This window comes from Pinus tabuliformis, chromosome J, assembly GCF_031772625.1.
Source record: "Pinus tabuliformis cultivar Carrire ecotype Pingquan chromosome J, CPIR1, whole genome shotgun sequence".
Classification (NCBI taxonomy): Eukaryota; Viridiplantae; Streptophyta; class Pinopsida; order Pinales; family Pinaceae; genus Pinus; species Pinus tabuliformis.
In genome coordinates this window covers 196,720,733-196,792,821 of record NC_142295.1, presented here as the reverse complement: position 1 = coordinate 196,792,821, position 72,089 = coordinate 196,720,733, and the positions used below count along the sequence as shown (strand labels likewise).

The 72,089-nt window shown below is 36.0% G+C and overlaps 1 protein-coding gene across 1 annotated transcript; it reads left to right on the top strand.

Moving 5' to 3' along the window:
* The first annotated feature begins 56,618 nt into the window (after nt 1–56,618).
* LOC149226355 (uncharacterized) lies at nt 56,619–57,344 on the top strand. Its single transcript, XM_089380183.1, has one exon. The coding sequence runs from the start codon at nt 56,619–56,621 to the stop codon at nt 57,342–57,344; it is 726 nt and encodes a 241-aa protein (XP_089236309.1).
* The last annotated feature ends 14,745 nt before the right edge of the window (nt 57,345–72,089 follow it).

Here is a 72,089-nt window from a genome sequence, read left to right as displayed (position 1 = left end):
TTAATGATGAATATTGAAGACAAATGCTAGACCATGAAGCCAGCTATAGACATGTACATGGTAAAGTTTGATGCTCTAAGGTAGAAAGGTTTGTCAAATCCCTCGGTGATAAATGCCAAATTGATGCCACAGCAAGACTACAACAATAGAATTAGAGAGGTAGCAAGAGATCAAGCAAACAATTACTCTATGAAGGGGATGCCTATTGGAAAGGTTCTCTACCAAACTTTTGAGAACCTATTCTACCTCTAGCATGAGGTAAAAAACCGTTTTGGGAACAAACTCACTTTTTTGAAGTACACAGAAGCAGATGAAATCTATAGGAGGATGTTCAATATTCAATTACCAGATGCAGACACATGGGAAAAGTTAAATGACCTACTGTAAAAATGCACAGTAGAAGTAAAAACAACACAGTGAAATAAGAATGACATATCACCTAGATGAAAGACTATTAGGTGAAAGTGTATCAGTTGAAAGGGAAAAGTAAAAAGAATAGCCAACGTAGAAGACAAACAGCAAGGAAGAGAATAAACAACAAAATATCAAAGCATAAAGACAACAAAAACAAATAAACAGGGACAGGATATAACAGTTGAACATCTGTTTCTATCTTCTTGCATGAAGATTTTTCCTTTTCCTAGATTAACTGCCAAGACAGTTTGGGATATTTTGTAAACTAATTTTTTATAAATACTTCATAATTCGAAGTATTGAGTCTAGATTGGTAGACATTTGTAGAGTTGTATTGATCTGTAACCTGAGGATTCATTGTACCAATTTTTCAAGTCATCAGACTGGACTAAGTAATAAAGAGATTGCATTATAGGATTCATGTGTTGAGCTACTTCAGTGAAGTATTTTCTTTAGTCAAAATGTTATTCTCTTATGTATTTCACAAACTTACATGGTATCTAAATTGAATGAATTAACAAGACATTTATTTCAGAATTTGTTTAAGTACACTCTGTCTTGAACAATTAATCATTTTAATGTTCTTCTGACACATGGATCTAAGAATCCTTAATTTCTCTCCCATCTCGGTTGACCTCTTTCACTTCCTTCATAGTCCGGTCTAAGGAACCCTTAATTTCTCCTTGGATCCGATTGAAAACCAAATCACCATCTGGCCTTAAGATTTGAAATTACTCAGCTACCTTGCCCTATAAACACTATTTTTAGAACTTGATCCAGTCTTGTTTTCTTGACATTTGACCTAATAGCCCAATGGTAAAAGACATCCATCTATCCATCTAAGTCTGTGATTCCACCACCAAATCCAAATCAAAACCCAAGTACAATCATAACTAGCCTAAAATGAATTAACTAAAACAAAGTTAAATCATAAAGATAGAACCCTCTCTAAGCATTAGGAAGGCTAGATCCTAATCTCCAAAGTAGGTTTGTGGTTACCTCTATCATTTCTTTAATAACAACTCAAGAGAAAGTTTGGAGTGATAATAAGCTCCAGCATGGTCAACATTTCTGGTGCTTGAAGGAAGGCCAAATGACAAGTTGAGTCCTCAAAGTCTATTTTGAATATCTACACATCTTTCATGACTTACATTATAGTTAATCCTCTGACATGTATGTCACATGCACGTGTTTTTTATTTCGCGGAGGATATCCTTAATGAATTGTCATGTAACACATATGATGTTGAAGGCAGAGCAACTTTTCTTAGTCATAGGGTTGTCCTCATGGGTTTCCATGAAAGGAATGAAGTCCTCTTAGACTTCTTTGCTTTCTAATTGTTCTCTTACATGCTCAGACAGCACACACTGCAATGGTGTTTCACATTGCCCGCATCCTCCATTCACTCTTATGATATCATGACCGGAGATTTCGCCCGTGCTTTCTATTATTATGATCATAAAGCACTCAATGAAAAATTTTGTAACTACGAAAAGCACTTGATGGATCCCTTTTGCAATTTTGGAATTGCTTCTGTAATATCGCTTTTCAAATCCCAGGAGATCAAATGGATTGGAAATTTCTCAATGAAATATTTCAGTATCTTCTTCACATATCTGAAAGTCCACGTGTCTTGCAATCATTTGACCCCTTCCCAACATACCTCAATGTTAGAGCTGCCAAAACCAAAGACGGAGCTAGTTGCTGTCATAGGTGACCCTTCGTCCGCTCCTCATCAAACAAATCTAGCTCCACAGTGAAAGGTTGGAGAAGTTGTGAACCCGTTTGTTGAACTGTCACATCCTCCCACCCCACCTGCTATAGATATCTCTACAGATTGTTCTTGCAAGCATGTTGGTTGCCATGTGAATTTGTTATATAAATATTTATCTTCTCATTTTATTGATCATATGGATTGTATTGTGTTGTTTTCTCCCATTTTGGACACCACATTCATTGTTCACAAGGATTAAATTGTCAACGGAGTTGATGTTGAGTAGCCAACTCGTGCTCTCATTTATGATGAGTATGTGTGGGAATCTGAAGAAGGACCTATGGCGAAGGATGACCTCCTTCCATCCACACCTCATCTACTTTTTCCTGACATATTTTGTGATTCAGCCATTTCTAATTTGTCTTGTGAAAAATAATTCCTAGATGTTTTTACTTCAGATCATTCATAGAACACAATGAATGTCAACTTGTGATTTCATTGGGGACAGGACACATCTTTCTTTCTGAATCTACCTAATCTGTCATCTTTTCTTTCATAAAAAGCAAAGGGTAAAAAATTGTGTTTCTCATCAACCACTTTGTATGATTTGTTAGATCATGATGATGCTAATAAACATCTTGAATTTTCTGATCATGGTTGTCATGATCTCTTTACTCCTTCATTCGATGAAAATGTTGATTCAATTTTTGTTGATATTTCTAAGCCATCGGTCCTTGACGATCTACCTGATGATAAAGTGGAAACCCCTCAATTTTTTGAGGCACTTGAGATCGAGCTGATGGTTATGTCTTGAGGCCAGTTATGCCTCGATGAAAAATCTATTGAAACACCTGAGGCTCCTCATCACTCTCCTGTTTTCCTTGAAGATCAGTCTCATCCACAGATTTCACATGCATTGGCAGAATCATAGACAACGAGCACTCTTGCTAAATGAAAGTTGTCTTCATTTTTCATGTTTTATAATTTTTCATGGTTAAGAGAGTGTGCATGTTCGTCATCTGTGTACAGTGTGGTGTAAGACCATGGTACATCTAAATAATGTTTGTCTTGCACATTTACCTTTTTCTTTTCTATGGATGCTTTTAAACTCTGATCATGTCGGTGTTCATTGTTTTATCATTCTTGCATGTTGGATTACTTGAACATCTTCCTAGTCAACTATGCCTTCAGCAACATGAGCCAACCAATGCATCGGTGGCTGTATTGGAAATATCACTTTTTGTGAGTAGGCCCATGCACTGTTTAGCATAGGAGTAGGAGTAGATTTTTCTTCTTGTTTTCTTTTCTTTCTCGATCGATTTGCTTGCATGCTTTTCTTTTCTTACATATTTTTCTTTCGTTTACTTTTGTCCTTTCCTTTCTTGTTTTGTTTTGTTTCTATGCACCCGTAGGTTTAGCTTCACATGAAACCATGTTTGGCTCTCTAGACAAGCACAACAAAGTACAAGAGGACTTCTACAAATATCAACAATTGGTTATCTATTGTGCTCTCTCTTTATGAAGAGATTGTTGTCTTGGTGGATGTAGGTTTTAACCCTGTACATAAATTACCTGCATACGAATTCTAAAACACAAAAAAATAAACAATGTGAGAGCATAACACATAAAACACATATACACAGAGATTTTCCCACTAGATCCCAAAACTGGGACTACCATCTTCATTTTTCATTATGTTCCTTTCAATGTTATAATACATACTTATACATGACGAAGAATCCAATACCATGGACCGAAAACCATCGAGTCCAATACCATGGACTGAAAACCATCGCGTCAAAAAAACATGTGCGAAAATCATGCACAAAACCATAGGTGGGTCCACCCAACCTAACATAGGGTCCAAAACCAAAATTTTTCGAGGCGCTACCCCAGACCCCATAAAGTGGGGTTACGGATGCCCCTTAAACCCACTATTAACTACATGGAAATAATATAACAGTCTTGGTGGAAACACAACGCTTGCACTTTTAATTAGTACCACCTACTCTAATCAGTTTTTCTATATTCGGTTAACCCTTGTCAACTTAGTTAAGTAGAGTAAGGTGAGGGAGAAAACCTTAACAAGTATGTGAAAGGAATATATAACATACTTATCTGAAGGGAAAACCTCTTATGCTCTCAATACGTTGGGATCCCTCTTTCACCACATGAAATAAATAAGTGCCTATGCACAGTTCTCAGAAAATGAAAAAATAAATAAAGGTGAAAGAAGAGAGAGGCTTCCTACATAGAGAGGTAAAGCAATTAACTCTACCAAAGTACCGTCAAGGCTCGCTAGCACCAGAGTGATGCTTGTGCTCCTGAGGCAACTCCTCTAGGGTACTGTCCAGTCCTACTAGAATCGGAGCAACACCGAATATGAAACCAAAACTTTGACAATTATATTACTTGTGCATCAATATACCCCTCATCTTGAATTGAAACAACTCAGTTGACTTGGCTTGGTATGTGTGCTAACCAATCAATAGAATGTCACATACTATATCTTTAAATCAAGCTAGTGAGGAAGCCATGATGATCAAAGAATCGAACAATACCTTAAGAGGAGTTAGACTCACTTTATGCGAAACAAGGTCCATACAGAGATCTGGAGTTCTACCAGTGTGTCACCATTGTTGTAGCAACAACAAATTCCCTCCAAAATTTTGCCTTTGCTTTGTTTTGGAGCCTCCCCCCTCAAAATCTTAGCAACTTGTCTTCCACTGCTCAAGTACTTGTGTTTTCATTTAAGTTTGTCTTTCACTTTGTAACTTCTTTTCGCTTACCTTCTTTGCTGACTAAACACAAGCTGACCCCCATGACTTGGTCTTTATCTAGTTCTTACATTGTCTTGACAAGCTACTGTCCTAGTGGGCAGCCTACTTTCTTGTCAGGAATTGCGTAGAGTATCCCAACAACCTTGCTCTCAAGAATTTCATAGGGAAGCCTAACAATTTTCCTTTCTCTCAAGAATTGCATAGAGTAGCCTGACAATCCGCCTTGCTCTCCAGAATTGCGTAGAACATCCTGACACTGAGCTCAAGCTCTAAAACTACATAAACCCAACTAACAGTGTGTCTTCAGCTGGGAAACTGCATAGAGCATGAGAGGAAACCATAACCACTCCCAGATTTTATTTGATGCATGTGTTGGCAGGTTTCCCAATTCCCTCCAGAACTGTACAGTCTTTTCGGGAATTACATATAACTTCTTCCCAAAAACAAGGATCTAAGAGGAAAATCATCCCTGGGAAGTAGGGATCTTTCATCAGTTTCCCGAAGATGACACATTGTTATCGTTAGAACTTTTTGCTAAGTATCATTGTTGTCCTTAATCTCAAACATATGTGTCATGAACTCCATTTGCTCAAATATATGTAATGCACACCTCTAGAGCTCACTTATGTGTTCGATCATCCACATCTAGCTTCCGTAGGAGTTCAAGGATCCTTCAGAGCATTGTTGTCACTTTTCGGGATGAGATTTTCTTTTATCGCCCTTCTCTTCTTTTTTGTCGCCTTTTCCTATTTAGCTTGTGAGAATGTTGTTTCACTCATTTTGTTGAATGACCGTTGGCGTTTTAACTTGTTTTTCTTGTAGAAGTGTTGCTTCAAGTTTTGTATTGCCTTTCTTAAGTGTCACATGTATGACCGAATTTTTTCTCAAGGGTCATTGTTACGACAACTTCCTTCACATGCTTCATGTTCCTCTAGTTTAATCGATTACTCTAGTTGCTTCACATGCATAAATCTACACTTAATCATATCTACACTCATCCTTGCATCATCTTTCAGATATTCTTGTTTTCACACTCCCCATGGACAAATTTGAGCTCCCCCTACCCGGATCTCACATTAACTTGCATGCACCACACAATCTGGCAAGTCAACTCCTCTACCTTAGATTATGGAATTGCGCAGAGCCTGTCCCGGGTAGCTCCAACTACACATTGCGAAATTCCAGGAGTTAGTCTCCCAGCATGCTCACCGAGACTATGCAATGCACAATCTCTCCTAAGCCCTCTCCCAAACTGAACTACACATTGCGCAGTTATAGTCATCAAGCTTCCACACTAACTATTGGGATTGCACAATGCGTAGTTCCAACAGTCTGTTAGTCACCCCTGTTAGTCAAAACTATGCAATTCCTCTCCTCAGATGCCCTAATTTCTGCTTCATCATGCTGTGAAGTTGGATTTGGAAAAACTATTTTTTTTCCATAAGTGTCTTTTCTATCCCACGGTTACCACACTCACGAAGTGCTTCTCTCCAATAGTCATTGTACCACAACACCAAAGAGAGTTGCTTCAAGAGTGACCGCTGAAAGCAGTACTGGGGAAGCAATTGAGAAAGAACCGATTTATATTCCAATATATGCAGATGCTGAACACTAACATGGTAGCAAGACCAACACTAGTGGTGGGATGGCAACAATCCAGTACAAGATCAGGGAAAGAGGAAGTTGCTAACATAATAGAGGGGGAACTAAGTTACAGAGGGAAAGCGCACTCAATCATGATGTACAAAGCTTTGACAGTAGAAACAGAAGAAATCAGAGGACAAAGACAGTAGAGCGATGGAAGAGAGAAGATCAGATATTGCGGGTATAAGAACTGACATTGTGGCAAGTAGAAAAAGAGTCGAAGGAAGAATAGGAGATGACAAGAAAAAACAGGAAGAAGAAAACAAGCAAGGCTCAATGATAAAGCAATGAGCGCAAATATAGGTTGATAAGCAGGAATAACCAGTAGCTGAGAAAGAGAGTGAACAGATGCACGTTCCATGACTAGAACGAAGCATGAGAACCAAGTCCAATCAGAGGTCAATAGGTACATGGAGCAATTGGTGTTCAAGGCCACCAGTGATGACTAGCAGCTAAGTGTGGAAATCATGCAGAAGTACATCAATGGTCCAACCACGCTCAGGATAGTGGAGCACATACTTCTAGATGAGACGAACACAAGGTCGAAGACAACATGCCCAAATGTCATGGAAGCACGAGTCTACTTTCAGCAAGACAACATCAAGCTGTTTAGGGACATCACAACACAACACCAAGCATGGAATTAGTACATAACCAAGAAGCACGAAGTGGTTTTTGCTGAGTTCGTCTCTCCCCAAACCTTGGAATTGTAGTGTGTTTCCTTGTTAGGCTGTCTCTAGCCTATTTTGTCTCACAAGGGTACATGTGGAAAATGTATATTATTGTAAACATGTTGCAAGTTAAATTCCAAGTGTCACTAGTGGAATGTGAACAGTCATTATATAATGTGAAGAGTCATGATGGTAGTCCAAGAGTCACAAAGGGGAATGTCAAGGGTCACCGCAACCTTTGTTATAAATAGAACCTCATAACTCATAGAACAGACTTTTGGGGGCCAAGTTGTTGGCTAGGAATTGCTTAGAGAAGGCTTGGAGAGTATTGTGATGAGCCTTAACTTCTCCACAGTGTAGGGAGAGTACAACTCTTTGGAGGAGCAGGCAGTGTTGAATGTAGTGTTCCACTATTAGGGCTAGTGGTTGTCAATGGTGTATGTATGGATGAAAATTTCACTTAATATAATATATAACACAGCCAACATGTTTTCATGCATATGTTGTTATTGTAGTTTGACTATTATGGTTGCTTTAGCAAAGTATGTTATTTAAATTACTCATTTGTGTATGAACTATTTTGTATGCAATTGTGTGAATCTTGTTGCAAACGTGTTGTTGGTTTAACCTGTCACTTTGGATTGTAGACTATTATGATTTCCATCTTGTGATGATATTCAAATTGTTTGTTCCTTTTGGGTTGCATACTTTTACAGCTTATAAGGGACACACAACCTTTTCCCTGCTGCCTAATAGAACCCCCATGCATCCCACTTGACTCAGTGCAAGGTCACACAATTTCTTCCGAACAATATATCGCATTTACCTCTATGCACTATCACAGCGAAGGTATTGCTTTACCACCCACTGCTGGGACTCCTACCCGGAACGAGCTGAGGTCTAGTTGCGACTTATTACCAGGGAGACCCCCTGACATGTTGTTGGGTACAACACCATCAACATATTAGCATAACATAAGAAATATGTAATTTCATAATTTCATCAATTATAGTTTCTTTCGATTATTTTAAGAACAAATTTCTTGGATTCTAGTTGTGGATAGAATATCTTGAATATAAATCTATAAAATTTGTAAAACGATCACCTAAAACTTCAAGAAAAGCAATAAGAAACCATACATATACATTATCTTAACCAAATTACTTGTCAAGAATCCACCATGAAGCTGTCTATGTATCAGGTGAAATTTATCTTCATTGCCACAATATAGTCTTCTTGATTTTAGGGGTATCCATCTTTTGCAATAAAGCGAGGAAAATTTCTAAAATGGGAAGCTACTTTTACAACCAAATATGTAGAAATATAAGAGAAATTCTCACATTTATTTTGTGGATACTTAAATAGTTTCTATATGCTCTGTAGGTGGTGCTGAAACTTAAGAGAAATCACATTCAAGCTTCGTGATATTGTAGCAATTGTGCATGATGTTTACTAATATTTTCCTTCTTGGTCGGGTAGATTAATTAGCAGGATTAGGAACAAAGTTGTCGATGCAATTGTTGGACCACAAACAATGCAATATGTGAGTGTGCTTATTGAAACTCTTGCATCACAAAATGGCTCCCTTTCTATTGCAAACATGGGTGGAATGGATTCATATCAAAATCAAACCAAGGCAATCCAAGAAATATGCTTTTTAATCTTCTAGTACAAATTTAAATGGTAATTAGCTGATAATATTAGATTGTAGTCAGATTTATTAATTGAACCTATTGCAATAAATTTTTGAGTGCATTAGCATTTATGGGAGTGAAATTAGAGAATGATAGTTCTTCAAGCATATTTATATATCTTCCCAAACTCATGCTTGGAATATGACCATTATAAACAAAAAAATAATCTCGTTGTACAAGGAGGAAAATATGGAAAGAGTTACATCAATTGGGGCGAGTAGCAAGAACCCCAAGCACACTTATAAAGGACTATGACCAATATATATATGGAGGGATTTTTAATAGATATCATAAACATATGGAAGGATTTAATCCCCTCTATGTTGGTTACTGGACTTGTGCATGTGGAATATATGCACAATCATCCTCTTTAAAACATATACATATCCATTCGTTTTGGGATGAAATATGGTTAATCTAGTCATATTGATATCCATTAGATATCATATGTTGGACCATAAAATATTGAGGAACCAATTATCACTAACAGAAATAATTGTGTGAGGAAGCAAAAAATGAAGCAAAACACAATCAAATGAGTGTTTAGTAATGAATTTAACTATGATACTCTTCTTTCATGGTGCCAAAGTGGGCATATTAGAAAAAAAATTAACAACTACAGGCACACAATTATAACTAGGTTTGGAGCAAGGAAAAACTAATGCAAGAGAATCAACCCTAGGCATACCATTTTGTTTGAAGCCCAAATGGGTTGTGTAAATTCTACAAAGAATTTTGTTTTGCCTCACTTTTAGTATGTATAAATTAGGAATTTTGAGGATTTATATGTTCAGCAACGTGTCTTGATTGTAGAGAAAATATGGATCATTGGCATATTAGGATATTTGGATGAGTTTGTGTTTTAGCCAGTTGGGAATTTATATATAATGACAAGTGTCTAACTGAGTTTTGAGTTAGTTTTAGGTTGTTGATACATATGTCCCATATTATTTTTATATTAAGATATTTTCCTATGGGAACTGTTATCGGGAAAACTAGTGTCTATGCAGAGCTGCTAGTCCCACTAAGGCTCGTAGCTACCTTAGAAACAAACACACTAAAAACTACTTTCGTTTTCCTTTATGAGAAAAAGATAAGAGAAGAATAAGGAGACCAACCTTTTTCTTGCGCTTGGTTCCTTGCTTGATTCCTCTCTCTTCTGGTAGGTCTTTGCCACTTGCTTCCTTGTCTACCCAGCTTCAAGGAGTACATGTAGAATCAAAGCAGCATAACACTATCCAAGAACATAGATCTTTTACCATAAACAATATAGGATCAGATGTAGATTGACCACACAAATGCATAAATCATCAATCATACAAGAATGTGGAGGAAAACTTAAATAGATTTATTGATAATCAAGAAAGAGCAAAGAGGATTACAATCGATTGTTCTAACCCAGAATCATCCTCTCAGCAAGAAATCCCTTCTTCACCTCATGAAAAGCTTAGATCACCCAACACTATGATATTGCACCAAGAAACCAACAACACTTCCTTACAAGATACAAAATTCCAGCCTCTGGATCTCTGGGATGAGGGATCCATATATAGATGTCTGCAAGGGAGGTGAATCAGCTTTTGAGATTTGATTAGTGTCTTCTCTCTGATAATTCTTGATTCCACTTGGAGATTGATGATCTCTTACTCATCCCTGGTCGAATTCAAAGAGGCAAGTGTCACAGGAGAGGTTTCTGGAAGATTCCATGCTCCTCCACCTTGCGGATTGACCTTGCCATTTGTCCCTTCTCGCCAATCGCACCCCATAGAAGTTCTTTTTGACATGCATCACACCTACTATGTGTATTCAGGTGGGATGCAATGCACTTTGCCTATGGAGCAGGTGAAATGGTCCAGTTTTGACCAATTCTGAGTAGTTTTTCATAGAGAACTTTTGGGAGATGCTGTAATCAGTTGACCTTGTTCTTTTAGGGGTTGGAACAACATCTTGAGGGACTTAGGAGCCCTTGGTTTATGGAAATTTATGCTTGGGGTTGCGGCGCCCAAAAATGTCTATAACAGTTGCCCCCTAAAGCATGAGGTCGTTAATCTTTTGATGTCGGGTGAAATGCTTTATCATGAGGATCCGAAGTTTTTTTGAGCTGGAAGGCGACCTGTAATAAGATAAAATACAATTCATTATCTTCATATTATTTCCATGATCTAGCCGAGGCGGGCATTCCCATGCTCAACTTTATAAATTCATTTTCATGTACATAGGACAGACAATCATCTGAGTGTAGACTGATGATTCTGGTAGAGCCATCATCCCTTAGATTGGATGATTATCTGTGCAGCAATGATGTACATTTGATGTCTTTATTTTCCTTAATATATATCGGAGCCCGGATGGATGAAACTAGATCCGGGGTCTTCAATCTCGTTCGATCTTCACTCAAAGTACAAGTCGATCCATGTAAGAGATGTTCTGGAGTCGAACATGGAAATACATCGCCTGATTACCAGCCAATGATGTAAGCTGTTAACAGGCGCGAGAGGAATCACCGATAATGATAATGATCCTCAAGGTACTGCAGTACAATTCACGTGGTGTGAATAAGGGATTTGGCGTCGAACACCACGCAAAATCTTTCGGTCGAAGGCCATTGATGTAAACCTGTCGCCGGAAGTGAGAAACTTGCCATTGAGGCATGCAAGCTTCAAAGTACTGAAAGGGTTGTTCCTAGATCGAGTTCTTGGATAATGAGCTGATGTCGACAAGAAGCGATCTGTCATAGGAGGGCCTTAGTGAATCCCACATCAATGACACGGAACAGAAAAAATGATTTTAATGGAGGTGAAAACGATCTAGTGATATACGGTTCAGGGTGGCGTCATGAAAGAATGGAGCGAAAATGTATTATAGTGGGTGAGACACAGGTGAATTCTCTGAGCAACTTCTCTTGAACATATCGGCGACACTGACATGATGGATTGGTAGCATTAACCCCAAATGTGTATGGTGTGATGGAACCATGGTGATGTGACCAGTGAATGGAACAACCCAACCCAACTCGGATGCGGAGTGAAAGTGTCATGTTCAAGAGCGACTTGCTACCAACAAAGTTTCTTCAAGTTTTCTTCCCAATTTTTCCCCAGTCATTGCTGACCAGTACCTCTTTATTTTTGTCAAGCTTGAGGAGGATAACATATGCTTGTTCTATAATTTGCCCTTCGGCCAAACCCATCGCTATGTTTTAACAAGCCTAGTGATAGTGAAACTCGTTCTTGTCTGTTATGGACATGTTTGTCGCTATTAGGTTTTAACGAGTTTAACGACAAAGATAGCTCGGTCCTTTTCAATTTTAGAGAGTCTGAAAAGGGACGTAAAGGAAACTCTAAAAATCCTTTTTCGTCATCTAATCACTTAAGTCTGAAAAAGTATAAAATAATACAAAAGGGATGAATTTTCGGTAATTTTGACGAGCCGAACAAAACAAGCGCTCGATCTTTTTGTGTAATAATCCCTCAGGTCCAAAAAGATTAAAATCTAAAGGAGGGATAGCACTTCCGGTCACTTTAACGAGCTGGATAGGCCAATTGCTCGGCAATCTTTTCATATTTTACGAGTCAGTTGAAAAGAGCTTAAAGGAGACTCGTTTTTTGAGGAACGAGTGATAGATTCGAGTAGCAGTTGATTCTAGGTAAGGTTTGGAATTTTCCAATCGCGGCAGTGTCACAAGGATGGCTAACAAGATCACTCTTTGCAGTTGTTCCTCAAAAGGGGTAAACAATCAAGTGGAGGTGAATGATCGGCCAATACAGAGTGGAGGTGATGATGAGAATATGAACAAGGCTTCAAAGGCTGAAGTAATACATTCACGATGGTTATTTACCAGAAATTGGTTCATTTTTTAATGAGCTTAAGCGCTGGGGGAAACACTTGCTCATTGCTTATGTTTATTTTTTAACGAGCTTGAATTCCGCGTTAAAACTAATCGATCCAGTCATATAATAAGAATGTCTCATATAAAAACAACATTTTTTCAAAGTTTTTCCCCACATCCTTTCTTTATGCAAGTTAGGAAACGATCAATAAATTTAAAAAAATAAATGGTCGCTCTTCGCTTGTATGCCAAAAGGTTTGCATGCCCCCAGGTATAGTGAAATAGAGTTTCGAGGTTACCCCTCAATTTGCAGACAAAACATTTGTTTTATCGGGAAAGGCCTACTTTTTCAGGTTACCCCTCAATTTGTAGACAAAACATTTGTTTTACCAGGAAAGGCCTACCTTTTTCAGGTTACCAAAGATTTTTCTATCTGTACCATAAACAAAACACTTCTTCGGCGATGTCTACCGAAATAAACAAAGGTGAGTAGCGCAGACGCCTCCACTCACATAACTTTGACGAGGGAATCTTATTCCAACCTAATCCCATTTTCCTAAATGGACGGGTGCATCAGACTAGTCAGATATCCTTTGCGGAAACCTACCCTATACCTGAAGTTTTCCTGTCGAAACAGGCCAGGGTGCATGCCCCCTGGGTTTCAGTCATGCCCTCCAAATCACTCGCGCTCATGAGGAGGACGGACTGGGGATTGATGAGACATTCCTTGCATGAAAAGACCATTCAGGGTTGGTCTATAAGCTTAACCACTCTTCCTTCGTGCAGAAAACACATTACTCTAAAGAGTGAGGAGACAATGGCTCCCATGCAATAAATATAGTCTCGTCCAAGGAGTAGATTATAATCCAGGGGTCCTTGGACTACCATTACGTTCATGTGAACGGTTTTCCTTCTCAATGTTATCGGCATATCGGGAAGGATCCCTAACGATCGACTGGTTCCTTTGTCAACGCCTGTTAGATTTCTCATTTCAGGAAAAAGCGATGGTGAACCAAGTGCTTTCCAAGAAGTTGAGGAAAGGATACTCACAGAAGCCCCTTCATCTATGATGGTACCAGCCATAACCATTCTATATACTTGAGCAATGATTCGGAATGGTACACTAGCTGGTAAACGGGGTCTGCCTAGTAGATTCCAGTCGAAGGAAACAACTAGGTTTCTTGGAGGTGGGATCGAATAGACGGCCGAATATGACTCTGATGAACTTCCTTCCTACGATAAAGGAACGGGTAGACTGCCCCCATGTTCGTCGGAGTCTGTGCTCATGAAGAGAATTTGAACGATGTCATTCTTGTTCTCTTCGGTGACTATATCATCTAAAGATGGATCTTCTAAAGGCAAGACCAGGTCAACTGTCGTCTTGACCTTTTAACTTTCGTCTAGTGTGGATTCAGATGGTTTATCTTCAATGATAGATGCTTCAACCAACCACAAGGGTGTGTCAGCTGGATTTTCAACTAGTGACGGACTCGGCAAGAGTTTCTTGTATCCAGGAGGAAGCCGTAATGGTGAAATCGGACGGTCGTCCGAAACTCTTTTAGCTTCGTCTAAGAAGGGACAACGGTGGATGGCGTGATCGCGTTCACACAATTTACAAGGAAATTTATATTTTCCTTTTTGTCCAGGGGCTTCACTTTCACTAGTTGATGGTGTATGCTCAACATGATCGTCAGAGGTTGATGACACCGGATTGTGCAAACGAAGAGACAAGTCCCTTAAGATCCGAGGGATGCAAGGACAATCTCGATGATAGTGGTCTCCTTTGCAAATGACACATGGCGATTTAGGCCTGGTCGGTTCAGTGTGTGGATTTTCACTAGAAGATGCTTGGTTGCCCCTTTTCACCTTTGGCTCCTTCTTCTTTTTCTCTTTCTTCTTCTTCTCCTTCTTCTTCTCGGTTACTTGATTTTGGGCTTTACCAGCTTCATCAAGCGAAAAGGAAGGAGGAGAGGAAGAATTGGATGAAGTAGAGGGTTGGGGGGGTAACTCTAATATCGTTTAGTTTCTCACTTGATTGTTCAGGAATTACAGTGTTCTGAACGACAGAAGTCGGGAAGAGCCATACGGGCAAGCCGATTGTCAATCCTGGAAGAGACAATGTGGCCATATGGGGTGCACCAACATCTCCCCAAGAGGAGAAGGGACTAGGATTTCCTCCAAGGGGAACTCCTTGGTTGGTGGACTCCATTTTTCTCAACTTAAGATCAACGTAGGAAAGGTGATGATTATTATGTTTAAAATAAATTTTAGATGCTTTGACACAACTTGTTTTTTCAATTTTTAAGAGTCGAGAAAAAACAAAAGATGACTCTAGTCGCCTTCGATTTTTAATGAGCCTGAAGTGACAAGTGCTCAGATGGACCTTTTCCGTTAAGGAGTCTGAAAAGGAACGAAAGGGACTGCTCTAGAAATCTAGACAGAGGGATTACCAAACCAATCGTAAAACTATAGAATACTTTTTACGGTACGACAGTCAATCTTCCCGAATGTTGTGTTTAGTGCATTGCGATCGATAGGGCGGTAGACACAGTTTCCTATGGATAAAGGATAAAGCCTATTGTGGTCTCCCAAAATATACTCAATGGTACGTGGTAGCACAAGTCCGTACTGGCACTTATCGTCTCAAAGTGGAGGAATCACCCAACCAATAGTGAAAACAACAGTTACCAGGCTTTATGACGCCAGAATACGTCTCTAGACTAGACTTCTAGATGTTGTGCGTTAGGTTCCAAAGTGTTTTTAGATTCATTAAATTTATTTTAGGGTTGATCTTGCTTAAGAAATTTGCCTTTTAGGTTCATCGCGCGATGTAGATGTACAATTCCTAAAATACAATCTAAGATGATAAACAGTCGTTTAATCTTCTTTCTACAATGAAAATCCTAGCTACTAAGGAAAGAGAGATGGCGTTCTTTCAACAAAGAGCATAGAGCACACACTATATGTACTTTCCTAAATCAAACCAACAAACAGTCTAAATGCAAATTCACATGCATGTATTTGTTTTCAGCCTTCTTAATGTGTGAATGATAAAAAGAAAGCTAAGCACAAATCTGAATTATTTTCCAAAGCGACAATTACTAACAAGTTTCTTTTCAAAACAAAACGAGGACATTGACGACACTTTGTTATTTGGAATTGAAAACTTGCTTTCGACACTTGGAAAACTACTAACTCAAATCAAATACAAGAGTAGCAGGGTAATCGACTATCAAGAACAATCAGATTCTCTTCTATGACTGAAAACGACACTTGCGACACTTTCAAATCAAGAAACAACAGTACAATTACGCTACTTCTTTGTAAAGGAGAACTGAAAATGACTCAAAAATACATAAAAACATTTACATTTCTTTGCACAATGGAGGTGGAATAACAGCAAGGAAATGGGTTTTAAATAGAGGTGTACTGACTACAGGCAGCAAAACTCTTGAATAGAGCTAAAAAGAGTGAACACAGAAACCAAAATTTAGGAACAAGGCCTTGTCTGATCAGCGCACCTGTAACACAGTGAAACCGAAATGCAACGCACCTACTACACTCGGGAAGTGCGATGCATTTGAAGCTCACAGAACAGACAGTGCACTGGACCAAGGACGAGACTTTGATTGGGTTCCAGGTCACAGTTTGCGGTTCAGTTCAGGGATTTAGGCCGAGCAAGTGGTAATCAGTAAATCAATCACAGGGGTAGATCTAAGGAGGTTACTAGAGCCACCACGAGGGAAATTAGAAAGCTTGTAAATCAATCATTTAATTCACAAACAAAACCCGGAGATTGATTGAAGCATCATTGATCTACTTTGCACTTGCATAGCAAATGCAGTTCGAAGGCTAGCTGGCTTTACTTCAGGCTCCATCTGTAAGTTTATAAAGTAAACAAATGTAGATGAACAAACAATCTACTCGCTCCCCAGCAGAGTCGCCATTTTGTTATCGGGAAAACTAGTGTCTATGCAGAGCTGCTAGTCCCACTAAGGCTGGTAGCTACCTTAGAAACAAACACACTAAAAACTACTTTCGTTTTCCTTTATGAGAAAAAGGTAAGAGAATAATAAGGAGACCAACCTCTGTCTTGCGCTTGGTTCCTTGCTTGATTCCTCTCTCTTCCGGTAGGTCTTTGCCACTCACTTCCTTGTCTACCTAGCTTCAAGGAGTACCTGTAGAATCAAAGCAGCATAACACTATCCAAGAACATAGATCTTTTACCATAAACAATATAGGATCAGATGTACATTGACCACACAAACGCATAAATCATCAATCATACAAGAATGCGGAGGAAAACTTGAATAGCTTTATTGATAATCAAGAAAGAGCAAAGAGGATTACAACCGATTGTTCTGACCCAGCATCATCCTCTCAGCAAGAAAGCCCTTCTTCACCTCATGAAAAGCTTAGATCACCCAACACTATGATATTGCACCAAGAAACCAACAACACTTCCTTACAAGATACAAAATTCCAGCCTCTGGATCTCTGGGATGAGGGATCCATATATAGATGTTTGCAAGGGAGGTGAGTCAGCTTTTGAGATTTGATTAGTGTCTTCTCTCTGATAGTTCTTGATTCCACTTGGAGATTGATGATCTCTTACTCATCCCTGGTCGAATTCAGAGAGGCAAGTGTCACAGGAGAGGTTTCTGGAAGATTCCATGCTCCTCCACCTTGCGGATTGACCTTGCAATTTGTCCCTTCTCGCCCATCACACCCCATAGAAGTGCTTTTTGACATGCATCGCACCTACTATGTGTATTCAGGTGGGATGCAACGCACTTTGCCTATGGTGTAGGTGAAATGGTCCAGTTTTGACCAGTTCTGAGTAGTTTTTCATTAAGAAATTCTGGGAGATGTTGTAATCAGTTGACCTTGTTCTTTTAGGGGTTGGAACAACATATTTAGGGACTTACGAGCCCTTGGTTTATGGACATTTATGCTTGGGGTTGCAGTGCCCAAAAATGTCTATAACAGGAACCATCAAAAAAAAAATTGTGCAGTTAGAGTTAGAGCAAGCTCTCATGTATTAGAGGATGAGAGAATATGAAAACACTTTACTGAATTAAGAGAGACATATATCTCTAGTAAGAGTTGAGAAGAGTTCATATTGAAGCCATTGTAAATCCTATGTAGACTATTTTTTGTTCTAAATAGAAGTCATGTGTTTTTCCACATTGTCTCCTTTACATGTTTCATTCCTCTGTATGTAAGTCCCTATGATTTCAATCTCGTATCGATGTATGTCTAAGGAAAAGTTAATAAATTGGTGTTGTTCAAATGAATATTATATACATGAAAGTCTCTATGTAGATTCCCTTCTCAATGAAGATTGAAAGTCAAAAGAGTGAGTCCAAGTGAAGCTTGGAAGAAGCTCAGAGAGATATGGAAACAAAGGATCTTGTGTACTCAAGAATGGAAGTGAAGCCAAAGTGTTTACGTTTAGAGAAGAAGGTGATTTAGTTAGAAAATAGGAGAGAGCCCTAGAGAAGTAAAATCTTAGTGTTAGAGCAAGGAATATATAAATTTCCTTCGAAGAAAGGAAAATATCATAAAATAAGAAAGAACCAAGTTGTGTAGAGGTGATGATTGAACGTAACAAACTAGGAGAGAAAGAGTAGAATTATTTGGAGACTTAAACTTTTATTTTATTCAACATTATTTGATTCCCTTTAAAGTTTGAAAATCATGTTTGTTGTCCCTAGCCTTCTATAGTCGACCTAACCATTAGTTGATCATTTATTTTAGTCAAACCGAGTACCATTCGGGACCTGGTTTTAACCAACTAGTAAGGAATAAGGTTGGGAGAGTCCAACTCAATGTCCTCGACTAACATTAAGAACCAAAAAGGTAGTATGCTTGTATAGATGTTCATTCTCAAAATAATTCCCCTGACCAACATTGAGTTAGACCAAAACCCAACCATGGTAGACTTTTCCTCAGTCTCAACATGAGAATGTCATATTTGTTATAGTTGTTAGATACACCCTTGAATAAATGCCATTAGTTTTAAAGAGTAGGAGCACACCATTATTCCCAATATCAATTGAGACAATGAGAGTGGATTTGGTAGCTATGAAATTATGGTTCCCTCATTAGGTTGGGAAACATCAAATGAATTTGGATCTTGGTAAGCCACTTTCTTTAGAAGATAAGTCGCCCTACATTTTAATCCTAGCATGTTCCATTGGTAGGAATACTTTGTCTTGTTTTCCATAATATAATACACTATATCATTTTAAATATAATTGATATTCAGTTCTGTAGGTGAAATATTCTAGGCCACCTCTTAGGTGTCGAATAGAAGTGGAAAATATAGTTAAAGCATCACCACATTAAATTTTGGGTGCAAGGCAAGGATAAGAGAAATATTGAAGTCAAGAAAATCTTCACCCATAATATTTGTGATTCTTTATGGCCCATATTGGAGTGGTTTGATATTTTTATTGGGTATTTTAAGAAACTCTTTCTAGAAGATGCGACCACACCTTATCACCAGCATGAAAATTTTATAGAACCTGATGATCATGATACCATTTCCCATACTCATCATTGGCCCTATATTATTCATCATGAATATGTTGTCACAAGTGATCCCATTCAATAAATTTTGTTTCTCTATCTACCTTAACCTAAAGATGGGATGAATTTTCTGGTGAAGATGCATTGGGAAGAGTTACATCAATTGGGGCCAATATCTAGAACCTCAATCAAAATCAGAAAGTAATGTGGCCAATAGATATTTGGAGGGATTTTTCATAGCTATGTGAAACATATGGAAGGATTTCATCCCATGTACATTTATTACTGGATTTTTACATGTGGAAGATATGAACATTCATCCTCTTGAAAACTTCTATGCATCCATTTGTTTTGGGATCAGAGATGGTTAGTTTGGTCAACTTGATGTCCATTAGAGATCATAGGATGCACCATAAAATATTAAGGAACCCGCTATCCCTAACTAAAATAATGGTCCGAGGTAGAAAAAAAAGAACGAAAATAATCTCAAAGAATATTTTATTAGTGGCTTTGACTATGGTACTCTTCTTGCATGGTGCCAAATATGCCATCTTAGCAAACCAATTAACAACAATAACCACACAGTTATCACCATGCTTGGAGGAGGGAAAGAGTAACATGTAATCCATGGAGACTAACACTTATGACTTGTTTGGGGTAGGTATAGGAGTGTACAAAGCTTACTTCTTCGTGGCTAGTTTATAAATATAATATGTAATGCATGAATTGATGTATTAGCTAACATCATACATCAAATATTTGGCTAATATAGGAATCTGTTAAGTACTGCTAATGTCTTCTCCACACCGATGTGTATAATCACTCAACCATAATGTTCCTTCCAAATTGTATTTCCACGTTCACTTGGAAGGACACAATGTTTTCCCATGTAGCACAAGATTTCATATTAGAGGTGAAAGTATAAAACTTGTTTTCCTATGGTCATCATCTATTTTGCAGCAACGAGGTTAGAGTCATTTTTTAAATATTTATATGGTCATATTTTAAACATTTTGTATCTAATATTGATCAGCAATGTGCATTTTGGTAATTGATGTTTGTATTCAAGAGTTATAATGAGGAAAATATGTCAAGAGAGGTATGGTATTTAGAGTTGTTGTTGTACATTTGTGGTTATCTAGATGTCTATAAGTTAAGAGTTAAAAATTATGGGTTGTACTACAACTAAAGGGATGACTAAGGCAGTTTATATCATGATTGGTGTGACTCTTCTTGTACTTAATGTTCAAGTAGAAATTTTATAGGCGTGTAAACTATTTATGATGGCTATCATTATATTTATATCTACACAATTTTTAGTTAGATATGATTAATGTGGATGATTATTTCCTTCCCCATAGTATAGTTCTTAATATTTTAATATGTATGCATGATGTAACACATCTCCTTGCCAGAGGTGGGGCATCTCTAAACAATATTACAACATTTCACTATGATGCACCACTATATGTCATTTTATGTGAGGAATACATTGACAACATAGTTATAGCCATTTGGAAAAATCTCATATGGATATTAAACATTTTGAGAGATAGTGTTTTAGATCCTTAAATGCATTATGTTATGGGCCTGACTAGGAAAAAATTTATTTATTTCCACCCTTGGTCACTTGACTTAAGAGTCAATTGATACAAGACAACACAAACATAATCCTTTGATAGAATTTAGTAAGGACCTATATGTTGCAAAAAAATTTCAATGTTTTTGGGGCTATCTGATGACAAATGACTTGGAAAATGGTAGATTTCACATGCATTCTATGATCATATGTGGGGAATCCAAAATACTTAATTCTATACATTCCAAATGAGAGTTGTATAGGAATTCTCTTTTCGTAAGTTTCTAAGGGTTTTTTGAATATGTCGGAAATGTCCTTCTAATATTTTTTTGAGGATGAGGAAGTGATAGGAATATAAAAATGTAAAATATTTTGTGAACGAAACTTTTGAAATATTATTTATTAATCTTATGAAAAATGCTAAAAAAATATTGAGCCATAGGGCATGGCCAAGCACCCAAAAAGACATTATTTGGTTATGAAGGTTTTCATCCATACATTAGTTTACTTAATCTGAACCTAGTGGCAGCATTACATCAAATCCATCCTAACAAAGAATTTGACACCCTTAAGTTTATGAATAAGATAATTAATCTAAGGGATCAGGTACTTTTTCTTGATAGTGATATTTTTATGGATCTATAATAAATACAAAGTCTCCATGTGCCATCCTTTTTCTATACCAACATGATTCGGCTCCTATAAGGTAAGGAGTTTGGTCAAGCGTGGCCATTTTAGACGAGATCATGAATTTGAAAATCTATTTCATTACTTTGCAAAATAAGGCATCTATATATTTTGGCATTGGGTTAATGAAGGACTCGATATAAATTCAATTGAGTGTTTAACCTAGTAGTGTATCAGCACCGCCACAAGTAAAGTGAAGATATCATTTTTTTCCATCTAGAATGTCTTCCAGCTACTTCTATAGTAAAAATAGGCCACGTATTGCAGATATGGTGGCCATGGTGACCTTATATTTTTTCTTTTAACCGAACCATGAAGAGGATAAAATTTGCATTCTAAGAAATTACCCTTTAACATTGTTTTGTTTAGATCAATAAAATTATAGTAGTTAAAACAATCTTTGGAACTATCTAAAACTAACCTCCGATAGTAACAATGATTCTACAAGGATGAGACACACAACCCTAGTTGGTTGTCAGGTTGTGGTATAATGTGGCCACTAGGCATAAGAGGGGTTCCATTCCCATTAAAGTGAATTTTTTTCCATAATAAAATAGACTAGCTTACTATGGATATAAAGAGACCATAAAAATGACCTTTTTATTTTGTAGCATCCCATGTGCTATATGTATGAGTACTTTCATAGATAGTGACTACACCTTTGTGTTTGCACTATTTTTATTTTAGACAAAAGAGAGAAGAGTTACCCCACCATCCATTTGGGTTTTCTCTGTAAGGGGTTTCACAAAGAATATCTTAAAATTCATTGGGGTTTATGAGTGATTTTATTTTACTTAAACTATATTTCTTTTATTTAATATATTGTATCCTTAAACAACAAGAAACTAGTAATAACAAATCTAGAATCTAAAGGAATTAGCCCTTCACAATATATATTCCATATTATTTTCATAAACCTATAGCCGAAATTTATAGTGGAATATCCAAATTAATTTACGGATCATTGTTGCAAACATCCATGATTAAGTAATTAAAAGATACACATAGATTAATGCTCGTCTTCACTCTTTTTTCCTGGTTATAAAAGAAACATGGCATTGTTTTGGCACTTGCACCATCAAGAGGGTCTCAAGACCACTTCATTGGCCCCTTATTCAAAGTTTATACTAAATTAGTACCTAGATTAGTCACTACTAAGACATCATCAACACCCATTTCTAAATGGTTGTTGACCTACCCCATGAGATCATGGTCTTGCCCAGCTAGGAGATGATGACCATATCCCACAAGTAAATGATGGTCCTAACTAGTAAATAACATCAATAAATATGGAATGAAAAATATCATTCATTTCAATCAATGCAATGGTTCTTTTTTTTCTTGTAGTAATTTTCATATAGTTAGAATTATTCCTTCCAATAGGGGATTAAGTGGTTTTTATCTTGGTACTTCACATTACATTCGTTTTGTGGCCTCTGTAAACTATCTTAATAATAGGTTAAGTTATAAAAATAATGAATATGATTCTTCTTAAAAAAATCTTAATTAGATTAATTATAGATTTGAATGGTCTTTTTTATAAAGATGTTCAAATCTTTTTACACAGCAAATCGTGTTTCAATTATATCTATAAATAAAACATTTCAATATGCCAAGTACAAAACAATATAAAATATATGACTTGTACACAAGATAGTCATCAATCCACAATGAGGATAAAAACACTTATATTGTTAAAATTAAAAAAATCATAAAAATTAATTAAATTATAATTTTATATATATGAATGTGATTCTTTATTATGGAGATTCATAATCGGTAAATAGAAAATTCATATTAATTAATTAATTTAATTAAAAAGATAAAAATAATTTAATTTTTTTAAAGATAAATTTTAATAGATAAAAACATAGATATACACCTTTTTATTATTATATTATTTAATTAATCAAAAATATACACTTGACTGATATTATAACAAGGAAGGCTGCATGGCAGCTAGTCCCTGCTCAAAGTAACCGAAGTAGTGGACTCAGTCAAACGAACAGTAGCAGATCCAGATGCATAAGCAAGACCAGGAGAAGTACCAGCAGTAGCAAAATAAGCATAGGTAGATTCGGTTGATCGAGACCCAACAACATCAGTAGTTTAGACGGTTGATCTAGTTGTTTACCCATAAGCAAGGACAGGTGCAGATCTAGTTCCAGGACCAATTTCAGAGAGAGCTCTATAGCCTGTTTCAGAACCTCCAGGAGCAGAGTAAGATATCTATACGAGGTAGTCAATCAATCAAAAGCATGACGCCCCTGTACACTAGGTTGAAAGGCTCGACAAGCGCCATCTGTCTAATGGATTGGAAAGCACCTTGGATGGCTTCAATGGGTATTTGCGTAGAGAGAAAAATATGGGTCGGTCAATAGATAAGGTTGTTTACCTTGATCGAGTAAAAGAACCATTACCAGCATTCGAGTTAGCATCCTAGCTGGCATCCCTGCAAGTACAACTAATTTATATTCAAAAGATAAAATAGAAATCAGAATGAACCCAAAATTCAGATTAATTTGTATGATCAACTCAGTTTTATAAGTGAACATCGTGCATACTTATGTGCAGACTTAGGCCATGCTAGGGGACTGCTTTAGGAATCCCCCTTATATGATTGACTATCCATTTGGGAGCCTGTATTGGAATTTCAAACAATTCCTAACACAGAACTACAATGATACTTACAACCTCAAGCTTTGGGAATTCTTTTTCGATTGACTTTATCAACAAAACCGGGGATCTACTTCGGTGGGTTGCTTGTTTTGCCATTAAGCTACCTTAGGTATCGATTTAGTTAATCATGTGCTCTTTATGGGATCAAGATTAGTGGGTTTAACAAAATGGGCACACCTGTGCTTTCAAGAATCTGGTATAGAAATATGCTATCGCATGAAAAGCAAATGGAGGATCGAGCTCACATAATGTTTAAGAACCCGCTGCTTTAAAGAGTCAGGGGCTATTCGGTATCGATAAAAACCTTCGTTTGAGCTGTCGACGTGCATAACTCCTCAGCTTCACCCTCGTAACAATCCAGTAAATAGAGAAGAAGTCCTATATGGTGGTGATAGTAACCAATACTAGGTTCTTCGGTACCCATATGTGTATTGCAGATTTTGAAAACAATTGATCTTTCTTCAAGTTTGAGACATTCCAGAATCTATAATCCAAAGTCGAGGACGTTTGACAATATATTTTTATCTCAATTTTATAGTTTCTTATTGACGTTGCACAATAATAGTTTTACCAGAATTTCATAGCATCTGCTAAAATTGATAACAGTCATGGGCTGGCTTACACTCTCAATGTCGTCCCAATTCTATCACGGTTATATTACTGAACGTTTCGATTTTCTTTCAGATTTTAAAAGGCCATGGTTGCTCCTATCCTACTATTCGGCTGTGACGTTGTTTGATACGTTGAGATTACCCGTAAGAATGTTATGTGTTTAACGCAGGTTACACACATTTGATTTAATATATTTTAACTCAGTTTAATGGTTTTATGTTAGTCATTTATTTTAAACTTAAAATATTTATAAAGATTATTTAGAATTGTAATTTTAAGTTATCATAATTGAGAGGGATAAGAAAAAAATATTTTGTAATTTAAACCACCAACAGTTACAGTGATTTTAAAAAATATATCACTAATATATCGCAACTTTACCATGGTAAGACTATTTCTTTTCATAGATTTTATGAAATTGTTCAGTATAAATAAGTGCACACTTGCATCACATTGAAAATAAACCACAAAAGAGATAGAGGACTGTGTATAGTATTGCAGTGGCATATGTTCACATACAAAACCATCACTGATAGATGGGTATTTTATTCCATCCTAATATCTTCAAATAACAGAACACTGAATGACAAAGATCTATTATAAAATTGTCACGGTTATCAACTAGACAGTGTATTCCGCTCTCATGTATTCACGATACAAAAACATCACTGATCGATGGGTCTTGTATTCCATCTCAATATATTCAAATAACAAACCATTTAATGACAGAGATCTTGTATTGAAAACTTGCAACGGTTATCAACTGAAACTGCTCTTGCCATAGTAATTTCTTCAATGAAGTTAGCGCAATGTTGTGTAACGAAGCCGTTAGTCTACAGCCGAACCTAAAGCAGACAGTAAAAGCGTAATGTTGTGTAACGAGGCCATTAGTCTACAACCAAACCTAAAGCAAACAGTATGCAAATTTGAAACCACTGCAACATATATAAGAGATTGAAGGAATTTCCCTCCTGGAAAAGGAGCAACTTCGCATTCATTTCTTCGGTAAGCGCCCGTAAGGATCAGCTCGTGAAAACTGAAATCAATGCCAAGATATATTAATAAAATATTATAAGAGTCTTTTAAAATTATAATTAAAAAATATCGGTGTCCTAATGGAACAAAAGGACCGTGGCCATCATTCCGAAGACCCTCCCTGCATGTGTTACACCTGTTTTGCATAATCTTGGATAGTTCGACTGATGGAACAAAAAGACCGTGGCCACCTTTCTGAAGACCCCCGAGCCTGCATGCATTACAGCATAATCTTCGATAGTTTGAATAGCATAATAAAATAAAATAAACCGCTCCCAAAAAATTATGCCTCTTGCTCAAGAGAGAAGGATAAGCTGAGTTCCGTCCATGAAATTCTTTGTTTCACCTCCTTTAGAAAACTGTCAAAGCAACTCTATTATTTTTTTCAAAGAGAAATGTTTTTGAGTGTTATGAGCTAAATATGCAAGTAGCTTTGGATTTTTTCTAGAGATCCTGGTTTCACTAAGAAATTTTAGGTTTATCACAGTTTCATGGGCTTTCATTACATTATAATTTCAGAATTTTAGTTTCAGAGTTTTTCAAATCCAAGTAGGTTTCACCGAGAAATGTTAGGTTTATCAGAATTTTATGAGCTAAATATGCCAGTAGCGTTTTCATTACATTATAGTTTCAGAGTTTTTAAAATCCAGGTAGTTCTGAATTTTTAATTTTTAAGAGATCCTGGTCTCACTGAGATATTTTATGTTTATCAGAATTTTATGAGCTAAATATGCAAGACTGCAAGTAGCTTTGGGTTTTTCAGAGATCCCGGTTTCACTAAGAAATTTTAGGTATGGCACAGTTTTGTGAGCTTCAATTGCTCTGCGATAATGGATGGAGCGAGGCACAAAAAACTTCTCAACCTGAGGTGATTTACTCTGACCGCCTTTGTATTATTTAAATACAAGAGACAAGCAGGTTTGAACTCTGTCTTTTTCTACATTGTCTAAAGTTTCAATTGACAAATTGTAACATAATGCTAATATGAGAGATGTTTCTGAGATAACCAGAGAAATCCATAACGCCATTCTTGCCAAATTGAATAATGAGAAGAACAATACAGAGATCAATGCATAGGAAGAAAGCAAAAAAGCCAACTCAATGAACAAGTAAGACCTGAGCTCTGTCTTTCATGTGATTTTTTAAATGTGATGGATTTCATAAATCAAATAAAAGTTCCATAGATTCCAACTGAGAGTTTTTGTTTTAGCAAAAGGCTGGAAAATATTTTCTTCTATTTGTTACTGTAAGCTCCTAATCTATACGTGTGAAATCTCCTGTAATTCAGAGCTTATGGAGGAAATGCTAAAAATAGATGAAAAGTTGCTAACCTTGATTAACGAAATTGAAAACAGCAGACAGCAGATAGCGGAAACAACTCTTTTAGCTGTTCAGCACGATCGGCTCCCCATCCAGCGCCGAATCTCTATGTGTATTTTGTTTGCAACCACCAACTGTACCTTGTTATCATTTCAGATACAATAAAAAGCTCTCCAGGATTGCTGTGTGGGAAAATAATAAGAAGACTACAGCTGAGGCTCGTTTGAAATTGGCGGAGGTAATATTACAAAACAGTATCAGATACTGTAAACAATAAATCTCACCTGTGTCTGGAAGGCAAGAATCTGGTAATAATGGGGAACATATCGCTGCAATAGCAGTTGGGCCCGATGCCGGAGAGACGGATTTCCTGCCAGCCAGAATGCAACCCCAATAAATCTCACCTGTGTCTGCAAGGCAGTAATCTGGTAATAATGGGGAACATATCGCTTCACCGCGAGACATAGCCGGAGAGACGGAGGCATCTCCGGGTGGACCGCTGGATGACGCCTCTCAGATCAACGGTCGTGGGAGAGACCACTTAGCAACTGGAAGGTATTTAAACCATAGTGTATCAACCAACCGTAATCCGCATTCAAAGAAGATAACATTAAATGTTGGAAATTAATGCTAAGGCAAACATAGCATTACTTCATGCAGCTGTGAACTTGTTTTAATTACCTGTACTCCTCCCAACTTTTTCCTAACTTTTCAGCCTGTATACCTCGATTTGAGGCCAAATAAGACGATGAATCATTCGAAACCTTTGATTGGTTAAAAAATCAATATTTGATTTCGTTCGGTTTTAAAAAATTAAAAATATTTCATTAATATAAACACACTTTGATTAAAATGGAAAAAATGCATTGATTTGAGCGTTCGACTAATGCTTATCGGTGAAACCGATTACTATAGTCCCTGCGATCCTGTGGGCATGGACTAATAATTATTGCTATTGATTCTATATACGTGTAACATCCGCGTATCGAGATTTACATATAATATTCGGATTTGTTTTCATTGATATTAAAGTTCAACGATATCCGATATAATATTCTGTATGTCGCGTCACATTAGAAAGGTGGATAGAGATTTGACATTTATATAAATAACAAAATAATCCGATATAATATTCTGTATGTCGCGTCACATTAGAAAGGTGGATAGAGATTTGACATATAAAATACATTTATGTATAATAAAATAAAAATAGTCTGAGACCGTAAAGTAAAAGCTCATTTAATTTTATCTTATCATATTACATTGGAAGGCTGGATGGTTGCGGTTTATATCTGCCATGATATTAATATCGTGTGGATATATGACTACTCGATATATTTTGAAAGAATATAAAAGTTCATCTCCTTCTCTGTGCCATGTTACAGTTCAGGGCTACATGGTTGTGGTTATGTACCCAGGATATTAATACATATGTTCCTCGGTACGAATTCTGAGTTAATTTTTGTTACGATTTACAACTTGTTTTCGAAACCATCGACATTCAATGGCTGACCCAACTGAGTTGATAATTCCCGAAGAAGCAACATACAGTCAGTATATGAATGAGAAAAATCATCAAAATAGTGCAGGGTGTAGCGATATGAGCGTTTTAATTAATTTAATTAAAGTGTAGATTTTGGAAATATTTAAAAATGTGAGGGATAAGAACCATGTTAATTGTTTGATTAAAATGTTTTAAAATAAAAGAGAAATTTAGTTTATCGAGCCTAGATGTTAATTAAGTTTAGAGGTATATTTTATCATTGTATGATGTGTAAATTTTAAATATAAAAAATAAATAACTACACAAAACATTTAAATAATGTTAACTTATAAAAGAATATAAAAGAATTACTTACAAATTAAAAAATTAAATACTTCTAACATCTCTATTTAAAATAAATTTAACTACCACTTAACAGACCAAAAGAAAACTTAATAAAAAAACTTTATTTATATATATATATATATATAATAAAAAATTTACCAATTAGGTTATTCCAGAATGAAACCGATGAAACAAGACCTATATTGGATTACAATAAATTCGATTAAGCCGTTTCAAATATTTTGGAAGACATGCATCAGATAGACAAGTGCATCACCAGCGGTTTCATCTTGAACCTGGCCCTGACCATGGCCATACACATTCCTTACGGGTGGCTTAAAAAGCACGGCGGTTTTCTACGCCAAGAATCATTGCCCACAAATCAGCTGAAGTTGTTTGTTGAGTAGAATGGCCACTAGCATTCAAACAATTGCAACCTTGGTTATGTAATATTACCAATTTGTTTTACTCCATATGATCCTCTGTACCGATTCTGAGATATTAATTACAACTGATTTTCGAAACTATCGACATTCTACCGTCTAACATTCAATATAGATCGCTGACCCAACTGCGTTGATAATTCCCAAAGAAACAACAAACAATCACTACATTAATGAAATACTGTCAACGAAACAGTGTAGACTTCATCGGATAACACAGAAATTTGGTTGGCTTGGGAAAATGAAAAAGACCATTGTCTACCGACATCACTGGGTCGGCATAGGGAGATGAGAGTTAAAATTAATTAAAGTGTAGATGGATAAGACTTAAGTTAATTGTTTGATTTCATTTTTCTCTATCAAATTGTAAAATATTCCGGAACCTACAACCTATATAAACATAATCAAGATAAAAAGGGGGAAACTTTCGTTTAGATAAGGCCATACAAGAAGATAAAAATTTACGACTTAAAATTTAAGACTTAAGTTCGAGTAGAATGAATCAGATGAAATAATGCTCTTATTGGACTACATCTAATAACACCGAAATCTGGTTAGCTCGGAAAATGAAAACGAGACATCATGGGATGGTGTAGGGAGATGAGCTTTACTTTTAATTAAAGCGTAGATTTTGGAAATATTTAAAAATATGATGGATAGGACGTGAGTTAATTGATTGTTTTTTGTTTTCTATTTAATTGTAAAATATTCCTAAACCTGAAACTTATATAAACATAATGGAAAAAAGAAGGGAAAACGAGAAGATAAAAGTGTACCACTTAAGTTAGAGTAGAATGAAACATGCAACCATGCTTTTATTGGATTACGATAAATTCGATCAAACCCATTCAAATATTATGGAAGACCTGAACCAATCTCACCACATAGACAAGTCCATCACGTTTCGTCTTGATCCTGGCCATGGCAATAGACATCGCTATAGCTTGAGAAGCACAGCGGGTTGCTACGCCAAGAATGATAGCCCACAAACCAGCTGAACTTGGTTGTTGAGCAGAATGGCTACTAGCTTTCAAATAATCGCCATTCTACAATCTAACTGCAACCAGTAGGCCATGCCTGGCATTGTGGGCAAATCATCCTTGGCTGAGTAACACTCTGTACTTGTGCCTTCACCTCTTCATGCAAACACTCCCTTCTCTTGGACTACAAACAAGCAACCAAAGTCTAAGGAGCAGTCCAGCATACTGACCTGGCTAGCTACGAGAGTATAAATAGATAAATGGAGGGTAAGCCGACCCCAGATGAGATTGATAAATATATACACCTACCTCTGATATCGTTATTTAGGCCACTGAGGGAATAAATCTCTTTATGAGCATGCACTATTTATGAAGTATACGTATATATGGAGGGATACCGGAACGAGCATATTTTATCTAATTATTTATTTTTACTAAAGAAACATCTATCTATCGCTGGCCAATAGCGACCCGCGATATGCGGAACATCGAGATTCCACCATTATGGTTGTAACTATAAAATGCTTTTCAGCAACGAGAGATTCACCAGAACTGAAAGACTAAAAGATGTGGAATTATTTAGTGGACATCGTCGAATGGATGAAGACCCTCTTGGAACGAGAGAAATAATGTCATATATATTTGTTATATTTCAATTTTCGTCGTCACTTTTTACATTGCCCAGAGAAATGCATTTTAGCCTAAGAGATGAAATGAAGTTGTGAAGTAGTCAAGAAAAATAGAAATAAAATTACGCAATGCAAAAATACTTTCATGCAAAAATCCTTCAAAGATATATAGTTTCTAGACAATGGAGGCCAGAAATCATATGATAAATAATAAATAAAGCTTTTTGTAACATTGATAGCATTATTAAATATGAAATAAATTTAGGATATGACAACCAAGTAAACACCTTGTTTTAGCAATAATTAGATAATATGGAAAGAAAGACAATATTAATGTCTTCTATGTACTTAATCAAAGATCTAACCAAAGAGGTATGGTAGAATTGAGCTTAAATGGTTATTATGTGAGATTGGAGGGAACCACATGCATAACTTTACATTAGCCACTTGGTAGAAAAAATATTGCAAAGATTCAAATGACCAAGAACAAAATGTTTCCATTGAATCTAAAAAGTATAAATTTGTCAAAATAACATGCACAAAATTCCTCAAGAGCTATATAGACTTGTTTTTGGAAACTTAGTTATCAGCACCTACATTTTAGGAACCTCACTCCTTACAAAAAAAAATTTAAATTGTTAATGTACATCATATAATGAACAAAAAAACATAGCATATGGAAGTTTCGTCCTTAGAAAGAATCAAAAAGGAAACTTTCCAATAACTTAATACAAAAGAAAAGAACATGTGGAAGTGGTCCATATAAACTTACATGGAACCATGTAAACCTAGGCATTGATGGAAATTTATATTTCATAACATTCATCAATTAGTTTAGCAAGAATATTTTCGTAAATTTCTTCACTATAAAAATTTAGACATTCACAAAGTTTACAAAATTTAAACATATAGTATAAAAATAGTGTTGAAGATGTTCCACATTGCTCAGATGATATTAAGGAGGAGAGTATAAATCAAAGGGTATTGCAATATGTTTTATAGACAATAGGGAATTAAAAAGCATATTACTACAATATGAACACTACAATACAATGGAGTGGATGAAAGGATAAATTAGACCTTAATGAATATTGCAAGGAGCATGATCATAGATAAAAATATTTCCAATGGCTTTTCCACTAAAGTTGGTGCTTGTTCTATCTACATATTGAATATATGTTTAACAAAAAGTGTGAAAGGTAAAGTTCCTTAAGTAGGATGGAGTAGCATGAAGTCAAATGTCTCTCTTTATAATTTTTTATTTTAATTCCTATGCATGTGTCCCATAAGAGATAACAATAAAATTTGACAAAAGGAGTGAAATGTGAATCCATATTGGGCATTGTGAATAATCAAAATCTTGCAAACTATATAGGCTAGTCAGCAAGGAATTTTTAGTGAGTAGAGATAAAAACTTTTTGGAGGAAAAATCTAGGAGTGAGCAAAAAAAGGAAGTAACAAAAAACCAAAATTCATTTCTCTAAATATATGAACAAGTGGAAAGTTTAAGATACCAGGTAAGTCCAACAAAACTACCAAGGTTTATAGTGCAAACACAAGGAGAAAAATGTAAAATAGTTATTCTTCCAACAGTGAGTTAGTAGGTTTGGTCATTAGTTAGAGACAAAACAGTTTGAGGAATATTTGTGTGTAGTGTGATTACATGGAACAATAAGTTGACTGCACCTTATTATCATATGAACCTACTTATTTTTAAAGGAAATGAAGGAAGAGCATTAGTTTCAAGGCATGACTTAAGATACTTGATCCATAGACCTCTAGTGGATAAATGAAACATTGGTGATATATGGGTTTACACGACAAAGAGAAAATTAGAAAGGAAATATAGAGAAACATAATGCAAGGCTAGCTGCAAAATAGTTATCTCAATAACTGGTCATTGTATATCATGAATTCTTTATTGTAATGCCTAGTTTAGACACTAATAGCACTACATTAGAAATTGTAGCCTAGATAAAACGGCTAACATTTGATATGGATGTGAAATCAAACTATTTGAATATAATTTAGAAGATTAAATGTATGTAAATTAGCCACCAATAATTGAAGTTAAGGAGCAAGAGTAAAAATTATACATCTTGAAGTATTATAGAACTAACTCTTATTTTCTCAATAATGGGTTTGGTGGTTTTAGTAAGAGCTGTATTGAGCCCATTGTTTCTATCAGGTTAGATAAAAAAAGGGAAAACTCTTATAGAATTTATTCCTTTTGATAATATGATATACACTAAATATATAATGTCTCATGAAGTACTTTTATGGAAATGATGTTAACTTATCTATCCACAACATTTTCATACAACAACAAAAATATTTTATAGAAATAAGAGAAGAATGAATTATTATCACAATAATTATATTCTTTCTAGAAAGAAGAAGAAGCATGTGAGAAGTTGTGATGTATAAAAATGCCCAAAATTTTGGAAAAGGGAATGAACATAGTGGGCAATATATGATGCAAACAAATGAATCTATAGAAGATCAAAGTTTCTTTTAATGTAATCCTGATTTTGGGTTTTGAGATATTGATAATATAAGTTGATAAATCAATTTAATCAATAGCATACAAGTAATAATCTATCTTAATAATGTGTTTTATTTCAAACAAATGACTCACATATTATTTTGTAAAACAGAGTAAATTTATGCATTATGATGGCGAAACCTATCCAAAATTAGTATGATGTTGAGATATTTACAAGTATTGATTATGTCATTTTCCCCTAAATATATAATACCATAATTAAGATGTTATGGACTAAATATTATGTTGTTAAGAGTCGAATAAATATTTTCAAAAAATAAGAAAATATTGGATAACAATCTTAGGGGTGACTTATTTTTCCTAAGTTTAGTAAATGTATATTGTTTTTCATTTAAAATTGCAATTGAATCTCACATTTTCCATGGATGTTATCAATAAGTTTTTAGTTCCATTATAATTTATACCCATAAATCATGAATAAGTATTTTTCTTTTTACACAAATGTAAGAGTGGAAGCTAAGATTAAAAATGAAATGAAATTAATTAAAACATGAATTCAATTGATTTGGAGATCCAATATTTAAAATAGTGGATACATCAACATAGTGATAGAGTATACATTTTTGAATGATTAATGTTATAAATAACACATGAGAGCCAACAAAAATATATATGAATTTAACCTTTAAATGCCACATGAAGATAATAAATCTAGAATGCTAAAATTTTCTATAATATGAAAGGTACAATGCTAGTTGAGAATAAAAAACTTGGGAAAGTTAAAAGTCATTGAGTTGTTAAATATGTAATCATGCTTTTGAAATTTAAAATTTTTTTTTTTTTTTTTTCTACTAATAAGGGCTTTCAAATTTTTATATTATTTCTTAAAAAATATTTTTAAAATTACTTTTTTTAAATGTAATTGAATCTTTGAGAATGATGGAAGAATTCAATTTTGATAGCTACTAAACAATATATGTCGAATAATGAAAAGGTTGACAGATAATAATAAATACAAGCACAACCATATGAATTAAATGGTCCATAAATGCCTATATGTATCAATCATAATAAGCATCAATGCATATATTTCATAATATATCTAAAATTGTTAAAAAGGAAAAATAAAAAAACTAACTAAATTAAAATCAGACTTCATTATACTAGGGCTTGTCAATACTACATGCCCAAAAAACCTCAACTAATTTCACATGACACTTGTTCATATATTTTTAATTAACCAATTTAATTAAAAAAAGATTAAAAATAGCAAATACTTTGAAGATACATTTCAACATTCTATTTTTGTAATATTATTAATATGATTATTAAAAAATATTCTTAAAAAATTAAATCTATACCATCCACCTAATAATTATTCACAATTAAATTTAAATTTTAAAATTGTTATTCTAAAATAAATATATCTATCAACCTTATTAATACATATAATACATAAAATAATATTTATATTTAAAAAAAATAACATCAACAAAAAAACTCTTTATCTATCCATCTCCATTCAATATAGGGCCATTCACTCTTATAAGTAACATGTCACATGATATATTCTTTGTTGATCTTTTTACATCCTCATACTAGATTTTGGGTCTATAACAAGCTGTTACGCTGGTTACATATTATTGTGGAACTATATTCACTAGGTTTAAGTTTGATTATATTTAGATATAATACATATTATTGTGGAACTATTTAAGTAGGTTTAAGTTCCATTATATTTAATGGTATGTGATGAATTTAAGATTAAAATTGGAAGTTTATAATTATTATTAAAAAAAAATCTTCGTTTGATAAGTATTTTTTATTTATTTTTATTAGAACATTTTATATTGCTAAGTGAACGGCAGGAAGGAATGACATATATACCTTCATTGGGTTCTGCAAAAATGATCTATAAAAGCAGGCTGTTTAAAGAACCTTTTAAGAACCATGAATGCGCAGCACGCGATTGATCTCAACAAGGATTAGAGGCACACAGATAAATACAGTCAGGCCTCTTATGCGTTTGGTTAAAGTCAAGAATCTGAATAAATCGAATTCAAACGATGACCCATTTCTAGTGTTGAAATTATTCCTACTATTCACGGCTGATGACTGCGAAGCATAAATTATTCGATAGACTACCGTCTTGACGCAGAATGCAGCGATAGACGTGATTCGATTCTTCGCATATGACAACATGTAAGGGTGGAGAATGTCTAATCCTATCAATCCCGCGCAGTCATAAACCCTACATCCATCCCATGAAGTCTCAATAATATAATGTAGAGAATCGGGATGTCGTCATAAATCCTCCGGCTGTGCGGTATTTTATTGGCAGTAGCTCTGGACGGAAAAACGATGCGAGTGAACTGAAAAAGTTGATTGATTTCGATGTTATTCCCTCAACTTGAAATGAATAACAATACCAAATGCATTGACTGGCGTTTGTTGCCTCCTTGTCGCATTTAGATAGAGATTGATATTCATATCGGGGTCCACTTTATCAGTGGGAGTAAAAGCTGGCCGGTTTTCATTCAAATAAGAGAAAAAAGATTTTGAAATAAACATAAAATATCTCAATAATAATATATAAACGTTGTAATATATTTTTATGGTTAAAATGTTCTTAATTTTTTTTTTCATTTTAAATATTAAAAAATTTAGAAAATGTTGATTGACAAATCGGAGAAAATGTTTTTAAATATTAAAAATTTTAGAAAATGTTAATTGATAAATAGGAGAAATGTTTTTAAATAATAAAAGAAAAATTATATTAATTTGGTAAAGAAATGTAATATATTTTTGTGAGGATCTAAATATTAAGATATTTTATTAATTGATAAGTGCGAATTTTTATTTTAAATGATAGTGACTGTCATGTTAAAAAGTGTTGATGTAATGTAAAAAAAAATTGGGCATATTTTCGACATTTTAAATTGGGGCATGTTTTTGACACTTTATATTTTCTTATTTATTAAGTATGTACTCTTTTTTTTTTTAATTTTCGTTTTTTAACTATTTTTGAAGTTGTCTTTTGTTTTTTTGTTTTTGTTTTCCAAGATTGTGATTTTTATTTCCCTTTGTAATATTTTTCTCTAATTAATTTTTCTATTTTTACAAAGTTCTAAAAAAAAACTAAAATTAATATTTTGAGGTTAGTTTTTTTACATATTTATCTATTGTTAATTAATATTTTAGTACACCTCAATAATTGTCAATTTGATAGTCCATTTTTTTATTTTTCATTAAGTCCACCCCTACTAAGTATCAATTTGATAGTTGGTCTTTAAGTTTTCTTTTAAATATATCAAATTGTATGAGGCTAAAATGTTAAAATAACTATATATTTAGTGTTTCAAAAAATGTTACAAAAGCTCAAATAACATTTTTATTTAGGTTTTAATAAGATATTTATTTTTAAGTTTTTTTGTTTTTTTTTTTTTGTTTTTTAGGAAATGATATTTGGTATTGTGTTGAAAAATTAATATTTTTGAGAGCCAATATATTTATCTTAATGTTATGGTTGAAAATTATTGAAATTTTATGGGTTTAAATTAAAAAATTTCAGAGCTAAGATATTTATTTTAGTGTCATGGTTGAAAATTATTGAAATTTTCTGGGTTTTTGGACTCATGATATTTGATCTTTAATTCTATTGTGAAACTACTTTAATTCTATTGTAAAACTATTAGAATTTTAAGGTTGTTCAAAATCATGATATTTTATTTTTAATGACATTGTTAAAAAATGTTGGAATTTTAATAATAATAAAACAACACATTGATACATAACTAAAAAAATCTATTTTAGATATTTTCGCATGTATATTGCTCAAAACATTTGGTTTTAATGTTCTGGTTAAAAAATAAATTTTTAATCCGAGAGAAAACGCGTCCATTTGGTTTTAATGTTATGGTTAAAAAATAAATTTTTAATCCGAGAGAAAACGCGTCAATATTTTTAGTTTTAGTTAAGTTTTTAAATATTTTTTTGGTGCAAAACTAAGATTTTTTAGACTAAGATTCTCTTTTCAATATTATAATTTTCATTAAATTAATAGTTTTATTATATATATTATAAAATTTAAAAAACATATAATAAACAAAGACTTTATTATAAAGGATAAATTAAAAAAAAATATATTACATTTATCATTTTAACATTGGTATAATTTTGATGCATATCTTTAGATTATGTTCACAAGGAAACAAGGAAATCCATAAGTATAATATAACTATGAGGAAAATGTAGATATTTAAATTAAATCATGGGAACGACACCTTTTTTTAAAGAAATGCTACCATTTTAATGTATAATATATATTTTACGTCTGAAATGTTTTTCCGGAGACCTACTAAATAATATAAAGATAAAAAAATGAAAATAAAATTATTTTATAATATTTTTATTTAACTATTTTAAAATATAAAAAAACTTTAATCTTTTAATATTAAATATATAAAATACTGGTTATCACTAAAATTATATAAATTAATTAATTTTCTAAATGGTCTAACATAGCGAAACCTAACATTGAAAATCATCTTTATAACCAATTATAATTTTATAATATACAAAATTGAAGTTAGTTAAAAAAAAAAAATTGCAATAACGAATCTTAAACATATAATTATAAAAAAAAAAAAATTGCAATAACGAATCTTAAACATATAATTATATAAATTGAAATAGTAAAATTGATTAATATTTTATTAATTATATAATCTATTATATACGAATTTATATATATATATATATATATATATATATATATATATATATATATATATATATATATATTTTGAAATAGTAAAATTTATTAACATTTTATTAATTATATAATCTAAATTTGTATTACTCTAAAGAAATAAAATATTAATATTAGCTTAATTTAATATTAAAAGTAAAATTGAGAATGACTATTGTTTTAATATTTTTTATTTTAATTAATATAAAGTATAATTATTTATTAAAATTTTAATAGTTTTATTAAATATGTAAAAATTTCTCATTTCCCACCCTGGTTTTCAGTTTCACCTTATTTCTCCAAAATAGTTAAATGTCATTTCCCATATCCATACATTTAACAACTGAAAATGCAGAAATATAAAAATCAGCGCATATAAACAGTCATTCAACACATTTAAACACAATGATTTTTTGTCAAAGTGACCCTGGAAAACCCCCTACAACTCTTGGGGAAAACCAGTTCGAGAGCTCCTTCTTATTTATGGAAAATGCTTTTTACAGTGAGAAATATTCAGCAAAAAATCAGCAAGCAAATTTTACAACTTATCTCGTTTTCCATGCCTCACAACCAACTGGAAAAAATTGCAAATAGCAAAATCTGAACAGCGATAAATGCTGTACGGCATCCTCGATTTCTGTGCCAATTTTCAGCCTTCAATTCTGTTGTACGGCCTGCCTAGAAAAGGGTGCAAGCTGCCAGAAATTTTGCTGTACAATTTTCTCGATTTCTGTGCCAAAAACTGTTGTACGACCTCGTTGAAAATCCTACCAGCAAACTCAAATTTCTGCTCCTCGATTTCTGTGCAAACTGTTGTACGGCCTCCTTGAAAATCGTGCCCAAAAATCTACCTTTCACTATATGCTAACTCAGTTGTACAGACTTGCTGGAATACTGCCTTGGAATGTGTGCCAAGTTGTTGCCTCCTTCTCCTCTCTCTCCAGAAATCTCCCTTGCTCTCTTGCTCTCCTTCTCCCAATCTTCTCATGAAAGAATGAATGACATTTTCCTCCTTTTCCTCCCTTAATCTAACCCTAAGTGACTTTTGGGTGATCCCTAAATCCAATGGCTGAAATAGATTGAGATCTAAGGCTGAGATTAAATGCTCATTTAAATCTCACTTTCTATTTTTTAATTCACCCCACTTTAATAAAGACCCACTTAGTAATTTATTTCCAAAGTCACTTTTCCTTTCTAATTTTACATTGACATTATTAAAGTCACTTTAAAAATAGACTTTAGTAACTTTATCACTTAAAGTCACTTTTAAATTAGATTTGACTTTATAAAAATTATAAAGTCACTTTAGCAGAAAAATTAAATTCTTTTGGACACCTTTCCCTAGGCTAAAGATCAAAGCCTTAGGGAACCACCTATTCTCCGGTACCAAATTTCAACACTCCCTCTTACCGAGGAAGGTGTTATTCACCACACCCATCTTGTCTCTGAAGTAGTCATGCTTGCCCCGTGGTAAGGCTTTGGTAAGAATATCTGCAACCTGCTCATCAGTCAGAATATACTCGAGCTTCACAGCGCCCTTCTAAACACAGTCTCTGATGAAATGATATTTGATCTCGATATGCTTTGACCTGTCATGAAATACTGGATTCTCCGTGAGTTTAATGCAACTCTGATTATCACAATATATCACTGAAGGTCTCAATGGTTGACCAAATAAGTCAAATAACATCTTGCGAAGCCAGATGGCCTCACAACTAGCTAGACTGGTTGCCATATACTCTGGGTCCACTGAACTCAATGCTACTGACTGCTACTTCCGGCTGAACCATGACACTACTGACTGCTTCTTCCGGTTGAACCATGACACTACTACTGAACCCAACCCAAAATTGCACCCTGAAGTTCTCTTCCTATCAGAAGCACAACCTGCCCAATTAAAATCAGTATAACTTGCCAATCTCACTCCATCCCCCTCCCTATAGTTTAGACCATAATCCATTGTCCCCTACAAGTACCGCAAAATGTGTTTTACAGCCACCTAGTGAACCTTCCTAGGCTCACACATAAACTGACTCATCATGTTAACTGCAAAACAAATATCTGGTCTAGTGTTGACCAAATACATCAAGGAACCAATCAGCTACCTATACAATGTGGGATCCACCAACTCGGAATCCGAAGCATGAAGCTTCTTCCAGTTAGTAATCATCGGTGTCGACATGCGTTTACAATCCTCCATGTGGAATCTGCCAAGGATGTCCACAATATACTTCCCCTGCCCCAGGAAGAAATGCCCCTCCGCCTGCCACACCTCCAAACCCAAAAAGTAATGCATCAAGCTGATGTCCTTCATCTCAAACTCCATCACAAGATCTCTCTTCCAGTGCTCTATGAGTCTCTCTGGACCTGTAATGACCAAGTCATCCACATACAACACCAGAATGAGAGGCTCCTCACCAATCACAATAAAGTAAAGGTTCGGATTTGCCTCACTCTTTGTGAAACCCATCCCCTGCAAATATGTATCTATCCTAGAGTACCAAGCTTTGGGAGCTTGCTTCAGGCCATTAAGGGCCTTCTTCAGTCTACACACATGGGACTCCTTCCCATGCACCTCAAAGCCCTGTGGCTGCTCAATGTACACCTCCTCCTATATGAAGCCATTAAGAAATGTAGTCTTCACATCCATCTGGTGGATCTTCCAACCCATCTCTGCTGCTATCGATATAATGGAGCGGATCTAAGTATATCTAGCCACGGGAGCGAAGGCCTCCTCATAATCAACTCCCTCTACCTGGGAGAACCCTCTAGCCACAAACCTCGCTTTGAATTTCTCAATGCTGCCATATGCAGCATGCTTTACCTTGTAAAGCCATCTGGAAGTAACCACGGATTTGCCCTCAGGCCTCGGAACCACCTCCCAAACATCATTCTTTATGATAGAAGAATACTCCTGCATGGCCTCTCTCCAGACCTGCTGGCTAGCTGCCTCCTCATAACTAGAAGGCTTAGAGTCAAGGATGCTAGTAGCCATTGCCATATAGCTACAAAACCTTTCAGGTGGTCTACTCTCTCTGACCGGCCTCTTAGGCTCAGCAACAGATGTGGCATCTCTTAAGGTGTCTTGAAGCCACTTGGGCTTCCCCTTCCTTGATCGCACTTCTCCCATTGGAGAATGAAACTCCTCCTCCTCATCATCATCAGGACCCTGAAATCCTCACTATTTGTCTGTTGTCCTCCTGCCTACACCTGAACTTGTAGAAGCTGAGGTACCGTGTGAGCTGTCCATCAGTGGACTCCCTAGTGAACTGCTCTGCATGCTACCCGGAGCACCACCCCTCTAGCTCGGCGAGCCACTACTCACTGATGGACCTAACATCCTCATAGACGTACCTCCTGATCCTCCTGATCCCTACCCACTAGATCCCTGCGACTGACTCAACTGCTGCTGAGGGTTTGGCTGATCCAAATACTCTAACTCCCGTGACCTCCTAAAGGCCCTGTCCTCCTCGAACTTCACATCCTGCCTGACAACAAATTTCCTTTGTGTAGGAATGTAAATCTAAAAGGCCTTTGAGGTCTCACTGTAGCCCACAAAGATACCCTTCTCTACAATGGGCTCTAGTTTGGTCCTCTTCTCCTTGGGTATGTAGGAGTATGTAATGCGTCCAAAGATACGAATATGATAAATATCAGGCTTCCTCCCAGAAAAATCCTCCTCCAGAGTCATGTGCCCTAAGGAATGATGCAGACTCCTATTCTGCAAATAAACAACTGTGTTGCAGGCCTCTGCCCATAACAACAATGGCAACCCCTGATCATGTAACATGGCTTTGGCAACCCCTACGATGGATCTGTTCTTCCTCTCCGCAACCCCGTTTTGCTGGGGGTTGTAAGGAACAGTGAACTCCCTCATAATACCTACCTCCGCATAATAGTCAACAAACTCTCCAACAGTGTACTCTCCCCCATTGTCCGACCTCAGGGACTTGATCTTTCGACCTATCTGTGTCTCCATAAGAGCTCTAAATTCCCGAAACCGCTTGAAGACCTCACTCTTGGTCTTCAAGAAATAAATCCAAGTCCTCCTGTAGTGATCATTAATGAATAAAACATAGTACTCATATCCACTCAAGGAAACATGAGACATCTGACCACTCACATCGGAATGAATCAAATGAAGTATCCCAGTCGCTCTGCTGTCACTGCTGGGAAAGGGGGATTTGGAAAACTTGCCCATCGCACATCCTCTACAAGTATCAAAGTGATCAGCACTAAAATCTGGCACACCTGTAGTGATCTCCCGCAATGTCCTCAAGGCTCCATGATACATATGCCCCATCCTGCGGTGCCAAATCTCACACAGCTCAGAACTGCTAGTTTTTTTGTCGGTACTACTGCTCAATGCCAAAAGGGGTTGGAATGCAAACTTGTACACCTTTACATGGCGTACACCTATCACTCTAGCTGAATCAGCTGGAGTGCCCCTGGGATACATCAACACCTGTCCTCCCCTGAACAATACCTCATATCCTCTGTCCTCCAAAGCTGAGACGGATATGAGGTTCTTCCTCATCTCTGGCACATAAAGAACATTTGACACCTTCAAGGGAGGTTTGGACTCCCTCTGAAATGTCATTGTCCCCACAACGACTGCTCTAACAACTCTGTCATCACCGAGTACTACCTCTATATCAGTGCCACTCTCTAAAAGCTCTGAGAAGTGCTCACGGACTCCTGTCATGTGACGTGAAGCCCCACTGTCCACATACAAGATACCCAAAGATGCTCTGCTAATCGAGGGAAAAGCATGCTCCCTCTGAACCTATGTGGCAGGTGATCCTGCACTAGAGGACTCATACGCAGTGAATGCAAACTCTCGGTCAAAATGAACTGCAAAGTCCTCAACCTCTGCTGAAGCTGCCATGCTCTAGTTCTTCCCCTTCTTCTTCTTCTTCTCCAGACACACAACTGCATAGTGTCCCATCTTTTGACAATTCCAACACTTCACCTTGGAATAGTCCTTCTGTGTGTTATCCTGTTTACCTTTGCCTTTTCCTTTGCCCCCACCATTGCTTGTGGAAGCTTGCTTCTTCCCTTTGCCTTTCTTGCCTCCTGCCAACAGTGCTACATCTTCATCCTGCTCGACTGGCTTGGCTGCCCCAAGCTGACCTTTCTTGATCTCTATCTGAATGCAATCATCTCAAAACCTCTCCCATGTGGGAAGTGTCTCACGTGCACAAACCCCATCAGCAAAGTTCATCCATGAACGGGGGAGGCCATTCACTGCAATCCACACCAACTCAGTCGGTGGAATGTCATCTCCAACTGCTACCAATTGATCTCTCACATTAGTAATCTTTGTGAGATATCCAACTGCACTATCATTGCCCATCTTAATGGTCTTCAGTTTCTCCTTCAGGACCATTTTCCGGTTCTCATTGGTACTTTGGTAGAGATTGGACAATGGTATCCACATCTCATGGGAATTTCTCTTTCCTCTCACATGAGGAATGCAATGGTCTTTGACTCCATCTAGAATCAGTCTCTTACCCTTGTTGTTCTTTTCATTATACTCAGCCAACTGAGTAGCTTCAGTAGGCACAACAACAGGGTTCTGTGTGGTATGCACCATGATGTCCCAAACTTCTGCCTCCTCAAAGATACTCTATTTTCTCTCCTTCCAAACACTGTAATTTGTATGCCATCCAGCCTATCCTCCACGCTCAATCCCAATGACATCCTGTTGTCCTAAAACTGAAAAATAACGCTGTTGTAGTAAAGATAAAACTGTTGTTTGTAAAAAATCAGCTTGTTGGAATTTTTTGAGTAAAAAATTAGGAGGCTGTAATTTTCCTCTTTACTGTCCCAAACTGCATTTCAACACTCAAGCTCTGATACCATGTAAAAATTTCTCATTTCCCACCCCGGTTTTCAGTTTCACCTTATTTCTCCAAAATAGTTAAATGCCCTTTCCCATATCCATACATTTAAGAACTAAAAAATAAATTTTGCTGAAAACACAAATTCTGGAAATTTTACAGAATGCTGGAAAATGCAGAAATATAGAAATCAGCACATATAAACAGCCATTCAACACATTTAAACACAGTGATTTTTGGTCAAGGTGACCTTGGAAAAACACCCTACAACTCTTGGGGAAAGCCAGTTCGAGAGCTCCTTCTTATTTCTGGAAAATGTTTTTTACAATGAGAAATATTCAACAAAAAATCAGCAAGCAAATTTTACAACTTATCTCGTTTTCCGTGCCTCAGAACCAACTGAAAAAACTTGCAAACAAAAAAATCTGAACAGCAATAAATGACGTATGGCCTCCTCGATTTCCGTGCCAATTTTTAGCCTTAAATTCTACTGTACGGCCTGCCTAGAAAAACATGCAAGCTACCAGAAATTCTACTGTACGATTTCCTCGATTTCTGTTCCGAAAACTACTACACTGCCTCCCTAAAAATCTGTTGTACAACCTCCTTGAAAATCCTGCCAGCAAACTCAGATTTCTGCTCCTCGATTTCTGTGCAAACCGTTGTACGGCCTCCTTGAAAATCGTGCCCAAAAATCTGTCTTTCACTGTATGCTAACTCAGCTGTACAAACTTTCTGTAATACTGCCTTGGAATGTGTGCCAATCTGCTGCCTCCTTCTCCTCCCTCTCTAGAAATCTCCCTTGCTATCTTGCTCTCCTTCTCCCAATCTGCTCATGAAAGAATGAATGACCTTTTCCTCATTTTCCTCCTTTAATCTAACCCTAAGTGACTTTTGAGTGATCCCTAAATCCAATGGGTGAAATAGATTGAGATCTAAGGCTGAGATTAAATGCTCATTTAAATCTCACTTTCTATTTTTTAATTCACCCCACTTTAATAAAGACCCACTTAGTCATTTATTTCCAAAGTCATTTTTGCTTTCTAATTTTACATTGACTTTATTAAAGTCACTTTAAAATTATACTTTAGTAACTTTGTCACTTAAAGTCACTTTTAAATTAGATTTGACTTTATAAAAATTATAAAGTCACTTTAATTCTTTTGGACACTTTTCCCTAGGCCAAAGATCAAAGCCTTAGGGAACCACCTACGAAATTTCAACAAAATAAAAGTCATTTTAAATAATTATGTTGTAAAGTATTTTTTTTAATAACTCATCTTCTGTGGCACCATGTCTTTTTGTGCATTATTAATGTTGTGTGTTACACAATTAGAAAAAAATTTATTGTTTGATTGTCATACAAGTGGTGGGTGGAGAATGTTACACTAGAAGGTGGTTACATGTGTAGGTATTGTGTGTTTTAACTATCGATTTTGCAAACACCGACCTTGATCACTATCGATAACTGAACTGGAAAGGGATCATATGTGTCTGTTTCCTTTGGTATGCAAGGTATATCCTGGGAATTGACCTAACATGTCGAATTCACAATTATGTTGTTTTGAATGTAATAATCACTCCCTTTACGAAAAACTCCACTCTATTGCCACTAATCATTCCCTTTGTAAAGAACTCACCTATGTTACCACTCTAAAAGCTAGAGCTACAAAGGAGATGCAGAATAACGCAAAATTTGTTACATATGAAGATAATTTGTAGTATTCATTTGATCTCTGTTTTGTCATACTCTGCAAATTTATTGGCCCGGAATTGGGAATACTTTTCCTGAAAGAAGACATATTTTGTTGAATTTGGTATGTTCATGTTTATTTGAGATTTTGGATGTTTTATTAAAAACAGTCGGTTCTACAAAAATGGATTTAGTGGGTATTAATGGAGATAGCCATACTGTCGAGATTTCCTTTGAAGTAGACGTGACAAACTCTAATGTGACAACTCAAATTTTGTTGAAGAGGATTAGACTATGCCTCTTGGAAATACTTGAAAATAATCCCGACACATCATCCAGTCTTAGATAAATTGAATCCAATCTCAAAAAAGCGACCTCAAGTGCTAGGTAAAGTTAGAAGATTTCTAGATTTCATAGTACTTTTATCCTCTCACAATTGACGGGAGATTTTGTGCATCAAAATCATTCTTGTTAGGGAATTCCCAGGGTATCATTTGAAAAAAATTGAAGACAACAAAAGGTGGAGTAGAGGACTGCTCTTCTTAGTATTATGAATCAGTTAAATAAGATTACATTGGAAGCATCACTAATAAACGACTGGAGCGAAACTCGACTTAAACTAAACTAGCTGAAAGTGAACTAGTACACTTAGAAGACCGGTTTTTACACCTAATGGGTAGTTGGAATTAGATTCTCTAACACTCCTGCTTAATTCCAACCACATAAAAATTTAATTAAAATGGTTTCTCATTACGTCTCAATTAAGCTTACAATTTAAAAAATTAAATTCAACTACATTTACTATTCTTCTTCTCTTCTTCCAGATTCTGTAGCCTCTAAATTGTCTAAACTTGTTTTCTTTGTTGTATCCTCCAAACCCCAGTTTCTTCATTTGTTGGTGTAGGTCTTACATTCTTCTAGGTTGTCTAAGCATATCCTGGTCTTCTTGAAAAACAACTTGTATGCGGACTATTGCCACATATTATCTTTTGTAGTACGATTTTCGTCATCAATATGCTACAACATAAGACCATAATACAATTTAATCTCTTCAGGACTTGAATACTTAAAAATTCAATTAATTTCTTCATCATGCATGTTGTCTTCAACATTCATTTATGCATCTTCTATGCAAACCTCATCTCAACATGGTGTTGGAAACCATGCTTCAAGGAAATTTAACTATTCTTCAACACAATTATTTCTGCCTGCACATTGGAAATCAATAGTAACTTAGTTTAAAAACATCTATAGAACCACATTGGTTCTATTTGTTCTACTCTGTAATGATAGATTTCTCATGTTTCACTTATTTATATGCCTCTTCCTCTGTCTTTGTTTTCTCTTTGTGGGCTATCTCTGTCTCTGTCTCTTTCACTTTTGTACTTACTTGTGCTGCTACAAACTGGTTGTCCTCCACATGGTTTTCATATTCAAGTGGGATTATCTCACCAAATAGCATCATTTCAATACGATGTTTTTGTTACATCATGTGCAACCATTCATCATTAGCAAACAATTCTTCCTCAAATTTTACATCTGAAATATTAATTGTTGGATTCACCATAGCATTAACTGCTCCAATGACAACTTTACTATCATCAGCGGCCTCTGTTGTTGGATTCACCATAGCATTGATTGCTCCAATGACAACTTTACTGTCATCAGCAACCTTTGTTATTGGATTCACCAAAATTTCATCAACAAGCTCTGTTGATGGATGTACCAAATATTCATCCACTTGCAACTATGCATAGTGGGATTCAACAAACTTTTCATCTTGATGTAGATCTGCTGCTATAGATCCACCTTCATCTTCAACTTCAAGTACTCCCCCTTACACCAAAACTCCTCTGAAAGGTATCCTAGGCCTTCTTGGTTGTCTTGGCATCTAAAATTAAGGGACGAATGTTATCATCCACAGATTATTTTATGCATGTCAATGTAAAGACCTCTTTTTCCTCTTCACTTCTAGATCTAAAAATATCTCAAACATATCATGTTGTCTCTTTGACCTTCTTAGACTCTTGGCTTTTCCCACTGTTGGTTTGAGTTGGTTGATTTTGCTCTTAACAATGTTATGGATCACAGAAGTCTAAATTCCTTAAGTAAAAAGAAATGTAGACATCACATCTAATTGCAATAAAAATGTCGTTGCTACTTGGCTTCCACAAACATATGAGTCTACAAATTCTCTACAAAGACCTTGCTTCCAAAAAATATTTACTAAAGAAACACCTTAACAAAAATATCACAATTCCCAGAGCCGATTTTAACCTTGTTTTTAATAAACCACTTCTTCTTTTTGAATAAAACAACACCCTTTTTCTTTTTTTAATCAAGATATTTATTTAAAAATAAAAACTTGAAAGTTATTTTAAAATTTTGAGTGATTTTTTTAATGAGTGATTTATAATATTTTACGAATAGGTATTAACAAAAAAATATTCCTAGAAAAGATTTTTTTTTGGGGTTAATACTCCATTGCAAAATATTTTAAATCGCTCCTTTTAAAAAAATAACTCGAAACTTTAAAATATAATGGAGAAGGTTCTTTGGAGTATCACATAACTTTAAAAGACCATCCTAAAAAAACTTACGAATACCAAAAATAAACTCTTACGACTTATCATTATGGTGGCTCGTATTTGTCCTCTAACGCAGTTCCCTTCAAACTTGCATCGCGGGTCTTTAGAGTGCCCATATGGGTTAACAACGCGATGTACCTAAACAATAACAATTCTTTTTTAAATCGAGTTTCAGATGAACTTTCTTCAATTCGTTTCACTCTTGCCTTGATATACTGAAGAATAGTTGGTTTCTTCATTCTCATGCCATTTTTTCTTGTAGTAGACTTCTTCAAACTTATGTTGCTCTTTTAAAGAGTCTTATGTAGGTTTGTCTCTTTCTCCACTCTTCTCACTTTTGCTGTTTTCCTAAGGGAGTTCTTATGCAAATTAGCTTATTTTCTCTTTTTTTGCTCTCAAGGAGTCTCACACAGCCCAAGCTTTGATACCATGACAAAAATTGAAGATAACAAAATGATGGAGTAGAGGACTACTCTCTTAATATTACGAATCAGTTAAATAATATTACATTGGAAACATCACTAAATGACTGGAGTGAAACTCGACTTAAACTGAATTAACTGAAACTGAACTAGCACACTTGGAAGGATGGTTTTGACACATAATAGGTGGTTAGAATTAGATTCTACAACATCATTCTCCCTTTCTACCATTAATTTTGGATCTATGAATTCATTATATGTCAATGTATTTTTTAAACTACTTTTGAAAGTAACTAACCACTTCTGCTCTAAAACTATAAAACTTGTAGTAATTTCAGGAGTGGTTAGCAAACAAGGCTTGACCAAAGTCTCAAATTCCAGCTCGGTCTGCAAACCATGAAGACTTGGCACAATGCCTCAAAGCTAATCTTTGTTCTCCTAAGCATAACATGTACCATTATGTCCAAGCAGTCTCCATCCCTTGTTTTTTTATTTTCTTATTTGAAATTTAACAATTTTGAAACAATATTTTAGTTGTTCCAACAACCAACCAATTGCCTTTGCACTGGGGATTTCAAGGATGAGTACTTAATAAGGTATAGATTTTTGTTGTAACATATTAAGGCAGGTTTCACTGAATTCCATAAATTACAGCTTTTTGGCCTGAATTACATACTAGTGTCTTTAGTGATAGGGTTATGTTAAGTGTTTTATAGCAACATGACATAATAAATATGTAATTTCCTAATCACATCCGTTAGTTCTTTTGGTTTATTTTAAGAACATTTTTCTTGGACTTTAGTTGTCGATAGAGTATCCTGAATAGAAACCCATAAAATCTGTAAAACAGTCACTTGAAACTTCAAGAAAAGCAACAATAAACCATAGATTTTAATAAAATATACATTAAAGCAACAATACACCATAGATTTTAATATTACATTATCTTTAGCAAATTACTTGTCAAGAATCCACTAATAAGCTGCCTATATATAAGATGAAATTGAACTTTGTTTCCATAATATAGTATTTGATTTTAATGGTATTTTAACCATTTATGCTTTAAAACTTGCAGCAATTTCATGAGTGGTTGGAAAACAAGGCTCGGTCAGAACCTCAAAGTCAAACTTTGTCTATAAACCCTGAAGACATGACACAATTCCTCGAAGCCAAGCTTTCTTTTGCTGAGAAAAAGAGGTATGGTTATGCCCAAATAGCCTCCATCATGCGTTTTTCTATTCACTTATTTAAAATTTGTGAATTTTGAACAAATATTTTATATGTTCTAACAACCAACCAATTATCTTTGTAGTGGAGATTTCATACATGATTACTTAGTAGGGTACAAATTGTAGTTGTAGGATAATAAGGCAGGGTTTATTTAATTCCATAAATTAAAGATTTATCGCATAAATTAAATACTAGTTTCTTTAGTGATACGACTATTTTATGTGTTTTATAGCAACATAACATAAGAAATATATAACTTCCTAATTGCATCTATTATAGTTTTTTTGGCTTATTTTAAGAAAAAATTTCTTGGACTCCAGTTGTGGATAGAATATCCTAAATAGAAAACTATAAAATTTGTAAAACATCACCTACAACTTCAAGAAAAGAAATAAGAAACCATAGATATAACATTATCTTGACCAAATTACTTGTCAAGAATCCACCATGAAGTTGATTGTATATCAGATGAAATTTATCTTCATTGCCACAATATAGTCTTTGGTTTTAGGGGTGTCCATCTTTTGCAATAAAGTGAGGAAAATATCTCAAAAGGGAAAGCTACTTTTACAACCAAATATGTAAAATTATATGGGAATTTCTCACATTTATTTTGTGCATGCTTAAATAGTTGCTAGATGCTCCACAAGTGGTGTTGAAACTTAAGAGAAAGCACATTCAAGCTTGGTGATATTGTACCCATTGTGGAAGGTGTTTACCAAGATTTTCCCGCTTGGGTGGGAAAAGTCATTAGTAGGATTAGGAACATAGTTGTTGATGGAATTATTCTACCACAGACAATGCAATATGAGTGTGTGTTTGCTGAAACTCCTGCAGCAAAAAATGGCTCCCTTTCTATTGCAAATATGGGGGGAATGTATTCATGTAAAAATAAAGCAATGGCATTCTAAGACATATGCTTCTCAATATTCCAATACATATGTAAATGGTCATTCGCTGATACTATTAGATGGTAGTCACATTTATTGATTGTACCTATTGCAATACATTTTGGAGTGTATTAGCATTTAAGGGAGTGACATTAGTGAATGCCAATTCTTCAAGAATATTTATACACCTGCCAAAACTAATACTTGGCATATGACAATTATAAAAATAAAATTCTCTCATTGTACAAGGAGAAAAATATGGCAAGAGTTACCCCAATTTTGCTGAATAGCTAGAACCCCAAGCACACATAGGAAGGACTATGGCCAATATATCTATGGAGGAATTTTTCATAGCTATGTGAAACATATGGAAGTGTTTAATCCCATCTATGTTGATTACCAAAGTTGTACATGTGGAAGATATGCACATCATCCTCTTTAAAACTTCTACATATCCATTAATTTTGGGATGAAATATGGTTAATTTGGTCATCTTGATATCCATTAGAGATCATATGTTGGACCATAAAATATTGAGGAACTTATTATCACTAAAAGAAAGAATGGTCTAAGCTAGTAAAAAATTAACCAAAACACATTCAAATAAGTGTTTAGTAATGAATTTAACTATGATACTCTCCTTAGATTGTGCCAAAATGGGCATGTTAGAAAACAAATTAATAACAACAAACACACAATTATAATTATGCTTGGATCAGGGAAAAAATGATGTAGGAGCATCAACCCTAGGCATACCATTTTGTTTGAAGCCCAAATGGGTCGTGTAAAGTCTAAAAATAATTTTTGTTTCCCTCCATTATGGTATGTATAAATTAGGAATTTTGAGGATTTTTTGTGTTGAGCCACGCATTTTTATTCTAGAAAAATATGGATCATTTACTTATTATGATATTTGGATGAGTTGGTGTATCGACTAGTTGGGAATTTATAAATAATGACAAGTGCATAGATGAGTTGTGAGTTATTTTTAGGTTATTGGTATAGATGTCCCATATTATTTTTTGTATTAAGATATTTTCCCAGCCTATGGGAATCATAAAAAAAGGTATTGTATAGTTAGAGCTATAGAAGGCTCCCATGGATTAGAGGCTAAGAGAATAGGAACTCTTTCGAGAAAATTAAGAGAGACAGATATCTTGAGTAAGAGTTGAGAAGAGATCATATTCGAGCCATTGTAAATCCTCTGTAAGATAACGTTTGTTCTAAATAGAAGTCATGTGTTTTTCCACATTGTCTCATTTGCATGCTTGATTCCTCTATATGTAAGTCCCTATGATTTCAATAATTATGCTTTCAAATGAATATCGTATACATCAAAGTCTCTGTGTAGATTCCCTTCTCAATGAAGATTAAAAGTAAAAAGACTGTGTCCAAGTGAATCTTGGAAGAAGATTAGAGTGATATAGAAACAAAACATCTCGTGTACTAAAGAATTCAAGTGAAGCTGAAACGTTTTTGGTTAGAGAAGAAGGTGATTGAGTTGAAGGAAAGTAGAGAGTCATAGAGAAGTAAAATCTCATTGTTAGAGCAAGGAATGTATAAAGTTCCATTGAAGAAAGGAAAATTCAATAGAAGAAGAAACAACGAGGTTGTGGCAAGGTGAGGAATAAACGCAACAAACTAGGAGAGTAAGAGTAGAATTATTTTAGGACTTAAACTTTTATTTTATTCGATATATTTTGATTCCCTTTAAAGTTGGAAAGTCCTGTTTGTTGGCCCTGACCTTCTCTAGTCAGCCTGACTGTTAGTCGGTCATTTATTTCAATCAAACTGAGTACTAGTCGGGACCTGCTCTTAACCAACCAATAAGGAAGAGGTTCAAAAGAGACCACCTCAATGGCCTCGAATAATGTTAAGAACCGACAAGGTGGTATGCCTATATAAGTGGTTGTTATCAAAATAATTCCCCTAACCAACATTGAGTCAAACCAAAACCCAACCATGTTAGACTTTTCCCAAATCTTAACATGTGAGTGTCATATTTGTTGTAGGTGTTGGTTGCGCCCTTGAACAAAGGCCATTAGTTTTAAGGAGCGAGAGCACACCATTATTCCAAATATCAGTTGAGAGAATGAGAGACGATTTGGTAGCTAAAATGATAGTTCCCACATTAGATTGGGAAACATCAAATGAATTTAGCTCTTGGTGAGCCACTTTCATAAACGAAGAAGTCACCCTACTTTGTAATCCTTGCATGTTCAATTGGTGGGAATCCTTTGTCTTGGTTTCCGTAATCTAATCCAGTATATCATTTTCACTACAATCGGGATTCATTTTTGAAGGGGAAATATCTAGGCCACCTCCTAAGTGTCTAATAGAAGTGGAATGTATAGTTAAATAATCTCAACATTAAATTTTTGGTGCAAGCCAAGGATAAGAGAAATATTTAATTCAACAACATCTTCATCCACAATATTTGCGATTTTGTATGGCCCATATTGTAGTGGTTTGATATTTTTATGGGAGCTTGTAAGAAACTCTTTCTAGAGATGCGACCACACCTCATCACCAACATGAAACTTGTGTATAACTCGATGATCACCATATCATTTCTCGTACTCAACATTGGCCCTATAAAATTCATCATGAATATGTTGTCATAGGTGCTCCCATTCAATAAATTTGGTTTCTCTATCTACCTTAACCTAAAGATGGGATGAGTTTTCTGGTGAAGATGCATTCGGAAGAGTTACATCAATTGGGGCCAATATCTATAACCTCAAGAAAAATGGGAAAGGAATGTGACCAATAAGCTTTGGAGGGAATTTTCATAGCTATGTGAAACATATGGAAGGATTTCATCCCATGTACATTTATTACTAGAGTTTTACATGTTCAAGATATGAACATTCATGCTATCAAAAACTTCTATGAATCCATTTGTTTTGGGATAAAATATGGTCAGTTTGGTTATCTTGATCTTCATTAGAGATCATACGATGGACCATAAAATATTAAGGAACCTGTTATCCCTAACTAAAATAAGGGTATGAGGTAGAAAAAAAAAAGAAAAAAAAGACACAAAGAAGATTTTATTAGTGGCTTTTACTGTGGTACTCTTCTTGCATGGTGCGAAAGTTTCCATCTTAGCAAACCAATTAACAACAACAGCGACACCATGCTTGGAGGAGGGAAAGACTAACAGGTAATCCATGGAGACTAGCACTTAGGAATTGTTTGGGTTAAGTAAAGGAATGTACCACACTTACTTATTCATGGCTAGTTTAGAAATGGAATATGTAATGGTTGAATCGATGTATTAGCTAATATTATGCATGAAATATTTTGCTAATATAAGAATTTCTTAAGTACTATTAATGTCTTCTCCAAAACTACCCACTGAGCAGGGCACGACCTGGTGAAAATGGGGGTTTACAGTTCACGGACTCTTCAGATCTAGGGTTCGAAACTGGAAAAGAACAGGGTCAGAGTAGGAGAGCCATACAGAAGAGGACAGATCCTGACCCGACAGATGGTAAACGAGGGGTCCATAGGGACCCCATCTTACAAACATATAATGATGCACAAACAGACAGCACAAGAAGGTGTGCAAATAGCTGGGTATGAAAGGTCACAGAAAGAGGACGGGACCAGCAAGGGAAGGAAAATATATGAGGGCAAGGAGGAACACAATACTCAAAAGTTGAAAGGAAAGGAGGGCGGTGGTCAAACAGAAAACAGAGGCAGGGAGAAGGCAACGCAAGCACATCCCGCCCATGAAAAAAAACAAGAAAAGAAGCAGATAGACAAAGAAGAAGGGGTTCTGAATAGAGAGAACAAGGAACAAGGAGACAAAACAGAAACATTCAATGGCAAAACGACTCAAGGCCCATGTAAACCTAAGGCGGCAGAAACCCTAAGGGTGGTGATAACAGACCCAAAAATTCAAGCCTACCAAGATCACATGATCGAACATGCAGTGATCTGCAAGTTCATGGGACACTTGCCAATAGAAAGGGCGTTGTGCCAATGGATAAAGCAGCAATGGAAACCCAAAGGTGATGTTAGACTGCACTTAGGAGCCAAAGGTTTTTTCACTGTTGTTTTTTCAAATCTAGAGGATAAGGATATAATATTTGATGGCGGACCTTACTTCTTCGCTTCGGCGGGCCTATACATTAGGCCTTGGAAGCCCAATTTCGTGCCAGAAAAAGAAACCTTCAAGTAGGTGCCAGTCTGGATATGCCTCTTCTCCCTGCCAACAGACTATTGGGGATATGCAGCTCTAAAACAGATAGGTGACAAATTAGGAACCTTCATCAATGCTTCAGAAGCCACTCTGCAGAGAAGATACACCTCCTGTGCCCGAATCTGTGTGGAAATGGATGTGTCGGGGGCATTGCATGAGGGACTATGGCTGGAATATAGGGATGAGGACTATTTCCAAGCCATTGATTATGAGAAAATCCCATTCCGATGCAGAAAATGTCATGAGCATGGAAATTTAGTCAGAGAATGTCCATTAAATAAAACAATGGAAGACCTTAAGGTAGATAAGGCAGAAAAGAACAGGGAAACCTTCATTCGACCAAGAGCAAGACAAAGAGTAAACAGGAAATGCCCAACCAAAGCAAGCACATCACAAGGTAATACTAGTAATGCTTTCGAAGCTCTGGAAACTGAGACCGAATCATAGGACAATAATAAGGAACAAAACACCTCTGAAGCAAACAAAACTACAACAGAGCCTTAAACTAAAACAATGGAGAGAAATCCTCCAAGCATTATACTACAGAATCAAGAGGTAACAGAAGTGGTAGATGAAGACTCAGAAATGCTCACAAGTGACATCGGAAGTGATGAGATGGAGCTTAATGACATACTAGAGCAAGAAGGAGTTAATCTACCAGACATGGTGGAAAACTAGAAAAAGAAGGGAATGGAACACATATCGGAAGAGGAAGTTAGGAGAATTAATGATATACTAATAGCACGACAGAGAGTAGAAATTGATATGCAAAGCAAGAACCTGGGCGTAGCCAAAGGAATGGGACTCTGAACAAAAGGTCTACTTCAAACCTCCACCAGCTCCAAACAAAGGAAAAAGAGAGGGCGCAGATCCAATAATGAGGCACTGCAGGAACTGGGACAAATGCTCTTAAACTCTGGTAAGATGAAAGCTCTAGAAGCTTTTTCTCTAAACTACTAATTATTGTTTTAAAATGAAAGTCATCTCTTGGAATGCTATAGGGCTTAATAACCAAATAAAACATCGACTTTTAAAGAAGAAGGTCCAAAAGGAAAAACCAGACATTATATTTGTGCAAGAAACCAAATGTGCAAGTAGTATTATTCATAATGTAAGCAAAAAATTAGGCAAACATATGGAATACCTGGAAACCGCCAGCCATGGATGGGAGGGAGGTTTAATCACCCTGTGGGATCCACAAGTAATCAAAATCCTCTCCTCTGAAGCAACCAGATCTTTCATAGCTATAGAAGCTCAGGTGGTAGGAAATTCGGAAACCTATTTGTGTACCAATGTCTATGGGCCTCAGAAGTTAGAAGAGAAATTTATTTTTCTGAGAACTCTGCTGAATCTGAAGCTAAGATATCCCAGAGCGAAGGCAGTCATAGGAGGGGATTTCAATATGATAACTACCCTAATGGAAAAGAAAGGAGGGACAAGGAAACTCAACAAAGATTCTGAAGCCTTCTTAGATTTCATCAATACAGCTAAACTAGTGGATGTCCACCCCAAGAGTGGGGCTTTCACTTGGAATAACAAAAGGGGAGGTGAAAGACAAATTGCTTCTCAACTTGACAGATTTCTAATCTCCGAAAGTATTCTGTTGGAGGGAGTTATAGTAGAATCAGATATACTCCCTAGTGGAGGGTCAGACCATTGGCCCATTTCTCTGATTGCTGCTATCCAGGGCACTCCTAGAAACAAGCCATTTAGATTTGAGAAATTTTGGCTCACCCATCTGGACTTCATTCAACTTATTGAAAAATGGTGGCATGAACCGGTGGACATCAGAGGTACCAAAATGTACAGATTACAAGGCAAACTGAGATACATCAAAAACAAGATCAAAATATGGAACAAAATAGTCTTTGGGAACATATTCAAAGAAAAAGCCAAATTAGAGGAGCAATTAGAGCAGATACACAAAGGCTGGATCACTGGAGACATTAACCCAGAAACAGTAAACAAAGAAAAAATGCTGATGCAGCAATGGCAGCTTCGTTGCCAACAAGAGGAGACCCTTTGGAAACAAAAGTCCCGGATTCAGTGGCTCAAGGAAGGGGAACAGAATACAAAATTCTTCCACAGATCAGTAATGGACCACAGGGGAGCCAATAAAATCCTCAGTCTCAAAAATGAATAGGGATCCATTCTACAGACACATCAAGAAGTTTCAACCCTGCTTACTACACATTTCAATAGCATAGCTCAAGAGCTAGAGGTTGATAGGACAGAAGCTATTGATGAACTCATCAAATCCATTCCCAAGACAATCACTAATGAGAAAAACCTAGCACTAACTCGAGAAATTTCTTTGGAAGAGGTGGAAGAAGCGGTGAAGGATATGCCAAATGATAAAGCGCTTGGGCTTGATGGTTTTACCATCAACTTCTACAAGGCTTGCTGGGACATTGTTAAAACAGAGGTCTGGGAAGTGGTGGAAGACTCTCGACATTCTGCCTCAATCCTCAAGTCCCTAAATTCTACTTTCCTTGCCCTGATTCCAAAAGAAGAGGAGGCCAACACCCCGGAAAAATTTCGGCCTATCGCTTTGTGCAATGTTATATATAAAATTATCTCTAAAGTCATTGCTAATAGAATGAAACCTATTCTTCCGGGCCTCATCTCTGAAGAGCAATCGGGATATGTTGAGAGGAGACAAATTCTAGACAATATTTTACTAGCTCAAGAAATGATTCACACGCTTCACTCCAGGAAAATTGCAGGTATGATGATGAAACTTGACTTATCAAAGGCTTATGATAAAGTCAACTGGAATTACCTGGAAGCAATTTTAAAAGCTTTCATTTTTTCCAATCAATGTTATGCCTAGCTTTCAATATACCTATGTGCAGCCTAGCTTGAAATACATTATGCCTAACTTGAAATATGCTATGGATAGTGTGGATTTTATCTCTGATCAAATCTACTAAATTTTATATTCTGGTAAACAGTGCCCCTGTCATTCAATTCTCCCCCTCACGAGGGCTCAGGCAAGGAGACCCATTATCACCTTTCCTTTTTGTTATCCTGATGGAAGGTTTAAGCAGACTCATACGCAGCGCTAAAGAGGAAGGAAGTATCAAAGGATTGCAGCCCCTGCCTTCCATTCCAGTGACTACTCACCAACAATTTGTTGATGATACGATGTTACATGGTACTCCCACAGTCAAAGAAGCCTTGGGCTATAAAAGGATCCTCAATCTTTTGAGAAAAGCTTCAGGTATGGAAGTTAATCTATCTAAATCCACCATCTTCTTTTTCAATACGCATTTAGCAGTGCAAAAAAATCTCTCTACCATTCTAGGCTTCTGGAGAAGCAGCCTGCCCTCTAGGTACCTAGGAGCTCCTCTAACGGATAAACCCTGGCAAAAAACTCATTGGGAGAAGATCCTAGCTAGCCTGGAGAAAATATGCCATCATTGGACCCACAGGGCCCTCAGTTTTGCTGGTAGGCTAGTCTTAACCAAAGCACTCCTGCAAGCTATTCCTCAATATATGCTCTCCATAATTCCTGCTCCAAAGGAGTCCTTCAGCAAATGAGGTGATCGAGAGAACTTTCTTATGGTCAGGAAATGCAGAGAAGAAAAAGTGGGCACTAGTGGCATGGAATAAAATGTGTAAGCCCAAACAACTGGGAGGGTTAAACCTACTAGACCCCTCCACCATCAATAGTGCCTGTGGGGCTAAGCTGTGGTGGAAATGGCTGAAGGAACCCAATCTTCCTTGGGCTAGACATTGGAAGGAAAAATACACTCTAATGCATAGTATTCAGAACCTGATCAGAATGCAAGAGAATCCAGAAGGCTCACCGATCTGGAACCTAGCAAGGAAAAATCGATACATTATACAAGAGAATAGCTTCTGGGAAATTCGCAATGGAAAAACTGCCTTTTTTGGGGAGGATGCCTGGCAACAACTCCCCAAGTTAGAAAGGCCTGAGTTTGCAGGTCTTCAAAGAAATTATAAGGAGCTTGGGAGAACAACGGTGAATCACTATTGGACTCCTAATAATAGGGACCTGGAGTGGAGAACTTGGGCAGTCAATGAAACAGAGAACATGACCGAAGCAAACAATGGCATTAGGGACTTGCAAACACTATTAAACAAAAGAAGAATTAGAATGGCAGAAGACAACGACCAACTAAGATGGGGAAAGCAAGGAGGGGGCAATTTCACACTCAAAGAAGCCAAAAACTGTATCGAAGATTCGGAGCAAGAAGAAAAGGAGAAGTGGAGAAACAAGGTCTGGGATTCTCAGTTCTGGATGAAAATTAAAACCTTCCTCTGGCTCCTAATGCACAGGAAAAATATCACTTGGGAGAATCTCCGAAAGAAAGGGTTCTGTGGCCCATCTAGATGCCCCATGTGCGAAAAGGAAGAAGAAACAATGAATCATCTATTCAACACATGTGAGTTGGCAAACCTCTTGTGGAATTAGGCGGAAACCACTTTGCAGCAAACAGACAGAATAAGAGATTCCATTCAAGAAACCATCGAAAATTGGCAAGGCAATTTCTCCAGTAATCAATTGGTCAACATCATTTGGAAAACCATGCCAGGGTTTATTACATGGTCAATCTGGAAAGAAAGGAATAGGAGAGTATTCTTGAACGAAACCAGAAATATAAATCACTCTATAGAAATTATCATACAAAATATCAGGCAATTGGTTCTTGTCAAAGGCAGACCAGAAAAGGATAATAAAGCATCAAATGGGGACTTACAAATATTGAAAGCTTTCAACATGGATAAAGGAACCTTCGCGGCTATCGTGAATCGCCAACAGGAGATAAACACCACTTTAAGCATCTGGAAACGACCACCTTCAGGCTTCCTCAAGCTAAATTTCGATGGTGCTTCGCGGGGTAATCCAGGTCTGGCTGGCATCGGAGGCATTCTCAGGAACAACGAAGGAGAAATTCAGTACATCTATAGCAGAGCCTTAGGGGAAGGAACCAATAATGAGATGGAGTTCGCAGCGATGGAACAGGGTCTGAGAATTCTTAGGAAATTACAGGCGGGCGCGGTAGTGGTAGAAGGGGACTCCCAGCTCGCAATTACAGCAGCCAGAAGGATGTATGCGGGAGCTAAAGCAAGCAAAGTTACACAGCATTGGTGACTGGCCAAAGTAATATAGAGTATAGCCGAACATCTTGGGCATTTGAAAGGTTTAATCTTTCAAGCTGTTCGCCGCAAAGCCAATACAGTTGTGGACCATCCAGGAAATTATGGTATAGAGAACCCCACCAGCATCTTGGACAGCTGTTGGCAGGACGTCACCTGCCCGGAAGTAAGAAACAAGTGTACCCTGCTCTCAAGGCAGGATATGGTAAATGAAAGATAAGGACAAAGGGATGACGCACTATACAGGTATTGAGATATGATTACGATCAATCGTACTGCGAGGAGAATTAAGGGTCGGCAGAAGAATTAAGGACAGGCAGGAAATGGGAATTCAATGCACAAGAAGGCGGGAGTCAATCCCATCAACTCCATGAGCGAAAAGTATGAGTGCCGCTGACGCCCATATAGAAGTATGGACACTTGGCACGCTTCAGAGAAGTTCAAGAGAGGCAAACTTAAGAGCAAAAATCCGAGACATCATCGAAAGTATGAACCACGAAGCAAGGATAATTATGAAGGGATTTGCGGTCAACAGGTGACAAGATGGAATGCAGCAAGTGACTCACCCGCTCTCCCCTCTATATCTTCAGTCCCCAGTAACGGCAGTGCCACTGTGTATTCGGTTAGTCGGCAGAAACTCTTTCCTCGGCCCTTAGAATACGGTGTTGTTTGGTGCTTGAGTTTGAGATAATGGCGGGTGAGGGCAGCAGAAATGCATCTGCCAATCGAGATCTTAAGCAGGCTCGGGAAGCCTATGAAACAAGGACCTCTCAAAGGGAAAAACGCAAGATTGAGGAGCTGGAGGCCATCGTGACTGAGGAAGAGGAGAACTTGGAGGCGCATGATTTGGAGAAGGATATGGAATGGGTACAGGACCCTGGCACATCTACAACGCGAGCCACCCAATATGTCTGCACGCAAGCGGAAATGTGGAGGATGAAAATGATGCTGGCAAAAGCCATAAGCATGCAAGGTGACTATATCAGCCAGGCTCGACAGGCTCAACATGCAATTGTTGTAACTTCTGCGGAGCATGCGGCGATCTTGGAAGGCCTGGACTTCAAAATTAGCGGCCTGGAGCAGCAATTCGACAGCATTTCCAAGAAACTAACAGTCTTGATCAGTCTTCTGCGTCACTCCATATGTCAGGAAGCCAGGAGTGCTGGGGAAAGGGCGGAGGGGAACACGGGCAACAGTCAGAGCACACTTTCAGCGCCACCTCAGGCGGGCAGAGCCAAGGCTCCGACTGGTCAGGAATCCTCCAAGAATTATGTGGTTCTCGAGATGTAACAGGTCTTTGCTGCAAGCACTGGATGAGTTCCTAAGGCATGGGTCTGTATATGCAATCGTTGACCTTGGAATTCATCCGTTTTGTCAGTTTTTTCTGTTTTTTTCTCTAGCTGTCCAAGGCTCTATGTGGGTCTCAGTTTGGTCACTGTTGTTTTTTTGTCAACCCCTGATTGTCTCTATCGCCCTGCGTGGTGTGCCCTGGGGTTCTGTAGGAGTTCATTTTGGTCATGACGAGGTGTATGCGGATTAGGAAAGCAGTCTTTTGTCTACACGAGCAGACCTTTTGTAAATATGTATTATTGTCTTAATATAAAATGTTGATTTACATAAAAAAAATGTCTTCTCCATACCGATGTGCCTAATCACTCATCCATAATGTTCCTTCCAAATTTTATTTCCACGTTCACTTGAAAGAACACATTGTTATCCCATGTAGCAAAAACTTTCATATTATAGGTGGAAATATAAAACTCGCTTTCCTACAGTCATCATTTATTTTGCAATAGTGAAGTTAGAGTCATTTTTAAAATATTTATATGGTCAAATTTTGAACATTTTGTATCTAATATTGATCCACAATGTGCATTTTGATAATTTATGATGGATTCCTAATCAAGACTCATCATCAGGACAATATGTCAAGAGAGGTATGGAAGTTAGAGTTGTTGTCCAATTGTGTCTATCTAGATGTCTCATGCCAATAAGAGTTAAGAATTGTGGGAAATTCTACAACTAAAGGGATGACTAAGGTAGTATACAACATGATTGGTGTGACTCTCCTTTTACTTCAGGGTCAACTACATTTTTTATAGGTGTGTAAACCATTTATGATGTCTATCATTATATTAATATCTACATGATTTTTAGTTAGATATGATTAATTTTGACGATTATTTCCTTCCCCGTAATATAATTCATAATATTTTAACATGTATGCATAATGTAACACATGTCTTTGTCATAGGTGGGGAATTTCTAGACAATATTACAATGTTTCACTATGATGCATCACTATATGTCTTCGTTATGTGAGGACTATGTTGACAACATAGTTATAGCCATTTGGAAAAATCTAAAATGGTTATTAAATGTCTAGAAGGATGTTGTTTTAGATCCTTAAATGCATGATGTTATGACCCTCACTAAGAAAACTTTGATTTATTTCCACCCTTGGTCACTTGACTTATCAGCCAAGTGATATAAGAGAACACTAACACAATCCTTTTTTAAAATTTAGCAAGAACCTATATGTTGCAAAAATTTGTCAAATCTTTTAGGGCTAGCTAATGACAAATGACTTGGATATTTGTTGAGGTCAGATGCATTCTATGATCATTTGTGTTGTATCCAAAATACTTAATTCAATACATTCCAAATAAGAGTTCCATAAGTTAGCATACAACTTATGTTTTCGTAAGTTGTTAAGATTTTTTTAAATATGTTAGAAATGCTCTTCCAAGAATTTTTTGATGACGAGGATGTGATCGGAATATAAAAATGTAAAATATTTTATGAATGAAACTTATAAAATATCATTTATTATTCTTATGAAAAATGCTAAAGCAATACTCAAGCCAAAGGGCATGGTCGAGCACCCAAAAAAACATTATTTAGCTATGAAGGTTGTCTTCCACTCATTAGTTTAGTCAATTCGAACCTAATGGTAGCATGAAATCAAATAAATCCTACCAAATAATTTTACACCCTTAAGTTGATCAATAAGATAATTAATCTAAGGGACGATCCAAGAGGATCTTGTCAGATCAGTTGCACAAGTTCAGTTTCATCGTCAGCATTCAATGTCTGGTATCTCCAGTTTCAACACTAATGTTTATGGTTGAGGTTTTTGATGATGTCAATGGTTGATGTGGGGTTTTATGGTGTTTAGTACCTGGCTTTCGACATGTATTCATCAGCGGTTCTGCCAACGTATGTTTGTCAATTTTGGTCCATGGTTATCATCATGTGGGTTGTATGTCACCTTGTGACAACTTGTTGTAAAAGGGTGTAAAATTTTAAAGACTAAAACCTAAACATAAATTTATAAACCTACGTAAAAAACTATGGGGGACAAAGAAACCTAATTCAAACCTAAACCTATTAAACTAAAACCCAATGCAAACTACACCATCAATTAAAATGCATTAACCTAAGTCTAAACACTTTTGGACCATTACAAAATACAATGCAAACCCATTGTAATAAACATTACAAAACAAATGTATTAAAACCTAAGTCTCAGGCCATTACAAACCTTTTAAAACAATACAAAATATATAACAGGTCCCTAACCGCGTGGTTTAGACCACATCGAACCCACAGGCGTGTGAACACAAGGTGGTAGATCACATAGTCAGAAGGTGGTCTCCGTCGTTAGGGTTAACTATTTATGAAACCATTGGGGAGATGTGTTGTCACATGGCATGTCGCAGACTATAATCTGAGACCACCGGGATGATGACTGCGGAGGTGGCAGCCTGCGGTTAGACTGCGGAAGTCACATTCTAGCCATCCACTTCTTTTCTCGATTAGAAAACGGCTAAAGGTTTTCATGTTATTATAAGGATGCAGGTGGGTTTTTTCAGAACTTTGATATTTTAATATACCTAAGTTGCCAAATTTCATGAAGTGACATAAAAACCTTTCAACAAACCCTAAACCAACCCTAAATTCAACTCATCTACTCCAAAAATTAGCCTAAGGAGGTTAGAGTGTATTTGTATGGTTATAAAGCTAGAGTTTGGTTCATTGAAGAGGAGGGTGGTTTTGAAGTTTTATGTGCAGATTCTCGAGGATATATAATGTTTTCTTTAGTGTCACAAGTGCATCGAGAGTCAGAATTGCAAACTGTGATAGGTGCTGGAAATCTATCTCGGAGAGATTGCTCGTGACAGTGACCAGAAGTGTCTGTGTGCACAATCAGTCTGGTTAATTCTCTGTGTAATCGACCCCCTCAGATTCAATCATAATAAAGCGGTCGCCCATCACGAAAGGGGACATAGAGACATAGTCCTTCAGGGATGAACTCTGTAATCAATCTTGTTGTCTGGTATTGCTGTGTTTTTGCTACTTTTCACTTCTGATTAGAATCTTGCTTATCTTTCTCATCTGTCGTAAAGTCTTTCTTCTCAAGCAATTATCATGGTTTAAGCACTTTAAGTTAACATTTAGTTCACTGTTGGCATTAATAAATTCCACTTCAGTTTAACATATGATCATTACAGATCATATAATTTGGTATCATAGCGGGTTGCGTTTGTAGAATTTGTGATTGAATGTTAACCAAATGAAAGATGCAACGTGGAGAAGGAATCATCGAGGAGATTGATCCAAAGATTGGAAAGCGACGAGTTGCTCATAAGCCAACTATTATAGGATCTGATGCAGGTGAAACCCCTGAAACTAAGATGAGCGAATAACAGTTTCAGCAAACATTCTTGATTATGCAGCAGATGTTGGGAGAACTCTACGAATATAAGAAGGCGAGAGATGCAAATTCTTCTTCAAATACATCGAAGAAGGACAAAGGTAAAGGAAAGGTTGATAAACCTCCTTCACCTCCATCATCTCCATCATCATCTTCTTCTGCTTCTTCTTCCAGTGCAAAATCTGAAATAGAAGAGAAACCTAAGAAAACATATATTTTGAAACTTGATGTAAAATTTGAGTTACCTATTTATGATGGCGAAATGAATCCTAAAATGTTAGATAACTAGATTAAGCAGTTAGAAGTGTATTGTCGTATTCAGAACATTTCTGACGATAAAACGAAAATTCAGTTAGCTACACTTAGAGTGAAGGGAACAACTTTAATCTGGTGGGAAATTAAAACTCAGATAGATGTAAAGTGGAAAGGTAAAGTCATTTCTTCATGGTCTAATTTTTTAAAATCTCTTAGGAAACAATTCTATCGTTTAGGACACATGCAACATGTTGTTATTGATTGGTAGCATTTGAGGCAACGTAAAGGGCAGAGTGTTCAGGATTTTACTCAGGAGTTCAGAAAGAAATCATTAGTGCTTGGTATTTCATTAGATACATGTGAAACTTTATTAGAATACATCAACAGTTTACATTCATATTTGCAGCATATATTATTGATGTTTAATCCTGATGATTTTGATGAAGTGTGTGTTCAAGCCATACATATTGAATCAGGTGGCAGACCATTCAATTTTTCACCACAATCATCCAAAGAGTTGGAAATCAAGGATTCCAATGACAGTAAAGCGAAGCACAACTTGAAGAGAAAGAAATCAGCGACAGCTCAGAAGGAAATACCTACTTGTTCTCATTGCCAGAATCGGTCATGATGAATCTAGGTGGTGGAAAATTCATCCCAAAAATAAGCCCAAAAAGTTCCTTAAAGGGAAGGATGAAAAGAAAGCAATTGCAGCAATCCAGCAAGATCTAGGTTTCGATTCAGGTGATGAAAGGAGGATAACTGCCATAGTTTCGACCGGTAAAACTTCTGACACTTGCTCAAGTTCGAATACTATTGCATATTCATCAAACATAAATCCTTCAAATGAGGATAAAATAGTTGAATTATTTAACATAAGGATAACTTCTAATCACGCAAAGATAGATACAATGTTTCAAAGTGGATCACAGGGAAATTTAATATCTGAATATTTAGTTAAGAACTTGCGTTTTGAGACACATAATCATCCAAGACCTTACACATTAGGATGGCTAAATAAATCAACATAGATAAAAGTCAAAAAACAATGTCGATTAAGACTTTCCATTACATCTAATTACATTGATGGAGTGGAATTAGATGTGGTTCTAGTAGATATATGTGTATTTGTCTTAGGAAGTCCTTACCTTTATGATTGTGATGCAGTATTTTATAGAAGAGAGCATTAATATCACCTTAAGAAAGATGGGTTTGAATTTATTGTCAGGGCACATCAAAGTAAAAATCACTTGAATTTAATTGTTGCTAATCAGATGAAGTGATTAATAAGTTCAAATAAGAGATTTGTAATCATGTGTGTAAAGGAACAACATAAGAATCGTCGTGATATTGTTCAAGTTATGAGTCTCATCTTAAAGATAGTTTGATCAAAGAGGTAGAAACTTTTCCAGCTCTATTTTAAGAAACCAAACATCTTACTCATAAGCATGGAATACAACATGAGTTACAGTTGATGCCTAAAGCTCCTCTCCCTAATGTCAAAATGAATCAATTCTGTCCAAGTTTGGAATTTATCAGTTATCGAGATGTAGGTCAGTGTTGGGGAAAGTCAATTTTAAATTTCTCTTGTATTGTGTCACCATTCCATGTTTCAAATAGTTTGGAATCCTATTTTCAAGTGGAGAGGAAGCCTATTTATTTTCATATCAAAGCCTTTTCTAAAGCAGTGCCAAAGTATCCAATACATCTAAGGGAAACTTATGCATCAGGGGAAAGTGCTAATCAATGGAAACATCATTTAATGGATGAAGAAATAGTGATTCAAATAAATCATCCGACATTTCAATATTTTCAAAATCAAAATAAGTTGCAGCAGTTTTCACCTTACAGTTTGATGAGTTTATTGCAAGAAGTTCACATAGTAATGAGGAATCAAGAAAGTATATCAAGTCAAATAGTTTGTATGATTTCAAGAATATCTTTGATTGTCTCTGTCATTCCGTAATATAGATTGTTAATACATGTCAATAGTATTGAACAATATCTTGTAGAGACTGTTTTCAAAGATGTGCATGAATCACTAATTCATGGAAATTCATGGAAAGAAGTTAATTTCCATGTTCATAATAGGTTCTTTAACCATATTCGGAAGTTGTGTATACTGCAGATGGATGGTACAGTTCACAGATTCAATATGTGCCATGATCAACATCATCAGGGTCATCACTTTCAGTTGATTGATCAAATATATTGGTACATCATCAAGGCAAGGTGGAGAGTGAGGGAGCTCTACCCTAATTTACTATCTGTTTAAGTCAAACTTTTGTGGTCCAAAAGCTTTCAAGTGGGAGGATTGATCCAGGATGATCTTGTCAGATCAGTTGCACAGGTTCAATTTCGTCGTCAGCATTCAGTTTCTGGTGTCTACAACTTTGACAGAGATGTTTATGGTTCATGTTGTCTGATGATGTCAATGGTTGATGTGGGTTTTTATGGTGTTTAGTACCTGTTTCTAGACATGTGTTCCTCGTCAGTTCCGCAAGGGTGTGTTTATCAATTTCGGTCCATGGTTATCATCATGTGGGTTGTATGTCGCCTTGTGACAACTTGTTGTAAAAGGGTGTAAAAGTTTAAAGACTAAATGCTAAACTTAAATGTATAAACCTACCTAAAAAATTGTGGTGGACAAACAAACCTAATTCAAACGTAAACCCAATAAACTAAAACCTAATGCAAACTACACCATCGATTAAACTGCATTAACCTATGTCTACACACTTTCAAACCATTAAAAAATACATTGCAAACCCATTGTAATAAACATTACAAAACAAATGTATTAAAACCTAAGTCTCAGGCCATTAAAAACCTTTTAAAACAATACAAAATATATAACAGGTCCCTGACCGTGTGGTTTAGACCGTGTTAGAACCACGGGTGTGTGAACACAAGGTGGAAAACCGCACAGTCAGAAGGGTGTCTCTGCCATTAGGTTTAACTATTGTTGAAACCGCTGGGGAGATGTGTTGTCACATGGCACGTCACAAATGGTAATCCAAGACTACCAGGATGATGACTGTGGAGGTGGCAGCCTGTTGCTAGACCGCGATAGTCACATTCTTTCCATCCACTTCTCCACCTGGTTAGCAAATGGTTTTCAAGTTATTATAAGGTTGCATGTGGGTTTTTGTTCGGAAATTTGATATTTGAACACATCTAATGTGCCAAATGTCATGAAGTGACATAAAAACCTTTCAACAAACCCTAAACCAACTTGAAATTCAGCTCATTCACTCCTAAACTTAGCCTGAGGAGGATAGAGTGTATTTGTAGGGTTATAAAGCCAGAGTTTGGTTCATTGAAGAGGAGGGTGGTTTTGAAGTTTTATGTGTAGATTCTCGAGGATATAGACTATTTTTGTTTTTAGTGTAACAGGAGCATCGGGAGTCGGAATTAGGAATCGTGATAGGCATTGGAAAGATATCTCAGAGAGATTTATTGTGACAATGACCATAAGTTCATGCATGCACAATCAATTTTGTTAATTTTCTTTGTAATCGACCCCCTCAGATTCAATCCTAATAAAGCGGTCGCCCATCTTGAAAGTTGACCTGGAGACGTAGTCCATTAGGTATGAACTCTATAATCAATCTTGTTGTCTGTCATCGCTATGTTTTTTCTTCTTTTCACTTATGTTTTACATCTTTCTTATGTTTCTCATCTGTATAAAGCCTTTCTTCTCAAGTAGTTCTCACTATTTAAGAACTTTAAGTTAACATTCAATTCACTGTTGGCATTAATAAATTCTACTTCAGTTTAACATATGATCATTCCAGATGATATAATTTGGTTTCAGAGTGGGTTGCATTTGTATAATTTGTTAATGAATGTTAACCAGATCAAAGTCGCAGCGTGGAGAAGGAATCCTCGAGGATATTGATCCTGAGATTGGAAGGAAACGAGTCGCTCATAATCTGACCATTATAGGATTTGATGTAGGTGAAACCCCTGAAACTAAGATGAGTGAGGAACAATTTCAGCAAGCATTCTTGAGTATGAAGCATATGTTGGGAGAACTCTATAAAGATAATAAGGTGAGAGATGCAACTTCTTCTTCAAGGACATCGAATAAGGACAAAGGTAAAGGCAAGGCTGATAATCCTCCTTCACCTCCATCATTTCCATCTTCTTCTTCTTCTTCTTCTTCCAGTGTAGAATCTGAAACATAAAAGAAACCTAAGAAAACATCTCTTTTGAAACTTGATGTAAAATTTGAGCTACCTATTTATGATGGCGAAATTAATCCTCAAAAGTTAGATAACTGGATTAAGCAGTTAGAAGTGTATTTTTGTATTCAGAACATTTCTGGCGATAAAATAAAAATTTAGTTAGCTGCACTTAGAATGGGGGAAATATCTTTAATATGGTGGGAACGTAAAATTCAGATAGATGTAAAGGGGAAAGGTAAAGTCATCACTTCATGATCTAAGTTTTTAAAAGCTCTTAGGAAACAATTCTATCCTTTAGGATACATGCAACAAGTTGTTATTGATTGGAAGCATTTTATGCAAGGTAAAGGGCAAAGTGTTCAGGAGTTTACTCAGGAGTTCAGAAACAAATAATTGGAGCTTGGTATTTCATTAGATACACGTGAAACTTTATTAAAATATATCGGCAATTTACATTCATATTTGCAGCATAAATTATTGATTTTTAATCCTGATGATTTGATGAAGTGTGTGCTCAAGCCATACATATTGAATCAGGTGGCAGACCATTCACATTTTCACCACACTCATCCAAAGAGTTGGAAATCAAGGATTCCAATGGCAGTAAAGGGAAGAACAATTCGAAGAGAAAGAAATCAGCAACAGCTCAGAAGGAAATACCTACTTGTTCTCATTGCCAGAGAATTGGTCATGATGAATCAAGGTGTTGAAAACTTCATCCCGAACTTAAGCCCAAAAAGTTCCTTAAAGAGAAGGATGAAAAGAAAGCATTTGCAGTAGTCCAGCAAGATCTAGGTTCCAATTGAGGTGATGAAAGGAGGATAACTGCCATAGTTTCGACAGGTAAAACTTCTGACACTGGCTCAAGTTCGAATACTATTGCATATTCATCAAACATAATCCTTCAAATGAGGATAAAGGAGTTGAATTATTTAACATAAGGATAACTTCTAAGCACAAAAAAATAGATACAATGTTTGAAAGTGGATCGCGGGGAATTTTAATATATGAATATTTGGTTAAGAACTTGGGTTTAGAGACAGGAAATCATCCAAGATCTTACCCATTAGGATGGCTAAATAAATCAACATAGATAAAAGTCACAAAAGAGTGTCGATTAAGATTTTCCATTACAGCTAATTACATTGATGAAGTGGAATTAGATGTGGTTCTAGTAGACATATGTGGATTTGTCTTAGGAAGTCCTTATCTTTATGATTGTGATGCAGTATTTTATAGAAGAGAGCATAAATATCACCTTAAGAAAGATGGGGTTGAATTTATTGTCAGGGCACATCAAAGTAAAATCACTTGAATTTAGTTTTTGCTAATCAAATGAAGTGATTAATAAGTTCAAATAAGATATTTGTAATCATGTGTGTAAAGGAACAAGATACAAATCACCATGATGTTGTTCAAGTTATGAGTCTCAGCTTAAAGATAGTTTGATCAAAGAGGTAGAAACGTTTCCAGTTCTATTTAAAGAAACTAAACATATTACTAATAAGAAGGGAATACAACATGAGTTGCAGTCGACGCCTAGAGCTCCTCCTCCTAATGTGAGAATGAATCAATTCAGTCCATGTTTGGATGTTATCAGTTACCGGGATGCAGGTCAGTATTGGGGAAAGTCAATGTTAAATTTCTCTGGTATTGTGTCACCATTTCATATTTCAAACATTTTGGAAGCCTATTTTCAAGTGGAGAGGAAGCCTATTTGTTTTCTTATCAAAGCCTTTTCTAAAGCAATGTCAAAATATCCAATACATCTAAGGGAAACTTGTGCATCATGGGAAAGTGCTAATCAATGGAAATATCATTTAGTGAATGAAGAAACGGTGACTCAATTAAATCATCTGACATTTCAATATTTTCAAAATCAAACTAAGTTGCAACAGTTTTCACCTTATAGTTTGATGAGTTTATTGTAGCAAGTTCACTTAGTAATCAAGAATCGGGAAAGTATATCAAGTCAAATCGTTGGTATGATGTCAAAAATATCTTTGATTTTCTCTGTCATTCGCAATATAGATTATTAATACATGTCAATAGTATTGAACAATATGTTGTAGAGACTATTTTCAAATATGTGTATGAATCACTAATTCATGGTACTCGTGGAAAGAAGTCAATTTCCATGTTCATAACAGGTTGTTTGACCATCTTCACAAGTTTTGTACACTACAGATGGATGGTATAGTTCATAGATTCAAAATCTACCATGATCAGCATCATCAAGGTCATCACTTTCTGGTGATTGATCGAATGTATTGGTACATAATCAAGGCAAGGTGGAGAGTGAGGAAGCTCTACCATCATTTAATATCGGTTTAAGTCAAACTTTTGTGGTCCAAAAGCTTTCAAGTGGAGAGGATCGATCCAGGAGGATCTTGTTAGATCAGTTGCACAGGTTCAGTTTCGTCATCAACCTTTAGTGTCCGGTATCTGTAGCTTCGACAATGATGTTTATGGTTTAGGTTGTCTGATGATGTCAACGGTTGATGTGGGTTTTTATGGTGTTTAGAACCTAGTTGTCGACATGTGTTCGTCATCACTTCTGCCAGGGTATGTTTGTCAATTTTGTGCCATGGTTATCATC

Bases quoted from the DNA above. Each gene is read 5' to 3' on its own strand.
- LOC149226355 (XM_089380183.1), top strand. From the start codon at position 56,619: ATGGAAAAGAAAGGAGGGACAAGGAAACTCAACAAAGATTCTGAAGCC.